Below are 72,089 nucleotides of genomic sequence, written 5' to 3' on the forward strand. Positions count from 1 at the left end.
CCCTTGTTGATGTGATTTCAGCACTACAGTTAAAGAAAATTAGGGGAAACTTTGAGTGTAAATATGGTACTGAAGACAAAGTCACTGGGCTCTTAGCAACAAGGGTAGCTGAACCCAGGAAATTCATCCTACATTTTATCTGCAGATCAACATAGAACAGCAGCCCTGATATATCTGTGAAAGGGTACACCTATGCAGAGGCAGGGTGCAAGTTCAGCAGGAAAAAAGGGTGACCCTGCAAAGGATGTCATTCAAAATTGCTTTGAAGTATATCCAGGAAGCTGCTAGTGTGTTGCTTCTCCTGGTATCAGGAGATGATTATTCACTTGACAGCAAATTCTGGGAACTGTTTAATATTCAGTAGGTCAAGATGTTTTGGGATCCTGCATTGATTATAATAATTATAATTCTGCTCACCTTTATGGAGGACTTACTCTGTGCCAGAACAGTCACAGAATCCAGGTACTATGCCATTAATCCTAAAACACTACCATGTCCTTTAACTGTTCCTTCCAATGCATATTAATCTAGCTGTATCAGTCCCTCTCCACTACAACCACCAGCCAGCATTGTTTTTCGCCTGAAGCATTTCTATAGCATCCAGGTGGCTCTCCCTGCTTCTATTCTTATACCACAATCAATTCTTTATATAGGAGAGAGATTGATATTTTCATATGGTCATAGATATATTATGTGTGATCTGTCCCCTGCCTACCCTAACAGCTTAATTTCATACCACTTTGCCCTTCAGTTTCTATATGCTAGTTACATTAGTCTTGTGTGTGTGTGTGTGTGTGTGTGTGTGTGTGTGTGTGTGTGTGTGGTTCCTTGAATAGGCCTTGCCTTTTCATGACTTATAGACACTTCCCTACAAGTAGGCATATTTTTCATACATTTTCTCTCCAATGCTATCTTGCATACTCCTGTTCTTCATTTCTCCCAATTTCATTCTTCCTGTTAGACACTTCCTCAACTTATATCTTTCATAACGTTTATTCTAATTAAATTTGGAGAATTTATTATACAATTATTTTGTTTCTATCTCTGATACACTAGAATGTAAGCTTCATAAAGGCAGGGACCACATTTTTGTTATTTTTTTAATATCCTTAGTAAGCAGCTATAGGACTTGAACATAATTAGCACTAAATATTAATTTCTGAAAGAATTAATGGACTTTTATGCCTATACTATTGGGGAAATTGACATTTTGAATGAGATGCAGTAATCTGACATAGAAGATATCATATATAAAAAAATGGAGAAAGGGGAATATCTGAGGGGCACTTCTCCATAATATTAGTGTCAATATTAAGTGATAATAATGCTCCAAAAAGAGGATGACCATGGGAAATGACAGCATATATCCCTAGGCACTTCTAAGCAGAGCTGAGAGTCATTCCACATATATACGCAGGTATTGTATTAATTAACTTTCAAGGGAGAAATATTTTTTTTCCTCTAACTCAAAAAATAATCAACATATGAGACATAGATTAATGATTGTCCACACTGACTCGACTTTTCTGAGGCATTTGCTCTGTCGCTTGCTCAGTTTTTCCTAATATGTTTTCCTTCTTAGCTGCATGTGCTACTCTCCTCTGCTGTTCTTGGTCACGCTTCCCTGACATTTCATTCTCAGTCTCCTCCTTAATGCATTAGGTTTTCCCAGTTCTGTCCTCAGTCTTCTTTCTTTTCTCATTTTCTATTCACCTTATCTGATCTTCTACATTGACTGGGCTTTAATCACTAAAAAGTTAGAGCTAAAAAATCAGAATTTCTTCCTTTGTTCAGATCAGCATCTCAGATCCAGTCTATCCTACTCAAAATATCTGTCAAATGCCCATTGTGAGCTAATGTGTTATCCATTGTGTTGGTAACCTGAAACAATACAAGGAAGATCTGTGGCTTCATTGAATTTATGGAAGAGCACAAGAGAAACTGTAAGCCAATAAATATGAATATGTCAATAAAATCAGATAAATTATGATTTTGAAGAAAAATGCATAAAACTTTATGAGAAAGGAAAACACAGGAGACGTAAATTTAATTGGTATCAAGGATGACCTTTCTTTATTTTTTTAAATGTTATCATTGTATTTATTTATTTATTTATTTTTTAAACATCTTTATTGGAGTATAATTGCTTTACAATATTGTGTTAGTTTCTGCTATATAACATAGTGAATCAGCTATACATATACATATATCTCCATATCCTTTCCCTCTTGCGTCTCCCTCCCACCCTCCCTATCCCACTTCTCTAGGTGGTCACAAAGCACCTAGCTGATCTCACTGTGCTATGCGGCTGCTTCCCACTAGCTATCTATTTTACATTTGGTAGTGTATATATGTCAATGCTACTCTCTCACTTCATCTCAGCATACCCTTCCCCCTCCCCGTGTCCTCAAGTTCTTTCTCTATGTCTTCGTCTTTATTCCTGTCCTGCCCCTAGGTTCATCAGAAACATTTTTTTTTCTTGGATTCCGTATATATGTGTTAGCATATTGTGTTTGTTTTTCTCTTTCTGACTTAACTTTACTCTGTATGACAGACTTTAGGTCCCTCCACCTCCCTACAAATAGCTCAATTTAGTTTCTTTTTATGGCTGAGTAATATTCCATTGTATATATGTGCCACATCTTCTTTCTCCATTCATCTGTCAATGGACACTTAGGTTGCTTCCATGTCCTGGCTATTGTAAATAGAGCTGCAATGAACATTGTGGTACATGTCTCTTTTTGAATTATGGTTTTCTCAGGGTATATGCACAGTAGTAGGATTGCTGGGTCATATGGTAATTCTATTTTTATCTTTTTAAGGAACCGTCATACTGTTTTCCATAGTGGCTGTATCAATTTACATTCCCACCAACAGTGCAAGAGGGTTCCCTTTTCTCCACACCCTCTCCAACATTTATTGTTTATAGATTTTTTGATGATGGCCATTCTGACCAGTGTGAGTTGATACCTCATTGTAGTTTAGATTTGCATTTCTCTAATGATTAGTGATATTGAGCAACGGATGATCTGTCTGATTAAGAAGATTCTCAGCTGATTCCTGAGGGCATGTATTTTTTTTTTTCTCATGGAAAGGCATTTTATTTTAAATATAGCAGTGTGTACATGTCAATCCCAAACTCCCAATCTATCCCTCACCTCCAACCTTCCCCCCAGGTAACCATAAGTTTGTTCTCTAAGTCTGTGAGTCTGTTTCTGTTTTGTAAATATGTTCATTTTTATCATTTTTTTTACGATTCAACATATAAGCGATATCATATGATATCTTGTCTTTTTCTGACTTAGTTCGCTTACTATGGTAATCTCCAGGTCCATACATGTTGCTGTAGATGGTATTATTTCATTCTTTTTAATAGCTGAGTAATATTCCATTGTATATATGCACCACATCTTCTTTATCCATTCATCTGTCGATGGACATTTAGGTTACTTCCATGTCTTGGCTATTGTAAACAGTGCTGCAATGTATATTAGGGTGCATGTATCCTTTTGAACCATGTTTTTCTCCAGATATAAGGGCAGGTAATTTTTAGCATGTCAAGAATATGAAGAAGAGAATTCTGGCCCAAGAACAAGAAAGGAGCTGTGTGTTTGAGCCTTGGAAGATTCGTTGAAGTTTCCTGTATGCACTTCAGCTTGATATGGAAGGATTGTGACTACCAAAAAAAAAAAAAGTTCAAATATTTCCTGGATTCACTAATGCAGAGATTAGCAAACTACAACCCATGAGCCATATCCAGCTCATGACCTCTTTTTTAACATATAGTCTTAGTGAACACAGCTACACTCCTTTGAATTATGATTGCTCTGCTCTAATCAAGACAATTCTGTATCTTCTGTCTAAATTATGTCATCTTTTTGACCTATAGAACCCCTAATCATCCTTTAAAACACAGCTCAACTGTCACCTTGACTTAGAAGGTTCTCAAAATCCTTCTTTACTCCTGTCTCACAGAGTTGATCACTCTTATCATTTCTAGCAATGCACTTATCACACAGTATTACAATTATTATATATCTGCCTCCTGAAATAGGCTCTGAGTATTCTGAGGCCAGATTCTGTGTCTCATTCACTTCTATATACCTCATTTATCTTATGGTGTATCAGATGCATAGCAGGGCACAATAAATATTTGACTGGGTAAGGGAAAGCATCAATATTAAATAAGAGCAGAGATTCTTCACTTGAAAGACATATTTCTTCTCCTTGGCTGTGTCAGAGTTTAATTGTAAGTTAACATTATCCTGCACTCACAGGTCTTTTGCAAAATGTTTTATAACACTTTGTTGCAGAGAGCATAGAAGTCAACTGACTCTATTAACACAAATGACCAAGGTGATTTTCAAAGGAAAGATTTGTTTTTGTTAGTCTTGTGAGCTGAATCATTTGGATATTTTTACATTTCCATAAATACTAATATATTCACTAATGTAATCCAGCAGTCCTCCTCTAGACATGCAATTAAAGTCCACTCCCATCTCAGCCACCATTTATCAGAAACTTACTGGCCCTGAAGGTCATCAGAATTTAGCTCCAACAGCATACAGAGAAAGCAGATGTCCCTTTGTAGAGAATTACCCAAATAAATTTTTTCTGAACAACAAATTAACAGAAAGCATTGTAATAACTCACAAATAATGCTCAGTTGGAAGGTGGTTTTCAAGATAACTATTAAGAAAAAGGGATTTCAACCATAAATGTTCATTAAATTTTCTATTGATTGGTATCCACCAATCAATGCGTGCCAACAACATCAGAATATACTTATTGCATTTCCATATTTGGCATAATTTTTATACTTAGCATCAATGAGACGCTAAGGGATTTCTCATAATAGCTGTAGAAAAGTAGTAAAAGAGATAGTCTCTATAGATTTTTTCAAAGAAAGGTTACATCTCCCTAGATGACAATAGAGATTCTAAACAGTGACCTTAAAGAGTTAGTCAAGAACCAACAAAATGATCAGAAGTTTCTCTGAGGTAGCAGAGTCTGAATAATGAATTCAGTCATCTGTTTTCCATGAAATGTTTCTTTACCATAAGTATTTGTGAAATATACAAGCAAAAACATAGGCAAAAGAGCTAAGAAGCAAAATAGCCTGGTGTGAATTATGTTTGAAACTTCATGTAGCATGCTTCTAATAATTCGCACACATCTTTAATCATGTATAATCTTGTGTATGTACCCATTTCTCCTCACTCAAGAGACAGGTGGCTGAAAGCAGAGTATTTGTCCCAGTGCTGGTTCTCTTCCTTGTCTTAATGTTTGTATTCACATCACTAGACTTCTCAGTTAGCTAGGGGGGGCTCTCTCACCATAATCTCTTCTCTCCCACTATAACTACTCTTCCTCTGTTTCTCCTGCCCTCTATGCCTCTAAACTAAGCTTCCTTAGTGTGCTGCTTGCAGGAACTCCTCTCAGAATAACAATTTTTCCTTTGAAACCAACCTTACAATGAAGTTTCGGTCAAGGACTCCACTCCTGGTGGGATAGTTTCAAAGAGTTTATTGTTTATATATCTCTGTAATATTGCTGATAACACTGACTGCCTTGTTTGCACCACCCAACTCTAACATTGCTGTGGTCTGTCTTCCCATCAACTATCTATCCTTTATGACTTTTAATATATGCTCTCATGTCATGATCATTCTATGAGGTAGAGATAATTAGCTCCATTTATCCAGTGCAGGAACTGAGGCTTAGAGAAGTTAAATGACATTTCCAAAGTCATCACCCAATAATTAGTTGCCAAAGTCAGTATCCAAATTCAGATATAATTTGAAAATATTAATGAGCTGAAACATTAGAAATTAACAGTTTTTGTGTGAAAGTCTGAGGTTTCAACTTCTTTTGAATTATCAGAAGTTGATGGTATATCATAAACTTGCAATAGCCAATTAACCAAACAGAGAGCACTTGGGGTATACTCCTCCCATGGCCAGGTTTATGCCAGGTGGTTTGAAGTTATAGAGGATTTCTATAAGATACTGTGTAGCAACTTCCTTGGGATTTTATTGAACATAATAAACAATGGTACAAACAACATTTTGAGAATCTTATAAGAGAGTTCAATCAAGTACTAAACTATTTGGAAGAAAAAAAATGAGTGACCTTCAACAACAAGAAATAGAAGAAGAAATGAATACTGTCCTGAATATCAATGCAAGTCACATGAATGGCGTCACTCAAGACAGGTGTATTAGTCTGGCTATTAGTGTGGGTTAGTCTGGTAGATTGGTCTGGGTTCCCTTGGAAGCTGAAGTGAAGACACTGAGACAAGGAGTTAACATCAAGGGGTTTATTTAAGACAAGATCCCAGAAAGTAATGATAGAGAAATGGGAAAATGAGACAGGAAAAGGAAAATAGGTAAAGTGAAAAAGTGGAAATCACATAATATGTGGCAAAATAACAAGCTACCACTGTGCACAACTGGGACTCAATCCCACTGGGTATTCTGGAAGACCATGTACAACATACCTCACAGTTACTCCAGGTGAAGGATGAGGAAGTTGAGATATTTATTCACAAATTCCCCATCTATTATTAGCTAAGGGCTGCTCCAAGAGGCATTAACTCTTCAGTACTTCTGGTTACCTGTATACACATGGAATTTTCTCCCTCAGCTAGAAAAAATTTTCTTGAGTAGAGAGTTCCAGATGTTAAAAATATCAGCTTCTAGTGTGTGAAGATGAATACTTTGAGGATGTGGGTGGGTCACTGACAGAGTCAGCAATAGGAGGGTCAAAAAACAAAGATTTGGGGGGAAAGGGAGAGGAAAAGAAAGGGATTTTCATGTGATAGAAATATAAGTATGCACATGAAGGTGAAGCTACTCAAAATAATCACTCCTCTTATATCATTTTATAATACATAAATCACTTTCACATAGGAAATGCCATTAAATAGAATATAGTTTATATGGGACTGTGAGAAGACCATGAGGGAGATAAATCTCAGGGAGCTTATTGAAAAGTAATGAGAATTGAAGGTGGGAAGGTCTGTGTTTTACATACCCTGAAAGGTAGAGAAAAGTGCTGTGATAAACATAGCATTTCAGAATGGTCTTCTGACAACCATATAACCATTCATTCATTTGCTGCAGAAATATTTATTGATCATCCTCTACATGCCAGATACTGAGGAAGGACAAAACTGAATATGGTGTAAGAGACGTGTATACAGACAGACAATAGCAAGACTATTGAGATAGGTTTAAAAAAAAAAGAGGCAATTATGACACAAATAAAGGGAGATTGATTGGTAGCAAAAGAAACTGGCATTCAGAAAGCAGATAGAGAGTACTTTTGCAATAACCCCGAGGTTAGTCCTGTGACTTTCTCAAGTAAGAAAATACCCCTATGAATGCAGAGAAAAGGATGGAAAATGTAGCAGTCATGCTAGTTGACTACTCAAGTAGGCTTGCTGGCAGAATCCTGGTTTGTTTGGGATGGTAGTGCTGGCTAGCCCCAAAGATTAAAGTATGATTCATTAAGTCAGTCAAAACAATTCCTTCCCTTTGCCTGATGTGTCCAGCCTCTCTTGAAGCTAGAGAAGGCTGTGTGAGCTAATTATGGCCAAAGAGATATTTAAACAAACATGATAGGGGAGAGTGTGGTTCTCTCTGATAAAAGTAAAGATCTTTTTCCCTTACCTTCTCATTCTTATATTGAAAATAGCTCAGGAACATAATCCTTAGAGCTACTATTTCAGCCAGGCATAGTGACTTGGATGAAGAAAAAGAAGAAAATAATCATAATAACTAAAAAAAATGGTGGGAAAAGACTGGAACCTTACTGACTTGACTGGGCTACTGAATGAGCCCTGCAGTCATACACCGCTGTTTTGCTGTGAGTTCATGATTACTTGGGTTATACCACACACTGTTAGTTAATATTGTTACATGCAGCTATAATCTTTCCTGTCACAATGAGTGAAACACTCACTGTTTGAAACACTCATAGAATGAAAATGCTATATAAAAGATCAAAAATGGAAGCAGGCATGGGCTTAGTTGAAGACACCTTTAATTTAAGATAAAGGATCTAAAAGTGAATATGATATAAGCAGTTGCAAAATAACATATGAATGACTTAATCTGTGTTGGTCTACAGAGATGGATTCATGTCTCATTTTCAACACAAAAGGAGATTTCTAAGAGACAAGATGCCCTTGACTTTCCTCTGGTCAACAATTTTTCCTAAGTTATTTGGGTAAAGGTGAATCAAATATTAGATAACTGATACCTTGAACAGACAACTGAGAACCTAAAAAGTCCTGGCTAGAAAAAGGAACCTAAAATTTGTCAGATAAAATTAAATGTGAGAAAAATATAAGCTCTTATATTTAGGCTCATTAAATAATCACTCAAATAATGCAGCTAGAAATTATGGTTCAATAGCAGATGATGTGAAAATGACATGTGTTATTTGGTTACTTAAAACTCAACACAATTGAAATGGATGATATTTATTCATTCATTCACTAATTTATTCATCTAGGCCTCACACTAGAAAAAGAGCACAGGCACGTAAAGAAAATGAGCCACTTAAAAGAGCTTAAAATTTGTTGAAGGAAGATCAAAAAGTAAATTACTGATAACATTATAGGTTGATAAATGTTTAATAATACTATAATTTAAAGATGTGTATGACACCTTTCCTTTAGTAGGTAAAACACATTCTGTCTGGCAAACTTACTAGCTACCAATAGCATAATAAAAGCTCCCAATTTATTAGAAGAGCAGTGGACTAGTATTAAATGTTCTTCATTCATTTATTCCCAAAGAATATTATTATACACCTACTATGTGCTAGGCATTGTCTTACTTGGGGCATTTCAATACATGGAGGTCAAGAATAAGAAAAGGCGTAGTCAATGAGTAAGGAGTGGGAGTTTCAAGATGGCGGAAGAGTAAGATGCAGAGATCACCTTCCTCCCCACAAATACATCAGAAACACATCTACATGTGGAAAAACTCCTACAGAACACCTACTGAACGCTGGCAGAAGACCTCAGACCTCCCCAAAGGCAAGAAACTCCCCATGTCCCTGGGTATGGCAAAAGGAAAAAGAAAAAACAGAGACAAAAGAACAGGGATGGGACCTGCACCAGCGGGAGGGAGCTGTGAAGGAGGAAAGCTTTCCACACAGTAGGAAGCCCCTTCGCGGGCGGACACTGCGGGTGGTGGACGGGGGGAGCTTCGGGGCCATGGAGGAGAGCGCAGCAACAGGGATGCGGAGGGCAAAGTGGAGAGATTCCCGCACAGAGGATTGGTGCTGACCAGCACTCACCAGCCCGAGAGGCTTGTCTGCTCACCCGCCGGGGCGGGTGGGGGCTGGGAGCTGAGGCTCGGGCTTCAGTCGGATCCCAGGGAGAGGACTAGGGTTGGCTGCATGAACACAGCCTGACGGGAGCTAGTGCACCACAGCTAGCCGGGAGGGAGTCCAGGAAAAGGTCTGAACCTGCCTAAGAGGCAAGAGACTTTTTCTTGCCTCTTTGTTTCCTGGTGAGTGAGGAGAGGGGATTAAGAGCTCCTCCTAAATGAGCTGCAGAGATGGGCGCGAGCCGCGGCTATCAGTGCAGATCCCAGAGAAGGGCATGGGATGCTAAGGCTGCTGCTGCAGTCACCAAGAAACCTGTGTGCAAGCACAGGTCACTATCCACACCTCCCTTCCGGGGAGGCTGTGCAGCCTGCCACTGCCAGGGTCCCGTGATCCAGGGACAACTTCCCGGGAGAACACATGGTGCGCCTCAAACTGGTGCAATGTCACGCCAGCCTCTGCCACCACAGGCTTGCCTCGAACTCCGTACCCCTCCTTCCCCCAGCCTGAGTGAGCCAGAGCCCCCGAAGCAGCTGCTTCTTTAACTCCATCCTGTCTGAGCGAAGAACAAATGCCCTCAGGTGACCTACATGCAGGGGCGAGTCCAAATCCAAAGCTGAACCCCAGGAGCTGTGCGAACAAAGAAGAGAAAGTGAAATCTCTCAGCAGCCTCAGGAGCAGCAGATTAAATCTCCACAATCAACTTGATGTACCCTACATCTGTAGAATACCTGAATAGACAATGAATCATTCCAAATTGAGTAGGTGGAATTTGGGAGCAACGATATATACTTTCTTTTCCCTTTTTCTCTTTTTTTTTTTTTTTTTTTTTTTTTTTTTGCGGTATGTGGGCCTCTCACTGTTGTGGCCTCTCCCGCTGTGGAGCACAGGCTCCGGACGCGCAGGCCCAGTGGCCATGGCTCACGGGCCCAGCCGCTCCGCGGCATGCGGGATCCTCCCAAACCGGGGCACGAAACCGTGTCCCCTGCATCGGCAGGCGGACTCTCAACCACTGCGCCACCAGGGAAGCCCCCTTTTTCTCTTTTCGAGAGTGTGTATGTGTATGCAAATGTGTGTGATTTGGTCTGTATAGCTTTGCTTTTACCATTTGTCCTAGGGTCCTGGCTGTTCATTTTTCTTTGTTTTTTTTTTTTTTTTTTTAAGTATAGTTTTTAGCACTTGTTATCATTGGTGGGTTTGTTTTTTGGTTTGGTTGCTCTCTTCTTTATTTCTTTCATTTTAATTTTTTTCATTCCTTTATTACATAAAAAAAGTTTTTTACTAATATTTTATTATTTAATAATTTTATTTTACTTTATTTTATTTTATTTTATCTTCCTCTTTCTTTCTTTCTTTTATTTCTCACTTTTATTCTGAGCCATGTGGATGACAGGCACTTGGTGCTCTAGCCAGGCATCAGGGCTGTGCCTCTGAGGTGGGAGAGCCAAGTTCAGCACACTGGCCCACAATAGGCCTCCCAGCTCCAAGGAATATCAAACAGCAAAAATCTCCCAGAGATCTCCATCTCAACTCCAAGACCCAGCTACATTTAATGACCAGAAAGCTACAGTGCTGGACACCCTATGCAAAACAACTAGCAAGACAGGAACACAACCCCACCCATTAGCAGAGAGGCTGCCTGAAATCATAATAAGGCCACAGAAACCCCAAAACACACCAACAGACATGGACCTGCCCAGAAGAAAGACAAGATGCAGCCTCATCCACCAGAACACAGGCACTAGTCCCATCCACCCAGAAGCCTACACAACCCACCGAACCAACATTAGCCACTAGGGACAGACACCAAAAGCAACGGGAACTACGAACCTGCAGCCTGTGAAAAGTAGACCCTAAACACAGTAAGTTAAGCAAAATGAGAAGATAGAGAAACACAAATCAGATGAAGGAGCAAGGCAAAACCCCACCAGACCTAACAAGTTAATAAGACATAGGCAGTTTACCTGAAAAAGGATTCAAATAATGATAGTAAAGATGATCCAAAATCTTGGAAATAGAATGGAGAAAATACAAGAAACGTTTAACAAAGACCTAGAAGAACTAAAGGGCAAACAAACAGTGATGAACAACACGATAAATGGCATTAAAAATTCTCTAGAAGGGATCAATAGCAGAATAACAGAAGCAGAAGAACGGATAAGTGACCTGGAAGATAAAATAGTGGAAATAACTACTGCAGAGAAGAATAAAGAAAGAAGAATGAAAAGAATTGAGGACAGTCTCAGAGAATTCTGGGACAACATTAAATGCACCAACTTTCGAATTATAGCAGTTCCAGAAGAAGAAGAGGAAAAGAAAAGGAATGAGAAAATATTTGAAAAGATTATAGTTGAAAACTTCCTTAATATTGGAAAGGAAATAGTTAATCAAGTCGCAGAAGCACAGAGAGTCCCATACAGGATAAATCCAAGGAAAAACATGCCAAGACACCTATTAATCAAACTATAAAAAATTAAATACGAAGAAAAAAAATCTTAAAAGCAGCAAGGGAAACACAACAAATAACAGAAAAGGGAATCCCCATGAGGTGAACAGCTGATCATTCAGCAGAAACCCTGCAAGCCAGAAGGCAGTGGCAGGACATATTTAAAGTGATGAAGGAGAAAAACCTACAACCAAGAGTACTCTATCCAGCAAGGATTTCATTCAGATTTCACAGAGAAATTAAAAGCTTTACAGACAAGCAAAAGCTAAGAGAATTCAGCACCAACAAACCAGCTTTACAACAAATGCTAAAAGAACTTCTCTAGTCAGGAAACAAGAGAAGGAAAACACCTACAAAAACAAACTGAAAAAACTTAAGAAAATGGTAAAAGGAACATATATATCAATAACTACTTTAAATGTAAATGGATTAATTACACCAACCAAAAGACATAGACTGGATGAATGGATACAAAAACAAAACCCGTATATATGCTATCTACAAGAGACCTACTTCAGACCTAGGGACACATACAGATTGAAAGTGAGGGGATGGAAAAAGATATATCATGCAAATGGATATCAAAAGAAAGCTGGAGTAGCAATTCTCATATCAGACAAAATAGACTTTAAAACAAAGACTATTACAACAGACAAGGAAGGACACTACATAATGATCAAGGGATCAATCCAAGAAGAAGATATAACAATTGTAAATATTTATGCACCCAACATAGGAGCACCTCAAAACATAAGGCAAATGCTAACAGCCATAAAAGGGAAAATTGACACTAACACAATCATAGTAGGGTACTTTAACACCCCACTTTCACCAATGGACATATCATCCAAAATGAAAATAAATAAGGAAACACAAGCTTTAAATGATGCATTAAAAAAGATGGACTTAATTGATATTTAAGGGACATTCCATCCAAAAACAACAAAATATACATTCTTCTCAAGTGCTCATGGAGCATTCTCCACGAATAGATCATATCTTGGTTCACAAAACAAGCCTTGGTAATTTTAAGAATATTGAAATCATATCAAGTATCCTTTCCAACCAAAATGTTATGAGACTAGATATCAATTAGAGGAAAAATATCTGTAAAAAATACAAACACATGGAGGCTAAACAATGCACTACTTAATAACCAAGAGATCAATGAAGAAATCAAAGAGGAAATCAAAAAATACCTACAAACAAATGACAATGAAAACACAACGACCCAAAACCTATGGGATGCAACAAAAGCAGTTCTAAGAAGGAAGTTTACAGCAATACAATCCTACCTTAAAAAACAAGAAACATGTCAAATAAATAACCTAACCTTACAAATAAAGCAATTAGAGAAAGAAGAACAAAAAAACCCCAAAGTTAGCAGAAGGAAAGAAATCATAAAGATTAGATCAGAAATAAATGAAAAAGAAATGAAGGAAATGATAGCAAAGATCAATAAAACTATAATCTGGTTCTTTGAGAAGTTAAACAAAATTGATAAACCATTAGCCAGACTCATCAAGAAAAAAAGGGAGAGGACTCAAATCAATAGAATTAGAAAGGAAAAAGGAGAAGTAACAACTGACACTGCAGAAATACAAAGGATCATGAGAGATTACTACAAGAAACCCTATGCCAATAAAATGGACAACCTGGAAGAAATGGAAAAAATTTTAGAAATGTACAACCTTCCAAGACTGAACAAGGAAGAAATAGAAAATATGAACAGACCAATCACAAGCACTGAAATTGAAACTGTGATTAAAAATTTTCTGGCAAACAAAAGCCCAGGACTAGAAGGCTTCACAGGCAAATTCTATCAGACATTTAGAGAACAGCTAACACTTATCCTTCTCAAACTCTTCTAAAATATAGCAGAGGGAGGAACACACCAAAACTCATTCTATGAGGCCACCATCACCGTGATGGCAAAACCCAAAAAAGATGTCACAAAAAAAGAAAACTACAGACCAATATCACTGATGAACAAACATGCATAAATCCTCAACAAAGTACTAACAAACAGAATCCAACAGCATGGTAAAAGTATCATACACCACGATCAAGTGGGGTTTATCCCAGGAATGCAAGGATTCTTCAATATATGCTAATCAATCAATGTGATACACCATATTAACAAACTGAAGGAGAAAAACCATATGATTATCTCAATAGATGCATAGAAAGCTTTTGAAAAAATTCAACACTCATTTATGATAAAAACCATCTAAAAATTAGGCATAGAGGGAAATTTCCTCAACAAAATAAAGGTCATAAATGACAAACCCACAGCCAACTTTGTCCTCGATAAAAAACTGAAGCCATTTCCACTAAGATCAGGAACAAGACAAGGTTGCCCACTCGCACCACTATTATTCAACTTAGTTTTGGAAGTTTTAAACACAGCAATCAGAGAAGTAAAAGAAATAAAAGGAATCCAACTTGGAAAAGAAGAAGTAAAGCTGTCACTGTCTGCAGATGACATGATACTATACATAGAGAATCCTAAAGATCCTACCAGAAAACTACTAGAGCTAATCAATGAATTTGGTAATGTAGCAGGATACAAAATTAATGCACAGAAATCTCTTGCATTCCTATACACTAATGATGAAAAATCTGAAAGTGAAATTAAGAAAACACTCCCATTTACCATTGTAGTAAAAAGAATAAAATATCTAGGAATAAATCTACCTAAGGAGATGAAAGACCTGTATGCAGAAAATTATAAGACACTAATGAAAGAAATTAAAGATGATACAAATAGATGGAGAAATATACCATGTTCTTGGATTGGAAGAACGAACATTGTGAAAATGACTCTACTACCCAAAGCAATCTACAGATTCAATGCAATCCATATCAAACTACCACTGATATTTTTCACAGAACTAGAACAAACAATTTCACAATTTGTATGGAAAAACAAAAGACCCTGAATAGCGAAAGCAGTCTTGAGGGAAAAAAACAGAGCTGGAGGAATCAGACTCCCTGACTTCAGACTATACTACAAAGCTGCAATAATCAAGACAGTACGGTAGTGGCACAAAAACAGAAACATACATCAATGGAACAAAATAGAAAGCCCAGAGATAAACCCATGTACCTATAGTCAACTAATCAGTGCAAAGGAGGCAAGGATATACAATGGAGAAAAGACATTTCTCTTCAATAAGTGGTGTTGGGAAAACTGGACAGCTACATGTAAAAGACTGAATGTTGAACACTCCCTAGCACCATACACAAAAATAAACTCAAAATGGAATAGAGACCTAAATGTAAGACCAGACACTATAAAACACTTAGAGGAAAACATAGGAAGAACACTCTTCGACATAAATCACTTCAAGATCTCTTTTGATCTGCCTCCCAGAGTAATGGCAATAAAAAGAAAAATAAACAAATGGGACCTAATGAAACTTAAAGCTTTAGCACAGCAAAGGAAACCATAAAATAGACGACTAAACAACCCTCTGAATGGGAGAAAATATTTGCAAATGAATCGATGGACAAAGGATTAATCTCCAACATATATAAACAGCTCATGCAGCCCAATATTAAAAAAACATACAACCCAGTCCAGAAATGGGCAGAAGACATAAATAGAAATTTCTAAAAAGAAGAAATACAGATGGCCAAGAAGTACGTGAAAAGCTGCTCAACATCACTAATTATTAGAGAAATGTAAATCAAAAGTACAATGAGGTTTCACCTCACACCAGTTAGAATGGGCATCATCAGAATATCTACAAGCAACAAATGCTGGAGAGTGTGTGGAGAAAGGGGAAACCTCTTTCACTGTTGGTGGGAATGTAAATTGATACAGCCACTATGGAAAACAGTATGGAGTTCCACAAAAATCTAAAAATAGAATTAACATATGATCCAGCAATGCCACGACTGGACATATACCTAGAGAAAACCATAATTCAAAAAGACACATGCACCCCAATGTTCATTGCAGCACTATTTACAATAGCCAGGTCATGGAAACAACCTAAATGCCCATTGACACATGACTGGATAAAGAAGAAATGGTACATATATACAATAAAATATTACTCAGCCATAAAAAGGAACGAAATTGGATCATTTGTTGAGACATGGATGGATCTAGAGACTGTCATAGAGAGTGAAGTAAGTCAGAAAGAGAAAAACAAATATCGTATATTAACGCAGGTATGTGGAATCTAGAAAAAAATGGTACAGATGAACTGGTTTGCAGGGCAAAAATTGAGACCCAAATGTAGAGAACAAAAGTATGGACACCAAGGGGGGAAAGTGGTGGTGGGGGGTGCGGGTGTTGGTGTGATGAATTGGGTGATTGGTATTGACATGTATACACTGATGTGTATAAAATTGATGATTAATAAGAACCTGCTATATAGAAAAATATATAAAATAAAGTTCAAAAATTAAAAAAATAATAATCAGAAAGAAATACACCAAAAAATAAAAAGAAAAAAAATCTTCTAAGAAACAAAAGGCCAGGACCAGATAACTTCACAGGCAAATTCTATCAAACATTTGTAGAAGAGCTTACACCTATCCTTCTCAAACTCTTACAAAATATAGCAGAGGGAGGAACACACCCAAACTCATTCTATGAGGCCACCATCACCCTGATATCAAAACCAGACAAAGATGTCACAAAGAAAGAAAACTACAGGCCAATATCACTGATGAACATAGGTGCAAAAATCCTCAACAAAATACTAGCAAACAGAATGCAACAGCACATTAAAAGGATCGTACACCATGATCAAGTGGAGTTTATCGCAGGAATGCAAGGATTCTTCAATATATGCAAATCAATCAGTGTGATACACCATACTAACAAATTGAAGGAGAAAAAACATATGATTATCTCAATAGAGGAAGAGAAAGCTTTGGACAAAATTCAGCATCCATTTATGATAAAAACCCTCCAGAAAGTAGGCATAGAGGGAACTTTCCTCAACATAATAAAGGCCATATATGACAAACCTACAGCCAACATTGTCCTCAACGGTGAGAAACTGAAACCATTTCCACTAAGATCAGGAACAAGGCCAGGTTGCCCACTCGCACCACTATTATTCAACGTATTTTTGGAAGTTTTAACCACAACAATCATAGAAGAAAAAGAAATAAAAGGAATCCAAATCAGAAAAGATGAAGTAAAGCTGTCACTGTCTGCAGATGACATGATATTACACATAGAGAATCCTAAAGATGTTTCCAGAGAACTACTAGAGCTAATCAATGAATTTGGTGAAGTAGCAGGATACAAAATTAATGCACAGAAATCTCTTGCATTCCTATACACTAATGATGAAAAATCTGAAAGTGAAATTAAGAAAACACTCCCATTTACCATTGTAGCAAAAAGAATAAAATATCTAGGAATAAACCTACCTAAAGAGAAAAAAGACCTGTATGCAGAAAATTATAAGACACTGATGAAAGGAATTAAAGATGATACAAATAGATGGAGAAATATACCATGTTCTTGGATTGGAAGAACGAACATTGTGAAAATGACTCTACTACCCAAAGCAATCTACAGATTCAATGCAATCCCTATCAAACCACTGGCATTTTTCACAGAACTAGAACAAACATTTTCACAATTTGTATGGAAACAAAAAAGACCCCAAAAAGCCAAAACAATCTTGAGAAAGAAAAACCAAGCTGGAGGAATCAGGCTCCCTGACTTCAGCCTATACTGCAAAGCTACAGTAATCAAGACAGCATGGTAGTGGCACAGAAACAGAAATACAGATCAATGGAACAGAATAGAAAGCCCAGAGGTAAACCAATGCACATATGGTCACCTTATCTTTGATATAGGAGGCAAGAATATACAATGGAGAAAAAACAGCCTCTTCAGTAAGTGGTTCTGGGAAAACTGGACAGCTTCATGTAAAAGAATGAAATTAGAAAACTCCCTAACACCATACACAAAAATAAACTCAGATTAAAGATCTAAATGTAAAACCAGACAATATCAAACTCTTAGAGGAAAACATATGCAGAACACTCTATGACATAAATCACAGCACGATCCTTTTTGACCCACCTCCTAGAGAAATGGGAATAAAAACAAAAATAAACAAATGAGACCTAATGAAACTTAAAGCCTTTTCCACAGCAAAGGAAACTGTAAACAAGACAACCCTCAGAATGGGAGAAAATATTTGCAAATGATACAACTGACAAAGGATTAATCTCCAAAATTTACAAGCAGCTCATGCAGCTCAATATCAAAAAAACAAACAACCCAATCCAAAAATGGGCAGAAGACCTAAACAGACATTTCTCCAGAGAAGATATACAGATTGCCAACAACACATGAAAGAGTGCTCAACATCATTAATCATTAGAGAAATGCAAATCAAACCTACAATGAGGTATCATCTCACACTGGTCAGAATGGCCATCATCAAAAAACTACAAACATTAAATGCTGGAGAGGGTGGTGCAGAGAAAAGGGAACTCTCTTGCACTGTTGGTGGGAATGTAATTTGATATAATCACTATGGAGAACAATGGAGGTTCCTTAAAAAACTAAAAATAAAACTACCATATGACCCAGCAATCCCACTACTGGGCATATACCCTGAGAAAACCATAATTTAAAAAGGGTCATGTACCAAAATGTTCATGGCCGATCTATTTACAATAGCCAGGACATGGAAGCAACCTAGGTGTCCATAAACAGTAGAATGGATAAAGAAGATGTGGCACATATATACAATGGAATATTACTCAGCCATAAAAAGAAACAAAATTGAGCTATTTGTAGTGAGGTGGATGGACCTAGAGTCTGTCATACGGAGTGAAGTAAGTCAGAAAGAGAAAAACAAATACCGTATGCTAACACATATATATGGAATCTAAAAAAAAAAAAATTGGTCATGAAGAACCTAGGGGCAAGACGGGAATAAAGAGACAGACCTACTAGAGAATGGACTTGAGGATATAAGGAGGGGGAAGGGTAAGCTGGGACAAAGTGAAAGAGTGGCATGGACATATATACACTACCAAACATAAAATAGATAGCTAGTGGGATGCATCTGCATAGCACAGGGCATTCAGCTCAGTGCTTTGTGGCCACCTAGAGTGGGGGGATAGGGATGGTGGGAGGGAGGGAGATGCAAGAGGGAAGAGATATGAGGACGTATGTATATGTATAACTGATTCACTTTGTTATAAAGCAGAAAAAAACACACCATTGTAAAGCAATTATACTACAATAAAGATATTTAAAAATATAATAAGTAAGGAGTGACATTATCTCAAAAGAGAAGTGTGTTTTAGATCTAATGAAAGAGCAATTTAAGATGGAAAATTTTATCAACAATGTCTTATGTTGGTTTGAGAGATTGATTTAAAAATGAAATGAGAGGGAATTCCCTGGCAGTCCAGTGGTTAGGACTCTGTGCTTTCACTGTGGAGGGCATGCATTTGGAGAACTAATACCCCGCATGCCACATGGTGTAGCCAAAAAAAAAAAAAAAAAAATAGGAAAGAAAAAAAAGAATGAGAATTGATCAGTGGATTTGGCAACATGGTAGCAATTGGAAACTTTGTTGATTCAGTAGACTAATGGGAATTAAGGGATAACAGAAGAGCACTGGAGGTAAGAAATTGAAGGAAGCCATCACAGGAAATGCTGTTTGAAATTTATCTATAAAATACATGGAGAGCTGAAGATATACCTGGAGAGGTAGCTGATCTTGGGAAGATTTAAAAATAGATGATATTATAGCTCATGTGGATACTGAGAGGAATAATCCAACAGAGAGGGTGAATTTGATGTTGAAAGAGGGAGAAGGGATTATTATGAGGATAACAAGACCTGGAATAAGTCAGAGGGCATGACATGATAGTTCTTCTTCACATGCACAGTGATAGCTCTCCATTTTAACAGAAAATAATACAGAATATGTGAGTACTTCTGAAAGTGGTCTTGTAGTATAGGTGGAAGGATAAAGATGTAATCTTCTAAGGACTATTTTCTTAGTAGAATGAGAACTAAGTCATCTCCTGTGCTGCAGAAGTAGAGTGGAAATGTTGAAAGTTTGAGGAGAAAGAAAATATTCAAAATAGCATTATATGAATCAGGATATACCATGTGCTACTGAAATAACACATAACCCTCAAGTTTCAGTGACTTAACACAAAATGTATTTTCACTCATGCTGAATGACCAGCATAGGTTAGCAGGGAGACCCTTCACATTGTAGTCACTCAAAGACCAAGATCAACAGAGAATCCATCTTGATTTTTTACTCCAATAACATTGACCCAGTAAGTGAATGTGTTCACTTGTGCACTAGCTTTAAAATCTTCTGCCTGTGCTAATTGTTATGTGCGTTACAAAATAAGTATAGTTATGTGATATAGTATGCGTATTTAGCTTGAACAAATTCAACTATGTGTTTTGGTTGAATGTTATTCAAGAGTGTTGATTGCATTGTATAGCCTTCATACAATAGATGCAATCAGTGCATTTTAGCACACCTATAACAAATTATTGTATGCCATTTCCTGATAATTAATAATGTTAATACTTTGTAGATAATATTGAGTATTTTTATTTGAAATTTTTCGTTGATTTTTCACTCTAAACATTGATTTTAGAATCTATTCCATAGGTAAAATACAATTGAACAATAAGACTCTCTACCTTGATCTAATAATTATCTAAATTACAATATTATTTGATCAAAATATTTAACTCAGAAAATCTTCAAAAGAACCTTAGTGACAAGTGGTTAATTTAAAAACTAGAGTTTGTCTTCATCAATAGACATTTTGTTCATTTCTACATCCAAATTTTTACCACTGGGCAAGCTGCTCACTAGGTTCCTCATAGATTTTGAATTCCATGAGAGTAGAAAAAAGGAAATTGTGTATCTACTGAAGGGTAAAATAAAATCTACATGGTTGGGGTTCCTTACTACGGCAAACCAAGACAGACTTAGGATTTATTGTCAGTAAGGAGTATTTCAATTAAAAGAAAGAGTAATTTCTTAGAGAAGTATGTTCTTAAATCAGAGAGAACTCAAACTCAAAGTAAATATCTTTAGGAATTGACTTCCAAGTCGATAAACATACATAGTTTCTCTGTAACTAAGTATACATAGTCAATGAGCCAATAAGGAAGAATGGGAAAACCATCTAAACCATATGAAGCATATGATATTATATAAATATCACAGAGAGAATAAAGTTAAAAAGGGTGATCTGTATATACAGAACATACACATACAGGATGAAAATATTTGTTGCCAGGTAAATCACAGTCACTCAGCACAGAAATTAGTCTCTCATGGGAACATTCGAAACTCACTTGCCTGAACAAATTAAAAGTGAATTGACCACAGTGACATTTTATATCAGCCAGCAAACAGAGCTCAGGTAGGAAGGAGTAGCCAATGGATAATTTCCCGACTCAGATGTCAATGCCTCTGTGAAATGCATCCACAGAGACATATTTGGTCCCAAATATTATCTATTTGTGTATTTCAAATAAAGGATTGTTTTCCTTACCTTCTCAGTGTGGGAAGACATTCTGTGAAAATAAACAGGAGAAGGGTTGTACCTACAGAAATAATAGCATTTGTAATCAAACAGAACATGAGAAAACCCTGTGTGTGAGCAGACTTTCAAGTAATTGGTAGGAGGAGAGCACAGTTGGGTTAGAGAAGTGGTGAAAAATAATACCGGGAAGGTAAGCAAAAATCCTTGAATTGAATTTACTCCAATTGCTAAATGAACCTTATATTATAAAGTCTAGGTCAAAACCAAACTGAAGAATTAAAATTTCCTGTTTAATTTCATCAATAAAAGCATCAAAGGTTGGCATAGCCATTGGGAAACTAGAGCCACTCAGATAGAATTCCTACATTGATCAGCTTAATCAAATGACGGCCTCACTTCCTCAGGCTTGTTTCACTGAGAGTAGAAAAATGCCCAAGGAAAATATCACAGCTCTTTAAACAACTCTCTAATGTAAAGAGTCACAAGTATTTATGATATTATCCTTCTTGATGCATATGTGTGATAAGCCACCCAGCCCCTGAACACTGATGAGTCCCATGTCACACATTTGTTATTTCACAGCCAGCCCTGCTCTTCATTCTGTTAGAAACCAGTTGCATCTTAATCTCCTTAAGAGAGAAATGATGTTAGAAGTTGAGAATAAAGTTTTAAATTCTAGAAACATGATATCTAATACTTTTAGATGCTTTATTTGGAGAGACTCTGGGCTCTGACTGTTTTCTTTGTTGCCACCACAGTACATTAGAAAAATACAAAAATATTTTAAAAAAAGAGAAAGAAAAAAAGCAGGTGAAACAGAGAGAGCAAATAAATTGAAATAATAAAAATTTGAAAAGTACAGTAGGGTGCTACTTAGTACAAGCTAATACCAGAAGGGGAAAGACATGGCCTTTACTACTTGGTATACAGGTTATTTATCTACATATTGAAGCCTACCATACATTAACTCTTGGTCTGTCTGGTATGCTATAACAAAACTACAAAAGACTGGCTGGCTTTAATATTTATTACTTACAGTTCTGGAGGCTGGCAAGTCCATGATCAAAGTGCTGACAAATTTGGTGTCTGGTGAGAGCCTGCTTCCTGGTTCGAAGACAACAATCTTTTCACTGTGTCCTCGTGTGAGACAAGGGGTGTGGGATCTCTTTTATAAGGGCACTAATCCCATTCATGAGAGGTCTACCCTCATGACCTAATCAACTCTCAAAGGCCCACCTCCTAACACCATCATGTTTGGGTTTAGGATCCCAACATATAAATTTAGGAAAGACAACAAACATTGTCTGTAGCACATTACAAAACACTACTCTGAGAAAAATTTTATTGAAAAAATTTGGATTTCAAGTATAGTGTTTTAAAGAAAACCTTAAATAGTATATAAAGCAGCTCTTGGGATGAAAAAGAAGACAAGTAGATGTTGTCTATGGGGTTAAGAGGTACAAAAAGTGTTTCTCCTGTTGTGGGTAAAAGAAAAGCTAAAAAAAAAAAAAAAAAAGAAGTCATTGACCATCAACTGAAATTTAAACCTGAAAGTTTGGAATTTCCAAAAATCTGATTTGCCATTTCCCAAAGGAATAAGAGGTTTGAAAATGATATGATTGTGCCTGGAGAGGAAATGGGTGTGGGTTTTGTGGCTTCCAGACAACGGAAGGGAAAATCATTGTCTCAGGGCAGGATCATGTTTTCTTAGGCTTGGGGATGTTGATAGTTCTTAGGCAAAGGCAGGAAGACAACCTGATTATCAACCTTTTATTTCTCCTCCTTCAGGACAATCCACAAGAAATTTGGTATGGAGAAAGACAGAAGGAAAAGTAAAGGTGATTTATCTCTTAACCTCTCAAAGCCTGATTCAAAATGTCATAAAAGCAGCTAAGAGAAATGAAGAGAAAGGAAGTCTATAAGAGTTTAAGAAAAGCAGAAGAGGAAGGAAGGCTTTGAAAAGCCACCATAACAATCAGTAATCCATTGGACATCTGGCAAGAAGATACATCTGTAGGGGGCAACTGAGATGAGTAATTGAATTTTGATTTCTACATATTCACTGACTGTGAATGTTTAGCACCTAAATTTTAAACACAGGAAGATTTTTGGAAATGCACTCTTCTCCAAGAATTTGTTTCATGGGATAAAGGAGACATCTGGAGTAAGATCAAGAGGGTTTAATGTCCGCCCAGACAACTGGTGGTTGTACTGTTTTGTTATGGACCTAAAATGGCTAGTTAAAATTCATTTGAGGGTTCCCCTAAATGTATGCGATGATGCCAGGTTTTCTCAGAATCTACCCTGAAACCAGACAAAAGATACCTCAAAACATATGTCAGACAAGGGAAGAGCATCCATCCTAAACTGAATACCTATAATGAAAGACTAATCTATTTAAAGTTAAAGATCACCTTCAACATATTAGAATTACTAAAAAGAAGTAATTTATTTCAACATATCCTGTAATATTATGAGAAATACCTCTGTTAATTAAACTTAGTCTTTTTCTTTATTCCCTAGTTTCAGATAATCTATAACAAATGAAGTCAGAAATCAAGATAATTTGTAAAATTCCCTTAAGATGGCCTTTAGAAGATCCATTTTTTTAACTTGTGTAGGAATAATTTGCTGGATTATAATTAGGCCCCAAATTTTGCATTCCAAAAATGCCAGAATATATATGCAAGGAGGAAACAGGGCAAAAAGAAGAACAAATATTTATTAAGTGCATATTTTAATAATTTTTATGCTATTATAGATTTAGAACCTTAAAATATTGCATATGCTTTGACAAGATGAGCCAAAAACAATCATATACAAAGTTATCCATTACATTATTAAAAACAAAGAAAAACTGTGATCAACTTAAGTTAATTTCCAAATAGAAATTCATCAAATGATGCTGAGATTCATGTGGTGGGACATTATATACCTAATTAAAATGTTATCTTCAAAAATAAAGTGCGATATACAAAAATAAAATAAAGTGAGAATATTCACTATATAATATGAAAAGTATTTTTCCTTCATAAGGTTATAAAACTATGTGTGGCATGAATACAATATTTTGTGCGTGTATAGATAGATAGATAGATAGGGATGGGGTGTTTACAAAAGCAGTAACAGTTCCTGTTATACAATGTTACCAGTACGGAGTCTGTTTAATATGGCCTAGAGGGTGTTCTAATAATTGGAGGGACTTATGACAGAGAAATGAAACCTTCATGGATAGATGAAGGAAAAATACAACTTTCAGGGGACTTTAGCTCAGGAATAAAGAGTGAGTATATGCAAGGTGAAATTTGCAAAGACCTACAGATGAGAAAAGAATTGGGTGTTTTATGGCAAGGAATTCCAGCTAGAGATGTAGAGCCACATTATCTACGAGGTTATTTGAGTAAAAAGGGATTCATTAAGCAAAGAACTATAAGGTTTACATTAATTAGGAACCATAATTCATCATTTGGTTTATTGTAAGTAGTAGTAAAAATAACGGTGACAAATAATAATTGCTAAACTTTATTCAGTGCAGGCAGGCAATGGTGTGAGCATTTTCCATGAATTAATTTACTGAAGCTTAAAGAAACCAAATGGTTGTATAGAGGAAGAAATTGATACACAGAGTTTAAAATGCATAGTTGATGACAGATGGGTAGATAGAAAATAATCTCTAGGTAGACTAACAGGTGTGTGTGTGTGTATGTGTGTGTGTGTGTGTGTGTACACGCAGCCCCAGGATTGCACACTCAGCAAGCAAGGAAGAGAACTCAGATCTAGGCAGTCTGACTTGACTCCAGCACTTTTATGTTTACCATTATACTATGCTAAAACCTCTTAGCTGAAAGCATATTTTCTTTCTTTTTTTTTATTTGTGTGCACATTAATCTTTTTATTTTATTTTATTTTACTTTAACATCTTTATTGGAATATAATTGCTTTAAAATGTTGTGTTAGTTTCTGGTGTATAAAAAAGTGAATCAGCTATACGTATACATATATCCCCATATCCCTTCCCTCTAGTGTCTCCCTCCCACTCTCCCTATCCCACCCCTCTAGGTGGTCACAAAGCACCTAGCTGATCTCCCTGTGCTATGCGGCTGCTTCCCACTAGCTATTTTACATTTGGTAGTGTATATATGTCAATGCCACTCTCTCACTTCGTCCCAGCTTACACATCCCCCGCCCCATGTCCTCACATCCATTCTCTATATCTGCGTCTTTATTCCTGTCCTGCCCCTAGATTCTTCAGAACCGTTTTTTTTTTTTTTTTTTTTTTTTAGATTCCATATATATGTGTTAGCATACGGGTATTTGTTTTTCTCTTTCTGACTTACTTCACTCTGTATGACAGACTCTAGGTCCATCCACCTCACTACAAATAATTCAATTTCATTTCTTTTTATGGCTGCGTAATATTCCATTGTATATATGTGCCACATATTCTTTATCCATTCATCTGTCGATGGACACTTAGGTTGCATCCATGTCCTGGCTATTGTAAATAGAGCTGCAATGAACATAGTAGTACATGTCTCTTTTTGAATTATGGTTTTCTCAGGGTATATGCCCAGCAGTGGGATTCCTGGGTCACATGGTAATTCTATTTTTACCCTTTTAAGGAACCTCCATATTGTTCTCCATAGTGGTTGTATCAATTTACATTCCCACCAACAGTGCAAGAGTGTTCCCTTTTCTCCACACCCTTTCCAGCATTTATTGTTTGTAGATTTTTGATGATGGCCATTCTGACCTGTGTGAGGTGATGCCTCATTGTAGTTTTGATTTGCATTTCTCTAATGATTAGTGATGTTGAGCATCCTTTCATGTGTTTGTTGGCAATCTGTATATCTTCCCTGGAGAAATGTCTATTTAGGTCTTCTGCCCATTTTTGGATTGGATTGTTTGTTTTTTGTTATTGAGCTGCATGAGCTGCTTGTAAATTTTGGAGATTAATCCTTTGTTAGTTGCATCATTTGCAGATATTTTCTCCCATTCTGAGGGATGTCTTTTGGTCTTGTTTATGGTTTCCTCTGCTGTGCAAAAGCTTTTAAGTTTCATTAGGTCCCATTTGTTTATTTTTGTTTTACTTTCCATTTCTCTGGGAGGTGGGTCAAAGTTATCTTGCTGGGATTTATGTCAGTGTTCTGCCTATGTTTTCCTCAAAGAGTTTTATAGTGTCTGCCCTTACATTTAGGTCTTTAATCCATTCTGAGTTTATTTTTGTGTATGGTGTTAGGGAGTTTTCTAATTTTGTTCTTTTACATGTAGCTGTCCAGTTTTCCCAATGCCACTTATTGAAGAAGCTGTCTTTCTCCATTGTATATTCTGGCACCCTTTACCAAAGATAAGGTGACTATATGTGCGTGGGTTTACCTCTGGGCTTTCTATCCTGTTCCATTGATCTATATTTCTGTTTTAGTGTCGGTACCATACTGTCTTGATTACTGTAACTTTGTACTATACTCTGATTACTTTGTACTATACTCTGATTCCTCCAGCTCCATTTATCTTTCTCAAGATTGCTTTGGCTATTCAGGGACTTTTGTGTTTCCAAACAAATTGTGAAAGTTTTGTTCTAGTTCTATGAAAAATGCCAGTGATAGTTTGATAGGGGTAGCAATAAATCTGTAGATTGATTTGGGTAGTATTGTCATTTTCACAATGTTGATTCCTCCAATCCCAAGAACATGGTATATCTCCCCATCTGTTTGTATCATCTTTAATTTTTTTCATCAGTGTCTTATAGTTTTCTGCATACAGGTCATTTGTCTCCTTAGTTAGGTTTATTCCTAGATATTTTATTCTTTTTGTTGCAATGGTAAATGGGAGTGTTTCCTTAATTTCTCTTTCAAATTTTTCATCGTTGGTGTATAGGAATGAAAGAGATTTCTGTGCATTAAATTTGTATCCTGCTACATTACCAAATTCATTGATTAGCTCTAGTAGTTTTCTGGTAGCATCTTTAGGATTCTCTATGTATAGTATCATGTCATCTGCAATCAGTGACAGTTTTTTTCTTCTTTTCTGATTTGGATTCCTTTTATGTCTTTTTCTTCTCTGATTTCTGTGGCTAAAACTTCCAAAGCAATGTTGAATAATAGTGGTGAGAATGGGCAACCTTGTCTTGTTCCTGATCTTAGTAGGAATGGTTTCAATTTTTCACCACTGAGAATGATGTTGGCTGTGGGTTTGTCATATATGGCTTTTATTATATTGAGGTAAGTTCCCTCAACATAATAAAAGTATTCCTACTTTCTAGAGGGATTTTATCATAAATGGGTGTTGAATTTTGTTGAAAGCTTTTTCTGCATCTATTGAGAATACCATATGTTTTTTCTCCTTCAGTTTGTTAATATGGTGTATCACGTTGATTGATTTGTATATATTGAAGAACCCTGGCATTCCTGGGATAAACCCACTTGATCATGGTGTATGATCATTTTAACGTGCTGTTGGATTCTGTTTGTTAGTATTTTATTGAGGATTTTTGCATCTATGTTCAACAGTGATATTGGCCTGTAGTTTTCTTTATTTGTGACATCTTTTTCGGGTTTTGGTATCAGGGTGATTGTGGCCTCATAGAATGAGTTTGGGTGTGTTCTTCCCTCTGCTATATTTGGAAGAGTTTGAGAACGATGGGTGTTAGCTGTTCTGTAAATGTGTGATAGAATTTGCCTATGAAGCCATCTGGCCCTGGGCTTTTGTTTGTTGGAATATTTTTAATCACAGTTTCAATTTCAGTGCTTGTGATTGGTCTGTTTATATTCTCTATTTCTCCCTGGTAGAGCCTTGGAAGGTTGTGCCTTTCTAAGAATTTGTCCATTTCTTCCAGGTTGTCCATTTTATTGGCATAGAGTTGCTTGTAGTAATCTCTCATGATCGTTTGTATTGCTGCAGTGTCAGTTGTTACTTGTTTTTCATTTCTAATTCTGTTGATTTGAGTCTTCTCCCTTTTTTTCTTGATGAGTCTGGCTAATGGTTTATCAATTTTGTTTATCTTCTCAAAGAACCTGCTTTTAGTTTCACTGATTTTTGCTATTGCATCCTTCATTTCTTTTTCATTTATTTCTGATCTGATTTTTTATGATTCCTTTCCTTCTGCTAACTTTGGGGTTTTTTTGTTTTTCTTTCTCTAATTGCTTTAGGTGTAAAGTTAGGTTGTTTATTTGACATTTTTCTTGTTTCCCGAGGTAGAAATTTATTGCTATAAACTTCCCACTTAGAACTGCTTTTGTTACATCCCTTAAGTTTTGGGTCATTTTGTTTTCAGTGTCATTTTTTTCTAGGTATTTTTTTATTTCCTCTTTGATTTCTTCAGGGATCTCTTTGTTTTTTAGTAGTGTATTGTTTAGGTTCCATATGTTTGTATTTTTTACAGTTTTTTTTTCCTGTAATTGATATCTAGTCTCATAGTATTGTGGTCAGAAAAGATACTTGATACACTTTCAATTTTCTTAAATTTACCAAGGCTTGATTTGTGATCCCTGATATGATCTATCCTGGAGAATGTTCCATGAGCACTTGAGAAGAAAGTGTATTCTGCTTTTTTTGGATGGAATGCCCTATAAATATTAAGTCCATCTTGTTTTATGTGTCATTTAAAGCTTGTGTTTCCTTACTTATTTTCATTTTGGATGATCTGTCATTGGTTAAAGTGGGGTGTTAAAGTCCCCTACTACTATTGTGCTACTATCAATTTCCCCTTTTATGGCAGTTAGCATTTGCCACATGTATTGAGGTGCTCCAATGTTGGGTGCATAAATATTTACAATTGTTACATCTTCTTCTTGGATCGCTCCCTTGATCATTATGTAGTGTCCTTCTTTGTCTCTTCTAATAGTCTTTATTTTAAAGTCTATTTTGTCTGATATGAGAATTGCTACTCCAGTTTTCCTCTGATTTCCTTTGGCATGGAATAACTTTTTCCATCCCCTCACTTTCAGTCTGTATATGTCCCTAGGTCTGAAGTGGGTCTCCTGTAGACAGCATATGTATAGGTCTTATTTTTGTACCCATTCAACCAGTCTATGTCTTTTGGCTGGAGCATTTAATCCATTTACATTTAAGGTAATTATCAATATGTATGTTCCTACTACCATTTTCTTAATGGTTTTTGGTTTGTTATTGTAGATCCTTTTCTTCTCATGTGTTTCTGCCTAGAGAAGTTCCTTTAGCATTTTTTGCAAAGCTGGTTTGGTGGTGCTGAATTCTCTTAGCTTTTGCTTGTCTGTAAAGGTTTTAATTTCTCCATCAAATCTGAATGAGATCCTTGCTGGGTAGAGTAATCTTTGTTATAGGTTTTTTCCCTTCATCACTTTAAATATGTCCTGTCACTCCCTTCTGGCTTTTAGAGTTTCTGCTGAAGGATCAGCTGTTAACCTTATGGGGATTCCCTTGTATGTTATTTGCTGCTTTTCCCTTGCTGCTTTTAATATTTTTTCTTTGTATTTAATTTTTGATAGTTTGATTAATGTGTCTTGGCATGTTTTTCCTTGGATTTATCCTGTATGGGACTCTCTGTGCTCCCTGGACTTGATTGACTATTTCCTTTCCCATATTTGGGAAGTTTTCATCCATAATCTCTTCAACTATTTTCTCAATCCCTTTCTTTTTCTCTTCTTCTTCTGGGACCCCTATAATTCAAATGTTGGTGCATTTAATGTTGTCCCAGAGGTCTCTGAGACTGTCTTCAATTCTTTTCATTTTTTTTTCTTTATTCTGTTCTGCGGTAGTTATTTCTACTATTTTACCTCCCAGGTCACTTATCTGTTCTTCTGACTCAGTTATTCTGCTATTGATTCCTTCTAAAGTATTTTTAATTTCATTTATTGTGTTGTTCATTATTTTTTGTTTTCTCTTTAGGTCATCTACGTCCTTGTTAAATGTTTGTTTTATTTTCTCCATTCTGTTTCCAAGATTTTGGATCACCTTTACTATCATTACTCTGAATTCTTTTTCAGGTAGACTGCCTATTTCTTCCTCATTTGTTTGGTCTGGTGGGTTTTTACATTGCTCCTTCATCTGCTGTGTACTTCTCTGTCTACTCATTTTGCTTAACTTACTGTGTTTGGGGTGTCCTTTTCACAGGCTGCAAGTTCCTAGTTCCCATTGTTTTTGGTGTCTGCCCGCAGTTGGTAAGGTTGTTTCAGTGGGTTTTGTAGGCTTCCTGGTGGAGGGGACTGGTGCCTGTATTCTGGTGGATGAGGCTGGATCTTGTATTTCTGGTGGGCAGGACCACATCTGATGGTGTGTTTTGGGGTGTCTGTGAACTTATGATTTTAGGCAACCTCTCTGCTAATGGTTGGCATTGTTTTCTTGTCTTGCTACTTGTTTGGCATAGGGTGTGCAGCACTGTAGCTTGCTGGTCATTGAGTGGAGCTGGGTCTTAGCATTGAGGCAGAGATCTCTGGGAGAACTCTCGCTGACTGATATTACGTGGTGCCAGTATGTCTCTGGTGGTCCAATGTCCTGAACTTGGCTCTCCCACCTCAGAATCTCAGGCCTGACACCCGGCTGGACCACCAAGACCCTGTCATCCACATGGCTTAGAAGAGAAAGGAGAAAAAAATAGAAAGAAAAAAAAATAGTTATTAAAATAAAAAGAATTTTTTTAATAAAAATTTTTTTAAGTAATAAAAAAAACAAAGAAGAGAGCAACCAAACCAATAAACAAATCCACCAATGATAACAAGTGCTAAATATTATACTAAGGTAAACATAAAAATCTGTAACTAGTCTGTCGCATACAGCAAACCCCAAGTCTACAGTTGCTCCCAAAGTCCACCGCCTCAATTTTGGGATGATTCGTTGTCTGTTCAGGTATTCCACAGAGGCAGGGTACATCGAGTTGATTTTGGGGATTTAATCTGCTTCTCCTGAGGCTGCACGGAGAAATTTCCCTTTCTCTTCTTGTTCGCACAGCTCTCAGGTTTCAGCTTTGGCTTTGGCCTCATCTCTGCATGTAGGTCGCCCTCTGGCATCTGTTCTTCGCTCAGACTGGACAGGGTTAAAGGAGCAGCTGATTAGGGGGCTCTGGCTCACTCAGGCCGGTGGGGGAGAGAGGGGTACATAATGCCGGGCAAGCCTGAAGCAGCAGAGGCCGGCATGACATTGCAACAGCCTGAGGCACCCCGTGTGTTCTCCCAGGGAAGGTGTCCCTGGATCACAGGACCCTGGCAGTGGCGGGCTGCACAGGCTTCCGGGAGGGGAGGTGTGGACAGTGACCTGTGCTTGCACACGGGCTTCTTGGTGGCTGCAGCAAAAGCCTTAGCATTTCATGTCCATCTCTGGTGTCCGTGCTGGTAGCTGTGACGCACGCCTGTCTCTGGAACTCATTTAGGTGGTGCTCTGAATCCCCTTTCCTCGCACACCCCAAAACAATGTTCTCTTGACTCTTCCAGACATTTTCCCAGACTCCCTTCCAGTTAGCTGTGACGCACTAGCCTGCTTCAATCTGTGTTCATGCAGCTAACTCCTCTTCCTGGGATCTGACCTCCGAAGCCCGAGCGTCAGCTCCCTGCCCCCACCCATCCCGGCAGGTGAGCAGACAAGCCTCTCGGGCTGGTGAGTGCTGGTCGGCACCAATCCTCTGTGCGGGAATCTCTCCACTTTGCCCTCTTCACCCCTGTTGCTGCACTCTCCTCCATGGCTCCGAAGCTTCCCCCACTGCCCACCCCTCGTTTCCGCCACCACTGAAGGGGCTTCCTAGTGTGTGAAAACCTTTCCTCCTTCACAGCTCCCTCCCACTGGTGCAGGTCCCATCCCTATTCTTTTGTCTCTCTTTTTTCTTTTGCCCTACCCAGGTATGTGGGGAGTTTCTTGCCTTTTGGGAAGTCTGAGGTCTTCCGCCAGCATTCAATAGGTGTTCTGTAGGAGTTTTTCCACATGTAGATGTATTTCTGATATATTTGTGGGGAGGAAGGTGATCTCCATGTCTTATTCCTCAGCCATCTTGAAGGTCTCCACTGAAAGCATATTTTCTAATCAGAGATATAAATAGCATTTTCCGATCTGTGTAAATAACATGAAATATGCTCAGACCTCCTAAATGAAGGAGGTTTCTCATTGAAGGAAATGGCAGAAAAGGATTTGAAAATAATAACAAAGAGAGGAGAAAAGGGACCTGCCTTTGACTTTGGTATCTAGCTTCGTATAATTCACAGATTCCCAAAGCTCTGATCCTGATTGGGGTGAGTTACCCATCAGGGCTGGAGAAGCAATAGGAGGGGGTCATATCATATAGAAGGGAGCTCAGAACTCTGCACAATCTTTTAAATACCTAACTTTACCTTTTTTGCATGCTATAAATAACAGTTCCTGACAAACCTATATTTACCCCACCCTCGTTGCTAAGTTGGTTTGTGAGACTTTGATAGCTGCATAGTTTAACGCTTCTGTTATTCCTATTACCCAATCACAAAGAGTATGACGCAGTTGATCATGCTGTGGTTTGAAAGCTTAGATCAGAGTATGCAGTTGTGTTCTGCTCTTATTCCTATTTGGGAGATAAATAAGTCAAGGTCAATAAAGGACTGTCAATGGGAGACTCTATTCTTTATTCCACAAATTTCTCAGGATTAAACCATTATGAATATGAGTGTCAAGCACAGGGATAACAGGTCCGTAAAATTTCAACAGATTCAAGATTTTATTCTTCTCCCTGACCTTCACCAGATCCATTTCAAAGCTTATCCAATTATTCCCCTCAAGTCTGCATATGGACTACTTAATCTGATAAAGTAATTCAAAGGCAATGATGTTTGGTTTGCTCATTCATTCAGTAAACATTCACAGGGCACCTATTATGTACCAGGCACTATGAAAAGCATTGAGTATAAGGTAGTGAAGCAGGAAGACTTATTCTTATTCTCATCAGATGGTAACTCAATTCTTTGGGAGTGAGAAAAGAGCAGGAAATGGAGTGGTTAAGAGCTGAAGCTGCAAAGAGACTGCTTAGTCCAAATCTAATCTCTACCTCTTACCAGCAGTCAACTTTAGGTCATCTACCCAGCCTTCTATGAATCTACTCTATGAAATGGGACTTGTGATATCAGCTAATTCATAGGGCTGTTTAAAGTTAAAGTTAGTTAGCCCATGGAAAGTATGTAGAGTAGTACCCTGGTACTCAGTACATAGTAAATGCTCCAAAAATGGTGGTATTGTAACTTATTCCAGGGAACATTTTAATGGAGTCCTTCATCTGGGCTTAGTTATGAGATGAGATAATTTGGATTATGGAGGACCCTTTTCTAATCATCTAGAAACCTGGCTTCCTCATAAGAAGATGGATCCTGTTCTTGAAGGCGAGAAGAAACCATGATGTGTGGATTAAATTAAAACTGTAGAGATTTCAGAAGATTTCATTATCTTGTGGTTCCTAGTAGTAACACTAGTCTAGATGTTGTAGAATTATGGAAAGAAATAGAAATGACAGATGACAGAAAACGATTTTAGCCAAGGCACTAAATAACAACTTGCAATTATAGACTGCTTAGTTTGGAGCAGTTACTCTTAAAAACATTTTATGGGATTTAAATTGTTTAATGCTCACAGTATGGCTCTACTAGTGGGTTTTAAATATTTCATCAACTAGAAAATGGAGGAATGGAGAAGTAAAATGACTTACTTAAGTTTACACAGAGGCAGAGCCAGATTTCTAATCAAGACAGACTGAACCAGAGCTTTTTCACCCCTGCACTCTGCAGCTTCTTCTAGCTTGCCAATGCAAATAAAATCAGTGAAAATATCCAGAAAAATTAATATGCAATCATGCTGTAGTAGGGATATTAGCTCACAAAATATATGAGTCATCTTCTTCATGTAGAATATATAAAACTGATATTCTCAGAAGAAAGCTAAGACGTTATAGTACATACAGCAAGATACCAAAGTCAATCGCAGGTCCCTTTTCTCTTCTCTTCGTATCAGTGGATTCCATACCCTTGGATTCAGACAACTTCAGATCAAAAATATTCAAAAAATTTTCCAGAAATTTCCAAAAAGCAAAACTTAAATTTGCAGTGAGCTGGCAACTATTTACATAGCATTTACATTGTATTAGGTATTATAATTAATCTAGAGATAATTCAAAGTATATGGGAGGATGTGTGTAGATTATATGCAAATACTATATCATTTTATATATGGACTTGGTCATCTGCGGATTTTGGTATCTGCAGGGTGTCCTGGAATCAATCCCCTGAAGATACCAAGGGATGACTATATATGTAATATCCAGAAGAAAAACTTGAGGACAAGAGAAAGATATTTCCTACTCTAAATAAGTAAACTCTGAATTATTAATAGATAAGAAGAAATCACTAATTTTAAAAAATGAGAATAAATGCACACCAAAGGAAATACTGAGTCTATACATCATGGATCATTTTGGTTGTTTCACTGACAAAGAACTGATTTTTGTAGCTGACTTAAATTGTTAAGCTAAAAATTTATCAAAAGTACAGGCATAAAGTACAAATCAATAGTTGTAAACAGCAGGGGTTTGAACTTTAATATAAGCAAGAACTTTATAACAACCAGACGTATCCAAATCCTGGTTGTATCTGGAGAGTTAGTTAATGAACCAAAGCTCTTGAGGGCATGCAAGCTAGACTAGATGACCCTTTGATAGGAATATTACAGATCCAGAATTGGGTAGGCTATTTAGCTATCTGATATGTAAATGGCCTTTAAACTAGAGTCTGGGAAATCATTAATTCCTTCACTCAACAAATCTTTCTTCAGAATCTATATATTCCTTTGTGTACTAAGTACTAGGAAAATAAAATGTGGCCCTTTTTAGACAATCACCCTACCATATCGGTAAATATAGTATCTGGTGACACTAAGATTTTTCTCCCTGATTTGTGCATACTGTTATAAGTCACATATCAAACACCTATTTTAAAAAATTATTTCATATTTTTACATTTTTAGCAGAGTTGGGAGGGAGGGGAAAGTTTCAGAGAAAGTAAGTGTGTCTAGTTCAAAATAGGAAGAGAACTAAGAATCCTTAAAGAAATGGAGACTATGAGCTTCCCTGGTGGTGCAGTCGTTGAGAGTCCGCCTGCCGATGCAGGGGACACGGGTTCGTGCCCCGGTCCGGGAAGATCTCACATGCCGCGGAGTGGCTAGGCCAGTGAGCCATGGCCGCTGAGCCTGCGCGTCCGGAGCCTGTGCTCCGCAACAGGAGAGGCCCACGTACCGCAAAAAAAAAAAAAAAAAAAAAAAGTAAATGGAGAAAAGTACCCTTATTAAGACAATGGCATCCATATCCACATTTCTGCTGACAAACAGATGTGTGCACATGCAGAAGGGCATAAAACACTCTAACCTGGGCCACATACACTGTGATCTAATACAGAGGCCCATCTGCTCGTGAACAATGTGGTCACCCTGCTGTGTTTTTCTGACACTTTATTGACTGCGTAATGGCATTTGATATTGCTAAGACATGGCTGTTCTAGAAGCAGTAGTGCATTACAACAGAGAGGTGCATTTTGTATGATGAGTCATACTCAACAAATTTGTGGCCAGTCTCTACACTGTAAGGAAAAAAAAGAACAAGATTGAATAATGGAGACCTGGGGAATGAAAAAATTCTCATCGCAGGTACTAGGGTACCTCCACTTTTTGTAAGATGGAGAAATCTTAAGCACACTCAGTTTTCCACAGAGTTCCAGTAATCTTCAATAGTTCAAGTCCTCGATCAAATGTTAGTCTAATAATACTTCCACTGGAGAAAAGGCACTTTTATCTGTGAGTCATTTTGCAGAAGGGGTAATGTCTAAACATTGTAGCCTCTTCTTGGTTACCGTGAGGTTTGGATGCCTGCCAAAAAGGAAGTTCAAGAAATAACATGACCCAGGCAGAGTTTGATGAGAAACCTTCAGAATTTTTGGAAGGAGGAGAGGAAAAACAATCTGAAACTTGAGTAGATCCAGAAAATTAGTTCATTTATATAACCCCTGGTGATTGGCAGGAATTTGCTTGCTTTCATGAGCCAATCCTCAAATCAGAAAAAGACACATCTCAAGAGAAATAAATCCTTAGAAGGAAAAGTATGTGCCCTTCCTTACCACTCCATGATTTTTAAAGAGAAAAATCATAGCCTGCTACCATAGTCGTGGTTTGACAAAGCAAATCTGCTCAACGCTCCCTCAAACTCCCTTCTTTCTGTAGGGTGAGATGCAAACATCTTTCTACCACACCTGTGAAACCTCTACAACCTGGCTTAAGCTCATTTCCTATATTTCTTTCCTGCCATCATTGCTTTCGGCATCCCCACACCCCAGCCCCACTCCACTCCACACAGAATCTCAAAGAGCCTTTGTCACACTTCAGCCTTTGGTACATGTTTTTCTCAAACAAGAATCTCCATCTTCACCTGCTCAGCAAAATTCCACTCCTCTCTCAAAATCCAGCTCAAATGTTCTCTTTTGTGGAACGACATCCATGGGCAGCCCCCAGTCCACCCCACTTTATCACTAACTCTCCCATTTGTCACCATTTATTAAAAACAAACCCTCTTTGCACTTACTTTGTACCAGGCACAATTCTAAGACAGGTTTTTATAAATTAACTCAGTGAATCCTCACAATAACCATTTTGAGTAGCTACTAACATTATCTCCATTTCACAGGTGAGGTAAGTAAAGCACAGGGAGAATACATGATCTGCCCAAGATCATACCATCTGTGCACAACAGAACTGGAATTTGAACTCAGAAAACATGCCCTTACCAACCAGCTATGCTGCCTCTTTAGTTGGTTCATACCCCAGTGTTATCACGTATCCCACTTTATTTCAAATATTTGTTGGCTGACCTGTGTCTGCAGTTAGGTGTCAGTACCTTGAGGACAGGGTCTGAGCTATATCTATTTGTATTTTGAGTGCTTGTTGCAGGAACTGCAGGTAGCAGGTGCTTCGGTAATAACTCACTGGTGAGCAAGCAAAGAAAACACGAGAACAGGAAAAGAAGGATGGATTAAACAGGTTTTGAGGAAGAGAATAAAGTATGAAAGATCACCCTGGGAAAACGATTTTATTCTGATTGGAGGACAGTTTTGGTTTTGCATTTGTATTTGTTTGTGTTTTTCCAAGTAAAACAGAGGCCATGGTGAATGACGTGGCAGAGAATTAAAGAATGAGTGAAGGGAAATGAAAAAATTCTGATTCCATAAGGAGTGAGAAAGGACTTGGGGCTCAAAGAAAAGGGCACACAGTACCTGGTGAAGGGGGGAAGGCAGACAGCACCCCAGGGCTGACCTCCATGTGAACTCTACCTGATGCTGGGCTGTGGTGAGGACAGGTCTCAAGGAAGGAAAAGTTCTGGGAGGACTTCATTTGCATGATCTGATTTGTAGGATGACACATGGTGGGGACAACAGGGGGCCAGGGCTGTGGTTTGGAAGGAAGGAGGAGAATAAAGAGGCTCTTACCTTGGGAGAGGTAGGAAACCTTGCAGACAGGGTCCATTCTCTGCTCAGCCATAAGGACTATGTGAAGCTGTATGAATGGAGCATTCTCCAGCAGTCCCTTCATAAATGACACTGTTCAAGGCAAGGAAGTGCTGCTGCAGGACACAGGTGACAAAGGGTCACACAGAACTAGGAAAAGTATTCTCCCTACTCAGTTGAAGATGAGAGTTTGACAGCTGCCCAGTGAGACCTGCAGGAAATGAGATGGTGTGGGCATGGGAAGCGTTGGAAATGCCCTCGGGTTTTCCCTGAAGAAGGAAATTGTATCCTCTCCAGGATGGGCTATTTAAAGATCATCTCTTTTCTCTCTCCATCTCTGCCTCTCCATCACCACACCTTCCACTGCCTTCCTTGTTAGGAGTGAGTTATCTGATGGAAGGAAATGGAGAGAGGCTGAGGTTACTTGGTTTTGTGTATACGACTATGTGCAGTTTCTGAGAGGCAGCTGGGCCAATCCTTCTCCTGTATCCTTTTTTGTTTTTGTTTTTATTTTGACTTGAACTGTCTATGCTCAGGGAGGGATGAGGTCACCTTAAACTCATTCTCCAGGGGATAAGCAGACTGAGCACAGCTGGCTGCCAGGCTCCGTACTCTCTGCTCAGACTGCTTCATCTAAAGTTGGATGGGTAATGAAGGCAGCCCTTCATTGGACTCCTGGTATTTTCAACACAGGACTGATAGCTTAGGTCACTTCTTAAAGTCGTGGGTAAAAACTGGAGGCTTCAGTCAAAATGTTATCAATTTTATAATTTAATTCCTACATGGTCCCTTGTGTGTGTTCTCTCTATAGAGTAGAACTTGGAGGAGAGGAGGGTAGTTCCCTGGCACATGGAGCCCTCCCACAGGGAACCACAGGCATGAAGGATTATACGTAAAGGTGATGCTGAGGAATAGCTTGGAGACTGCAGCTGATACTGAGCAATGGCAGAGACGTGAGTCTAGCTGAGAGACACATCCATCAACTCATAAACTGGACTTCCAAACATAAGTAAGAAGACTTTGTGGGAACTATGAGAGCAAGCAGGGACAAAAGTCAATGAAATGTGGGTTATTTTAGTACGATTAGTATCCCACAAACAACCAATGACTGACCAGGCCCTGGAAAATACAGATTATATTACATCAAAAGAGATTTGGGAGCAGAGTTCATGGCACATATTCTGTGTTGGCCTTTTCTTCCAAAATGAGTAAGTTGTTAAGTGAAAAGGGAAGGCTTATGTAAAAAGTGACCTTGAGTTCTCTCAGCAAGTGAGTGAAGTTTGGAGACAGAAAGGTCTGAGTTCAAATATCAAGTCCCCCATTAATAGCTCTGTGATTAGATGCAAATCCCAAAACCTCTCTGAGCCTCACTTTCCTAGAGAAAATCCGAGCTCCTTAATCATGCTCAGTCTTCTCTGATCATGCTGGTAAACATGATAAAGGTAAATACCTTGACATCTCATTCTGCAGGAAATTAGAATAAATGAGAAAATGTACAAGAATTTTCATTTTGATTCTGTTAGAAATGTTTTAATGTCACATAAATATTACTGGTTGATAGACTTCAGAAAAATCCTGAGTGAAGAAAAGCTGATTTGCCTTTGAAGCTCCACTGGGCTGCTTTTAAGTTATAAAGTAAGGTTAAGTTATATAAACTCTCTGAAACTCAGTTAGCTCATCTGTAACATGGGACAAGTAAACACCCAGATTAAAATCCTGAATGCTTGATCTGGCCTCATCTGAGCAACTAATTAGCAATGACTTTGTATAGCTCAAGCCTTAGTTTTCTGCTTCTAAACAAAGGAGCTAGAAATATCCAAAGGCACTGTCTAGTTATAATGTTTGGTAGAACCAAGAATAAAGATTTTTATTTTCTGCAGTGATTTAATCTGTTTTACCCAGTGGGAAAGCACTAAAGTCTATCATTTTGTTTTCCTTAGTTGAAGCTATTAATGGTAATTTCTTTCGTTGATAATACTTTACTTATTATAATAATCAAAGCTCAACTTTTGTATTTAAACCCTGGGGCCAGTTTGCAGAGGCACAATTTATAAATGGATGAAAAACAATTAATAACAACTAGAAAAACCATTAATGATCTTATCAAAAAAGTGCTATGTAATTTCCGATTGCAAAATCACACATGACACAAAAAAAATCAGTTGGCTTCAGCTAGTGCTGTGGGATAACCTAATATTGACCAAATACAGAGCATTTCAATAGCAGAAAAATAAGGCCTCTGAGGACATTCTCCTCCTGGGCTTAATAGGGGATGTTTCTACTAAGCTACTAATGGTCAGATACAGCCTATTATACTTCCTGTGGTATGTGAGCTTTCCAAGAGGGGAACCACAACAATTTAAAGAGAAAAATATTCCATCATCTCCCAACACCAGTGGTCCCTCCCTGTGACCAGGAAAGTAGGATGTGATAAGGCCACTCCTACCCTTTGGCCACCTCCTTGCCTTTTAAACACCCCCTTAACTCCAGACCCCACTTCTGCTACTGAAACATGTCTTAATGTTTTCTGCCTGGAGGCTTTTACTTCCTCTCCCCTTTACCTGGAACAACCTTTTCAGGAATGTCTTCTTGTATTCAATTCTCAGCTCTGATATACTTTCCATTGACCCCTTTCTAATGCTTCTCTCAGAAAGCCCTGTCAATCATTATTGAATGATTCATCCAGTGTCTTGTTTACTACTGTATCCCCAACACCTTGATCGGGGCCAGAATCATAGCAAGTGGCTCCATAAATATTTGTTGAACCAACGGGCGAGATAAATTAATGAATTCTCACTAGCTTTTGAGACAAAGCAAATCATTACTTTCTCATGTCACTTCTGTCTGGAGAACAGCAGCTACTAACAGTTCTTTTCTCCCCTCCTACTGAAACTGTGTAACTCTGATTGGGTCTTGAACCCATGCACCGGGACTTGAACCCAGCCAAAACCCAGATTGGGACTCGAATCCATGGTCTTTTAAGTGAGATCACACATCTAGTCTCAGAACTTAATGAAGCTCAGGTTCTTGATGTCTCAACGTAAAAAGAATTCAGTGAGAGATAAAGTGATGGGAAAGAAGTGGATTTATTTAGAGAGAAAACCACTCCACAGACAGAGTGTGGGCCATCTCAGAAGGTGAGAGCAGCACCAGGGTATGGAGTTATCAGTTTTTAGAAGAGTGAATAATTTCATAGGCTAATGAGTGGGAGGAGCATTCCAGGTATTTTGGGGAAGAGGTGGGGATTTCCAGGAATTGGGCCACCACCCACATTTTGACCTTTTTGTTCAGCCTTGGAACTGTCATGGCACTTCTGTTAGGTGTGTCATTTAGCTTGCTGATGTGTTACAATGAGCATATACTGAGGCTCAAGGTCTAGTGGAAGTCCAACATCTTGGGCTTATTTGCTTCTAATCAGTTTATGTTGTGTCCTCGGGCTAAGTCATTCTTTTAAAGGTTGTGCCCTGCCCCTTCCCCTCCAGTTTCACCATCTCATCCATAGTTTGTTAGAAGCATAGGCTCAGGTGCTCAGCAGTCTGTGTTTGGGCTTGGAACGCATTTAGTTATAGGTCCATGAGGGCAAGTATTTGTCATTTTTGTTCACAGTAGATTTCTAGGGTTAGCAGAGAGCTAGCAGATGTTCAATGTTTATTTGTTACCAAATGAGAAAAAAAGTTTTGAATAAATAAATGTTTTCTACTTTTCTACTTTCTAGTCGAGTGATGTCAGATAAGTTACTTAACCGCTCTAACTTCATTTTCTTCATAAGAAACAATTTAAAAATACTTTTTGCCACATGAGGTTATTGCGAGGGTCAAATGAGGCCACATAAGCCCAGAGACAGTAAGCTTTCAATAAATGATTGTGGAGTTATTACTAAAATATCCTCCATTCATAATTAAAATATAATTAGCTTTGGTCCAGTCATTCTGTGTGGATATTTTCATCCATGCATCAATGTATGTTCTGTCTTCCAAGGGACCAGGCCACCACCATGAAACATCTGCCTCCCCCAGTTTTGAAGGTGTATAAACCTCCTCCCACCTATGGTTCCAATTTCAAGACCAATTGTAACCTGGAGCTGAAACTCAAGGCCACCTCAGAACATGGATTTGCAATTTGGAATGTCTCTCTCTGTATCCTAAGACCCAGGACTTACCCAACACAGCAGGGCCACCTTTATAGATATTCTTACTTCGAATTCCTCAATTTGCATCCTTATCACATAAGATTTCTTCTTTGATGCCACTTCTGAGTGAGTTTCATCAGATATCTGGTTGGGGAAAATGTCTTTTGTTTATCTACTTGCTGTTGCAATAAATCCAGATGAGGAACAAGCATCCAGAAATAAAACCCTGGGTGAAAAATAACTCCACCTTCACAACAGCAACATGAATAATTGGTAGTGAGGTGCTTTTGTGTGCACATCATCCTGTCACAGGCCTCATTGATTATTTTAGAACATCACTTCCCTTTCTGTACAGTGCTAACCCTTAAATAAGTTACAAGCTTCAGTTTAGGTATTATTCCCTTTGTGGGAACTTCAAGTTCTCAAATAAGGCAAGCATGACCCTCTTCTACATACCCTGAACTTCTTATGAATTTGTTCATTTGACATTTTGTATTCAGAACCTACATGTGCTGAGTATAAACAAACAAAGCAGGTAAAAATTCCTGTCTTCATAAACCTTACATTATGATAGGGGAGAAAGACAATAAGCAAAAGAAGTAAAACAAAAAATATATTACATAGTTTCTGATTAGAAAGGCAAAGCAGGTAGGGAAATAGGAGATGTTCAGAGGAGAAGTAATTTTACATAAAGTCTCCAGGAAAGCCTCACTGATTAAAATGGCATTTCAGTAATGACCACAAGGAAGTGAAGGGTGAGCCCTGCATATCCCCATCTTGTCACCAACTACATTTTAATAATGTAATCTACTCACATTCCTTTCACTATAGCTGCCATCACAATGTAAGTTCCCTGAAGGGAGGTGTCATTCTACTCATAATCCTATCCCCAGAGGTTAGCTCAGGGCAGAGAATATGCTATGTGTTCAGTACATATTTGTGGATGCCATTGCTGATCTTTTGATCATAGCCATATTACTCTCCAAGGACCAGGCCCTGTTTCACTTTGAAGTACTTTCTAGGTATAACCACCACCAGCTTCTCCTGTCTTTTCTATACATGAGTCTGGATTCCTCATCACTGGGTTCACTCATCTCCTTTAGATAACCATCCAGAAGAGGATTAAGGGTTTGAGCAGCCAGGTTGCCAATCTATAATAGGGTATGAAATATTACTGGAAATGTTAACTCAATGGAGAAAATGTATCTCCAATGCATCTTTTTGTGGTTGGAGAAATCAATTTGAAGAGCTGTAAAGAAGTGGGGGTTATATCCTCAAGGATCATGATTCTTAACACTTGATCATAAATGAACTATATGTTAGTCAACTGGGGCTGCTACAACAAAATACCATAGACTGGGTGGCTTAAACAACAGACATTTATTTCTCACAGTTCAAGAAGCTGGGCAGTCCAAAATCAAGGTGCCAGCAGATTCAGTTCCTTATGACAAACTTCTTCCCAGTTTGCCGACAGCCAAGTTTTTGTTCTCACATGGCAGAGAGAGAGGGACCTCTGGTCTCTTTTCTTCTTTTACAAGGACACTAATTCCATCATGGGGGCTCCAAATTCATGACCTCATCTAAACCTAATTACCTCCCAAAGGTCCCCACTTCCAAATATCATCACATTGGGGATTAGGACTTCAACATATATGATCCTGGGAGGACAGAGTCAGTCCATAACAAACCATCTTGTGAATAGAACTGCAAATTAGAATGACTAAAAAATGCATCACTGTTAATCTTTCAGGGCTGTAAATCAACAAGAAAAAAATGAATATATGAATCCCTTAGCATTACTCGGTTGAGCAATATTTACTACCTAACTCTGGGTCTTTGAACTCAAGACTTCATCTATTATCTGCCTTAGGAAATAGAGTGTCACATAAGTGGATTCACACTGAAAATAGTGTGCATCAGCCACTATTATCATAATAATGCCATTTAGCCAACTACTACAAAATCTCAGATATTCGCAATAAGCTATGACTTTTCACTCACATATCTGTGGTCATCTGGGTTTCAACTGATGTAGGTTGGCCTTGGCTGCACTTGACTCTTATTGTGGGTTAGACCATTGGGTACTCTAGGTATGTTCTCATAGGGAAAGGCAGGAACACATGAGGGCAAGCCCAATTATACAAGTACACTTCAAGCCTCTGTCACCACATCTGCTAACATCTAAACTTTTGGACAACCCAAGGCATCAAGTCCAAAGTCAAGGTGCAAAAAAGAATACTCCACCAACCGCAAGTCTATGGCAGGGGTGTGGATGTGTAATAATACTCTATGGGAGTGAAGAATTGGGACCACTAATTCAAACTACCACATAAGTAATTTCATTTCAAGGGGTCATTCAATAATTCCAATGCTTGGGTTCAAGTCTGATGATTAAGAACTTTTGAAGACTAAACAAATAATAACATAGTGAATGCTGTAAATCCCAGGTGCTTGTAATTTGCTTATATATAACCCAAGTCTAGTTTATTTTTTAGCATGGCTAATATTTCTTGGACTTCTCTTTTTTTTAAACTTTTCATCTTTTTATTATGGAGGCAATATGGTGTTGTGGAAAAAATATTAGTAGGAAGTCAAACACTCAGGATCCAGTCCTGTATCTGCCACTAATTAACTCTGAGACCATCAGCAAATTATCTCAAATTCTTTTCGGTACGCGGGTGTCTCATTGTTGTGGCCTCTCCCGCTGCGGAGCACAGGCTCCAGACACGCAGGCTCAGTGGCCATGGCTCACGGGCCTAGCAGCTCCGCAGCATGTGGGATCCTCCCGGACCAGGACACGAACCCATGTCCCCTGCATTGGCAGGTGGACTCTCAACCACTGTGGGAAGTGGGAAGCCCCTCAAATTCTTTTGGCCATGTTCTCCTCTTCTGTAAAATGAAGGTTGGACTGGATAGTTACATTTCCTTCTATCACTACACTTGCATAAGTGTATGTTTACATGGATATGGGCCAATGGGCCTTGTCTCATCTTTCTTTTTTTTAAATTTTATTGTTGCATCACATTAAGAGTTCCCTGCACTAAAAATCCGTGTGTAAACCAAAGTGGGAGTCTTGTCTAAAGTCATGAAGAGCATTTAAACATTCCTTGGATGGACCCAGAGTAAAACCAGCCCCACATTTCCTGGCCATGTGCTGTCCAAAGTGGAGGATCCCTAACCAGGAGATCAAGTTTACCCATGACCCCAAATTGTATCCAGAATGGAGAGAATTTTCAGAGCTGGAATGCATACACGAAACATGTTTATTTATGTCTCCTAGGTTTGCATGGAAATCCAGCTACATTTTGCCTATGTGATGGTATTTGTCTTTTTGAAATGAGCACAAATTGCATGTTTGGGTAGTTAATAATATCACATATGCTTCTGACAGTGACATATCAGCAAATTGTTTTTCTAAACCATTCCATGTGCTTCCACCACACTGTAGCTGAGGTCTGATTCAAGTCGAAGCCCCAAGTGACTATAAACCAAACAATTATTTTTTTAGTCCTAATGTGTTTGCTTCCTAATGACCCACAGCCTTAAACTCACACTGGGCAGGAGGGCAAAAACTTTCTTTTTTTATGCTCCAGGCCTCAATAGGGCAAGGCACATTCTGGAAGACTAGTTGTGGGTGACCAGAATGCAATTCAAAACATCAGCAGCCTTTGATCAGGGCAGCTTGCTTACTTTTAATTGTTTCCAGAGAGCTTGTTTGAAAATTTGTTAGATTACACATCACAGGCAATGAGAATTGATCGCTGAATTTACTGCCTTAATTCTTTGCTTTAAAAGGAGTTATGCTTATTTCAGTTACACTTAGGAAGCTGAGCTTTTGGCCAAACAACATAAAGGTGAATTCAGGTGCTGTCTCTTTTCACCCATCCCCAAAATAACAAGAAATTAACTGAGAGATCTTTTAAGAAAGTGTGAGGTAATTTGTTGCTGGCTGTTTTTCTCCAGCTGCACAAACTTTAATCAAAGTTTTTTTTTCTTCCTTCTTTATGAACATCAGTGGATATGAGTACTATAAAGCTGTGCCTTAACAAAGTTGAGTAGTCAGAGCACAGTTGGCATAAAGAAAATTTCTTTAAAACCAGATAAGTCAAAATCCTTATGGATGCAAAATGGTCTCTCCTGGCTCTAAGTAAATGAAAAGCAACAAAAAATGAGAGAAGCTTTCCCTTGCAGGCCAATGCTTGGCGTCCTTTCCTCGTCTAACCCTTACGATCTCTTTGGGTGACCTCACACCAATCCCACATATTCATCATTGACTTTTGTGCAGATGACATTTAAAATGTCACCTCCAGGCTCAAACTCAGCTCTTCAACCTACACTTCTGATTACCAACCAGACATTGTTGACCAAAGGAAGATCACACATGCACCCCAAGTTCAATGCAGCTAATGATAAGCTGATTGTCTTTACCCATCTCATACTCTCATCCCCAATCCCATTTCTTTCTATACTTTTAATTTTGTGGATGCCTCCACAATTGTAATTTTCTAACCATTGCCAAGAACTTAAATATTATCTTCAACTTCTTCCTGCGTGTCACTAATCCCTATTTATTCCGCCTCCATGATTTTTCTAAATTCATCATACTTTTCTGATCACAGTGCCCTAGAAACAGATTTCTAACAGGACCCTAAGACTTCTGACTTGTCTGGTGCCAATTCATGCAATATTTTGTCAAAATGATTTCCATTAAACCCATTTGATGATGTTACTTCCAGATTAAAATTAGTTAATACTATCTATAGATAAAAGGCTAAATGCCTAGACTCCTAAGCATGACTCAAAAGACCTTCATTGGCCAGACCTATGCTATCTTGAACCTTGCTTTCTGCCAACTCTGTTATTAACACCCTGGGTACAAGTGATAAATAATTTGCACATTATTTGATATGCCCTCTAATCCTTGGTGCTTAGCACCTGCTTCTTCCTTTGCCAGGAATTCTGCCTTCAAATCCTTACTTCATCTTCAAAAACTCAGTTTAAATGTGACATCTTTTCTGAATACTTAAAACCGCACTTACAATGTCAAAAAGTTCCCCTTCTGTCTCTCACAGGATCTAGTGAAAGCACATTTCATTAGGGTTGCCAACAGTTCCCGATCAAACATGACTTTCTCTGTTTCAGCACAGAAAGACCCACACCCAAGAAATCTCTCAGACCTAGGCAAGTTAGGATAGTTGCTCATCCAGACACAGTGAGTGGTTATTGTTTGCATGCATGTCTTACCCATCAGACTGTGAGCTGAGTCAATGAAAAGGTCTAATTCATCTTTGCAGCCCTAAAATTTAGTACTATATCTGCAAAACAGTAGATTTAATAGGAGATTTAATATTGTACTAATGTTTTGCTTTTTTTTCTGTTTAACCCTCAAAATCTTTGAAGGATGTCAATATTAACTCCAATTTTTTTATACATGAAAAGAATACATTCAAGAGAAATTCAGTGATCTGCCCAAAGTTACACAGACAGACTATACACAGATTTTTTTCTGACTACTAAACTATGCTTATTCCACCATGAAAACTCAGTAAATCATGGACTAGGATGTTCTGTGATGTATTAGATTGAGTATTTTTCTACATCCAAACTGATTTGGGGAGGAAAATGATTAAAATCAGATAAGCAGTTAATTACCAGCCCTTCCACTCAATTAAATTTTGAAATAGTTATTTGTTTGAATTAGACATCTTCAAACAAGATTGACTATCTAGATATAACTAGCACAACCAAAATAACAGAAAATGAAAATAAATGTTATTTTCACAAGAGCTGTATGAGATAATTTAGAAAATGAGACCACTGAGATTTTCCAGTTAGCATGTTTTATAAGTCTCAGTCACACACCTATTGTTTAATACAGTGGTTCTCAACTGGGAGAAATTTTGGTAACGAAACAATTGGTAATGTCTGGAGACATTTTTAGTTTTCACAACTGGGGGTGAGATAGTGGCCAGAGATGTTATTAAATATCCTGCAATGCACAGAACAGGTCCCCACAACTAAGACTTGTCCAGCCAAAATGCCAATAGTGTTAATGGTGAAAAATCCTAATTTAAACTGCAAAATAGGTAAAGCAAAGATTATCACATACATATTTTAATGAACTCTTTAACTTAATAAGTGAAATGTTAACAGAAGATTCCACAAATATATTGAAAATGTCTCTTGTTTATACATGCTGATAATAAGTGTTTGCTTGAAAGATGCACTGAAGTAATGTAATCATTCCAGGAATAGGTCTTAGGAAAGTTTTACTGTGACAAATGATTGTACCACTGCATGGAAAATCCTATTATTTCTTTCCTCTCAATCCATGGAGATCTATCTCATCGACTTGGCAAAAATTGACAGTAAATTTAAAATGATGCAGATAATTCAGGTAATTCATACTGGTAAACCAGGATAGATAGATAGATAGATAGATAGAGTTATAGATAAACCTTTAAATGATGAAAATGGAAGTAGCACTTATATTCAGTTCTCTAACATCATTAGACAAAACTTCATTTCTTCAAAAAATTATGTGTAGTTTTTCTTGTTCTAATAATGAAATAATTTAAGCTTACAGCAGATACTTTACTCAAATAGGAAACATTGTTTAAAAAATTCTGTAATCCAAGCATTGAAAAGGAATGAAAGCACTTGAGTATATTTGCTTTAGTTGGTAATTGGCAAAATTTTTAAAATTTTTTATTATACTTACAAAAGCAGTTTTAAATCATGCCTTCTTTACTCAATGTTGTATCATGAAATACTCTTCTAAAAGTGTCATTTTACTATTGAACAAATTCCATCATATGAATAGACCATAATTTATTTAATAAATCTCCCAAAGCTGGATATTTGGGATTTTCCCTCTATGTTTTGTTATTATAAATAACACCATGATCAACATTCTTGTACATAAATCTTTAGCCGTTTCTCTGATTATTTACTTGGGATAGATTCCATGAACTAAAATGTTGGGGTCAAAATGAAGCCATTTAAGGTTTAGGGTTTCAGTGATATAATCCATAAAACAGAAATAATAAACTATGGCCTCTCCCTAGTCCATAGTTATAAAAGGGTCATGGAACAGCGATTTATTAACATAAACTGCAGACTAGGCATCCAACTGTGAAGTTATCTCTACATGTGCAAATATAGGTGGGGGGCAGAGAATACACAAAGGCCCTGTTACAGAAATAGACCTGTTCATGTTTATTTTTGCTCTGGTTCAAAAGCTATGAGTCATATAAGACCCTCTTTTCAGGTAGAATGTGGCAGGCAGAATGTCCTGAAAAGAGCAGTATGTGTGATGCCCAGTCCCCCAAGGGTACAGCAAAAAGGAAAATGCATTTCCAGATTGTACTTACTGTGACAGGCATAATATATACCAGTCAGTACTCATTTAATGAAAATTTAGTGAAATTGTCCCAGACATTGTGCTACCTCTACTTTTTTTGTTGTACATTTTAGTTCTGACCCTTATAACATTTCTGAAGTAGATATTATCTCCATTTCACAGATAAGAACCTTGAGGATTTGAAAGCATTAAGTAAACTGGCCATATAAACAGATTAGTAAGTGGAAAATCTAGTATCTAAACTCTCATCTTTATGACCCTTAAACAATTGTTCTCAAATCCAACATTGCCCTTCATGTTTATAATATTCATAGGTCCACATATGAGTCTACTAAAAGTAATTATACAGGTAAATAGAATTAATACCTTCTTTCCCTCTATTTCATATGCTTCTAAGCCTAAATTTCCATCCATCACGGTAACCCATCAAGCTACACTAGGCCTTCTCCATGGGCTTGACAGTGCACTTGTCACCCAATCTTGTTTTCAGTAAAGTCAAAGACTCAAGGAAATACACCAGAATTCCCTCTTTGAAGACTTCACTGCTAGAGAGGGATGTAAAGAACGGTATTCCTTTTAGGTTACAGCCTTGGAAACATGGCACTGCCCTTCATTTTTCTGTAGGATTCCTTATGTTTAAGGAAACCATTCTCAATAACCTGGGGTCTGCTGTCCTGAAAATAAGGAACCACCATTCTGTGAAAGTACGATCAAGTGCAGATTGTGTACAGGCTGCCAAATGTGAAGAAACTATGTAGGTTCTGAGCTACTGGATTGTTTGTTTGTTTGTTTAATTTGGTTGCACTCAAGAATTTCCTTTCTTCTGACTTTTTTCCTTCAAAGTTTTTCTCTTGGTCAAATATACAAAAAGTATGCTTTCTTTTCTTCATTTCTTCCTTATTTCTCTTTTCAATCCAGGATAGAGCTATATTTCCCAGCTCTCTTCCTCTGACCTACCAATCTTCCCCCAAGTTCTTTGAGCATCTTTATAATCATTACCTTGAACTCTTTATCAGGTAATTTGCTTAGTGCCACTTCACTTCATTCTTCTTCTGGGGTTTTATCTTATTTCTTCATTTGGAATATATTCCTGTATCGCCTCATTCTGCCAAATTTTCTATTTTATTTCTATGTATTTGGTACTTTGGTTTTGTTTCCTGACCTTGGACTATTGGCCTTTCGTAGGAGAAGTCTTATGCATCCCAGCAGCCCACTCTCCTCTGGTCACGAGAGATGTGTGCTGCAGAGATGCCCTCTATTTGGACTGCGTGGGTCCTTCTATTGTGGCAGGCTGACTGCTCTGGGCAATCTGGTGGGCATGGGTGGCTCCCAATGCCATTGATTGCCAGGCTGTGCTTTGTACAGAGGCTGCCTGCCACCACTGGGTGGAGCCGGATCAGGAGGCTGCTGGCTACTGGGCTCCAGAGTGTCCAGAGGCTTGTGCTGGCCCACTGGGCGGCAAAGCTGTGTCCAAGGTCTCTGGCTGCAGGGCCCTGGGGATCCTGGGGTTTGTGTTTCAGCCCACTGGTGGGTGGAGCTGGATCCCGGGTCTCTGGCTGGTCCTGAGGTTATTGTTGGCATACTTGTATGTAGGGTCTGATCCTGTACCCTCTGGTGGACAGGAGAAGTCCCAGGGCAGCAGTGGGCACAGAGTGTCTTAAAGCAGATGGCCTCCTGGTGGGTGGGGCCTTTGTCTCTTCCTGGATTGTTGCTTGACCTGAGTTGTCCCAGTACTGGTACCAACAGGCTGGGGGGGGGCAGGGCCAAGTCCCAGACCTAATAAACTAGAGAGAGGATTCCAAAGTGGCACGTGCCAGCACCTACCAGTGTCCACGAGGTAGAACAACCTCCCAATAATGGCTGCCACCCGAGTCTATGTCCCCAGGTTGAACCCCAACTGCTTTCTGACTCTCTGGGAGGTTCTCCAATCAAAAGGTGGGTTTGACCGAGTCTCTTTTCAAGTTAGTGCTTCTGCCCCGGGTCCTGGAACATGTGTGATTTTTGTTTGCGCCCTTTAGGAGTGGAGTCTCTATTTCCCCCATCCCTCTGGGTCTCCTGAAAGTAAGCCCTACTGCCCTTCAAAGTCAAACATTCCTGGTGCAGGACCCCCATGGGCTCAGACTCCTCACTCCTTGTGGATAATCTCTGCAATTTTAATTATCCTCCTGTTTGTGGGTCACCCACCCAGGGGTATCCGTCTTGACTATACCAAGTCTCCACCCCTCCTACCTGTTTCATTTTTGTTCCTTCTTTCTATCTTTAATTATAGTAGATCTTTTCTCCTGGTCTTCCAGTTTTGTTCATCAACAGTTTTTCTGTAAATAGTTGTAATCTGTGTGGGCCCGTGGGAGGAGGTGAGCTCAGGGTCTTCCTACTCCACCATCTTCTGTAAGCTCTCCTTAACCCTTAAACAAGATATTCAGATTTTAATTGTTCAATTCAACTTAACATTCTTTAGTGCATTCCACATATGGCAGGAAATGTGCTAATTATAAGCAATGCAAACATCCACAGACTAGGAATCAGATCCAGTGAAGTGAAGTGACTTGCCCACCATCACTGAAAGCTAGGACTCTGTAGATATTGCTTCACCTCTTACCCAGGCTTTTAGAAATATCCACTACAATCACTTTAATGCTTATACTACATTCACTCTTTCTGTGTCTTCAACCCATTCATAGTGAAATCCTTGAAAACAGTTCAAACATTGTTTCTCTTTGAAGCCCTCCTCTACTATTATCCCTTGAATATCAGGAAGAACTCTCCACATTTTGCTCTAATAGCATATCACTCTAGCAGAGCACTCATAGCATTATATGAAACAGCATCTACTCTCAATCTCAGTCTTCTCCATTGGGCTGTGTCTTACTCTTGTTGTACCTCCTTTGTATGGCAGAGTAATATCTAATAGGCATTTGTCTGGGTGAATTACCTGTTATATGGTGCTCTGAATTTCAAAGCTATTTAAGAAAGAAATTACAGTTACAGTCTCTGCCTTTTGTATTTAACACAGGTCTCTATCTTATTCTATGCGAGCTGCTTTAAGAAAAATATCATAGACGGGGTGGCTTAAACAATGAACATTTGTTTCTCACAGTTCCAGAGACTGAAAACTTCAAGGTCAAGTCACCAACAGATTCAGTGTCTGGTGAGAGCCCACTTCTTCATTCAGAGTCAGCCATCCTGTGAAAGCCCACATCTTCATTCAGAGTCAGCCATGCTGTGTCCTCACATGACAGATGGAATGAGGGAGCTGTCTGGGGATGCTTTTGTAAGGTACTGATCCCATTCATGAGGGCTCTACTATCATGACATAATCACCTCCCAAAGGCTTATCTCCTAATAGCATCATATTGGGGGTTAGGATTTTGACATATGAATTTTGGAATGACAGAAACACTTAGTTCACAGCATTCTGACAAAAACACTCATACTCCAGGTACTAGGAGTTCACTATTTGAGATTATATACTTGACCTGTCTATTCAGTAAAATGTGTTAAGTAGACTGTGCTTGTTGCAACTTTCTTCTGATGCCATGCCCCATGAATGATGTTTGAAAGCCTTCTTCCTTTGCCTTCTAGCTTAGCAAGCTGATGACTTTGATTAATAAGGCCACGAAATCATACATCCTAAGGTAGTAACTGATAGCTAGTTTAAATGGCCTGATTCAGTTCCTTCATCTATAAAACAGGACTAATATCCCCACACAGGTTTTTTGAGTGTTTTATACATAACAATAAAATTTAAAAGCAGTTGACACCTTAGTTGTGGAAGGCAGAATAATGGTCCCTCAAAGATAGTCACACCCTAACTTCTAGAATCTGTGAATATGTTGCCCTCACAAAAGAGACTTTGTGGATGTGATTAAGATTAAGAACTTTGAGATAGGAAGATTATCCTGATTATATGTGTGGGCCCAATCTAGTTACAGGAGTTCTCAAAAGGGAAGAACCTTTCCATCTGTGGTCAGAGAAAGAGGTGGCAACAAAAGATTGGCCAGAGAAATATCACCTTGCTGGATTTGAAGATGGAGGAAAGGTGACCTCTTTGAGCTAGAAAAGGCAAGGAAACTGATTCTTCCTTAAGTCTGAAAAAGGAACACACTTTTGCTGATATCTTGATTTTAATGTGATGAGACCACTGTCGAACTTATGACTAAAGATAATATATCTGTTCTGTTTTAAGCCACTAATTATGGTAATTAAATGTTTATCCTGGCTTTATTTAAGTGCTCCTGTATCATATGGACTTATAATAATAGCAAGAAGGGCAGACACTTGAATTTTATAAGAAGTTAATGAACTATACTTTTATCTAGGCTGACTATTCAAGTGAACAATTGCTTGAGTTAATTGAGTGAAGTGTTGCTCAATGACCATTTCAAGCTGTTTCTATCATGGTTTGCATTAGGGATTGGTTGCAAAAATTAGTAGATTCCAAAGAGCTTAATATTAGGCAATAGATTAAGTGATGAATATTAAACTCCAATTGTTTCCATTATTCATTCATTTACCATTCTACAAATACCTGTTGAGAATTTACCCAAGGAAAAAAGCATTAAAAATTGAAAAATGCACTTAATAAACCACTTCCATCATAATGGAATATCCAGACCAGTGAAACACAGATAACCAAAATGCAATACCCTAAATGTCTTGATGTCAAAGCTCTCCCTTACTCTTCATTGCAACTCCAGGTCTCAACATAGTCCCTGACACATAGCAGGTGCACGCAAATTAATTGGGGACTTCCATTGAAATGACTGCCGTATACCACAAAATAATAAATTGACAACTTACAAAAGGGATGTTCAGGAAAAGCTTTATAGAAGAGGTACAGTTTTAAGATGTCTTGAAAGATGAGTTGTATCTGAGAAAGAAAAGGTGAAGAACTTGGCCAAGATCAAAGACCAGGGAGAAGTGAGAATGCTTAAGAATTGCAGATAATTGAATTTGAAAATCTGGATTATGTATGAAAACACAATAATGAAAAAATAGGTCTAAAGAGTAAGTTACAGACAGATCATAAAAATCTGGGTTTCCAAAGAGAGTTCCAGCGCTAGAAATCTGAACAAAGTTTTTAAGTAGCAACAACAAATGCTCCTTTAGTTAAATAAATTTGACTGGATTAAGCAAAGTTAAGCAGGTTCTTTCAGTGCAGTATTTTTTTAGGCCTCAGAAGACTAATATGCCTTAGACTTTTCAAGTAAAAGAAAATACGTCTGGGGAATTCCCTGGCGGTCCAGTGGTTAGGACTGTGCTTTCACTGCTGAGGGCCAGAGTTCTATCCCTGGTTGGGGAACTAAGATCCCACAAGCAGCACCATGTGACCAAAATTAAAAATAAAAATAAATAAAAAGTGACTTCTCATTTTTAAAAAAAGAAAATATGTCTCTAGTCATTACCTATTGTTCCATAAGCAACTACCCCAAAACAGTGGCTTTAAATCACACTTTATTTTTTCTCATGACTTTGTGGGTTGGCTGAGCAGTTCTGTGCTCACTCACCCATCTGCACTGAGCTGGTGAATGGTCAGGGGGCTGGAGCCCCCTGCCTGGCTGGGTTTCTCTCCCCAAGTAGATTTTTTAGTTGTTGTATTTTCTGTTTGTTTGATTTTTTTTTTTTTTTAATATCAGGCTCCTTCAGACAAAGGCGGAAGTGTTCCAAAAAGGTAAGAGTTGAAAGGTTTCTTGAGATACAGGTTTTGATAATCACCCCACATCATTCTGTCACACTATCATGGTCTAAATAAGTCACAAGACCAGCCCCATTAAAGGGGATGGAGAAACTGACTACACCTCTTTAACAGAGAAGTGGTTTATTAGTCAGGGTTCTCCAGAAAAACAGAACTAATAGGAGATATAGATAGAGCTGACCCTTAAACAATGTGGGTTTGAACTTCACAGTTCCACACCATGCATAGTTGGTTAAATCCAAGGATGCAGAACTGTGGATACAGAGGACCCGTGTATATGGAGTAACCACATATATAGGAAGGGTCCACTTTAAATAATACTTGGATTTTTCAACTGCACAGAAGGTAGGACCCCTAACCCCCATAAGCTTTTCAAGCTTTATATATATAATATAAATATAAGAGATTTATAATAAGGAACTGACTCATGAAAGTATGGAAGCTATGTCCACAACCTGTTGTCTATGAGCTGGAGACCCAGTGGTATAATTCAGTCTGAACCTGAAGGCCTGAGAATCAGGGGAGCTGACACTGTAAATCTCAATCTGAGGGCAGGAGAAGATGAGTTGAGATGTCCAAGCTCAAACAGTGAGGCAGAAAAAAAAGGGAGAGGGATTATACCTCCTTCCTTTGTCTTTTATTCTATTCAGGCCTTCAATAAATTGGATGATGACCAACCACTTTGTGGTGGGTAATCTTCTTTACTGAGTCCACTGATTCAAATATTAATATGGTCTGGAAACACCCTCACAGACACATCCAGAACTTATATTTAATCTGGGCATCCTGTAAACAGTCAAGGTGGCACATAAATTAACCATCACAGGTGGCAAAGCCAATTGTAAAGGGGTCTGCATACAGGATGGGATGGGTCTTGCAGCCACAATTTACCATCTAACACAGTTAGTTAGGTTAGATTAGTTAGTTCCCAAACTAATGTAATCATGGAACTTTTTATTTTACCTTCTATAGTACCAAACTATAATTTACAGTTTACTAATGCCTAAATAACACTTTGAATTATACAATCAGAAGTTTTATAATCGAGGACTACTGGAGTTTTTAATTAAACATCTAATTTGAAAGGAGATGTAATTTATAACATGTAGCCTTCTATCTTGGAAATGATCCATGGAGGGGTTAATGGAAAGAAAAGAAAAGTTTGCCCCATGGATTCAGGCTCTTTGGAAATTAGAAAAATGGTGAACACATGAACAATAATAAGGTATCTAAGAAAATAAATGTCAGATAGTTGTAAATATATATGTACATTTTAGGTTTGGAGTGCTAGTAAAGCTACCATGTGGAGACATTTAGTGGTGTTTTCTAGTTGCAGGACTGAGCTATGGGAAACACATCAGTTGTGGCAAATTATATATAACAGATTAATTCATTATTGATCCAACAAATGTCTCTACAAATATTCATTGACATGATATAATGCAAAATATGACAAATATAGACTCTGACATCTCAGAGCTTATAAATAAGTAAATAGACAATTAAAATGCAGTGTCATGAGCATTAAGACAAAGGAAGTAAAAATTGTTATGGGTAGAAACACCCTCCAAGCTCTGTATGGTGTGGGGTAGCTATGAGTTGCAAGGCAGCTTGTATGGTTTTGAGGAACCAAAACACAAAGAGCAAATGAATGGAAAAGAATAAGTATCCCCCAAAATAAAGAATGTAGCGGGCTTCCCTGGTGGCGCAGTGGTTGAGAGTCCACCTGCCAATGCAGGGGACGCGGGTTCGTGTCCCGGTCTGGGAGGATCCCACATGCCGCGGAGCGGCTGGGCCCATGAGGCATGGCTGCTGAGCCTGCACATCCGGAGCCTGTGCTCCACAATGGGAGAGGCCACAACAGTGTGAGGCCCGCGTACCGCTAAAAAAAAAAAAGAAAAAAAAAAGAAAAAGAATGTAGCAATTCAAAATATGAGGAGAATGGGAGACAACCTGTATCTACATCAAAAGTTGCTGAATTTGAGGAGGATCAACACTGAGAAAAGGCCATAACTGGACATTAGCAAGTAGTTTCTGGATGGTAGTAGAGATGATGACTCAGTGGAGGACAACACATGAAAATTTAGTAGTGAAATATGAACATAAATAATGTAGTTCCTGATCTTAGACCAAAAGCTTTCAGGTTTTCACTATTGCATATGATGCTAGTTGTGGGCTTATCATTTATGGACTTTATTATGTTGAGATGTGTTTCCTCTATGCCCACTTTGTTGAGACTTTTTAATCATGAATGGATGTTGAATTTTATCAAATGCATTTTTTGCATCTTTTGAGATGTTCATATGAGTTTTATCCTTAATTTATTTAATGGGGCATATCACATTAATTTGCAGATGTTGAACTACGTCTGTACCCATGGAATAAATGCCCCATGGTCATGGTTTATGATCCATTTAATGTATCTTTGAATTTAGTGTCCTACTATTTTGTTGAGGATTATTGGATCTATGTTCATTAGGTATATTGGCCTGTAATTTTCTGTTCTTATAGTATTCTTGTCTGGTTTTTGAATCAAGATAATTTTGGCCTCATACAATGAGTTTGGAAGTGTCCCCTCCTCTTCAATTTTTAGGAAAGGTTTGAGAAGAATTGGTGTTCATTCTTCTTTAAGTGTTTGGTAGAATATACTAGTGAAGCCACGTTGGTCCTGGACTTTTCTTTTTTGGGTTGCAAGATCAGAAACAAGTAGAAGATGCTCATTCTTGCCACTTTTATTTAACATAGAACTGGAAGTCCTAGCCAGAGTAATTTAAACAAGAAAAAAAATAAATAAATAAAAAGCATCCAAATCAGAAAGGAAGAAGTAAAACTGTCTTTATTTGCAGAAGACATGATATTATATATAGAAAACCCTATAGATTTCACAAAAAAACCTGTTAAATCTAATAAACAAATTCAGTAAATTTGCAGTATACAAAATCAATATACAGAAATCAGTTGTGTTACTATATGCTAAATGCAAACTATCTGAAAGAGATATTAAGAAAACAATCTTACTTACAATTTCACCAAAAAGCATAAAATACTTAGGAATGAATTTAACCAAGGAGGTGAAAGATCTGTACACTGAAAATTATTAGACATTAATGGAAGAAAATGAAGAAGACACAATAAATGGAGATGTATTCTTTGCTTATGGATTGGAAGAATTAATACTGTTAAAATGTCCATGCTACCCAAAGCAATCTACAGATTCAGTGTAATCCTTACCAAAATTCCAAAAGCAATTTTCAGAGAAATAGAAAAAAAAGGTATACTAAAATTTGATGGAAGCACACAAGACCCTAAATAGCCAACGCAACCTTAAGAAAGAACAAAACTGAAAGCATCACACTTACTGATTTCAAATTATACTACAAAGCTATAGTAAGCAAAACAATATGGTATAGGGATGAAAACAGACACATAGATTAATGGGACAGAATAGAAAGTCCAGAAATAAACCCATGTATATATGGTCAATTAATTTGTGACAAAGAAGCCTAGACTATACAATGGGGAAAAGAGTCTCTTCAATAAATTATGCTGAGAAAACTGGACAGCCACATGCAAAAGAATGAAATTGGACCACTATCTAATACCATACACAAAAATCAGCTCAAAATGGATAAAAGACAGGAATGTAAGACCTAAAACCATAAAACTCCTAGAAGAAAACATAGGGAGTTAGCACTTTGACGTTAGCCTTAGCAATAATTTTTTGGGGGTTTGACACCAAAAATAAAGGCAACAGAAACAAAACCAAAAAAATTAAAAACTGGGACTACATCACACTGAAAACTTCTGCATAGCAAAGGAAACCATTAATGAAATTAAAAGACAACCTACAGAATAGGTGATAATATTTGCAAATAATATATCTGACAAGATATTCATATCCAAAATTTATAAGGAGCTCATACAACTTAATAGCAAAAGAACACACATAATACAATTAAAAAATGGTCAAAGGAACTGAACAGACATTTTTTTAAAAGATATACAGAGGACCAAGAGGTACATGAAAAGATGCTCAACATCATTAATCATCAGGGAAATGCAAATTAAAATCACAATGAGATATCACCTTATACCTGTTAGAGTGGTTTTATCAAAAAGACAAGTGATATCAAGTGTTGGTGAGAATGTCCAGAAAAGGGAACCCTTGTGCACTGTTGGTAGGAATGTAAATTGGTGCAGCTACTATAGTAAACAACATGCAGTTTCTTCAAAAAATTCAAAACAGAACTACCATATGATTCAGCAATCCCACTTCTGGGTATCTATCCAAAGGAAATAAAAACAGGATTAGAAGAAATATCTGCACTCCAGATATTTCTTGAGGCATTATTTACATTAGCTAAGGTATGGAAACAACTGAACAGATTAAAGGACAAAGAAGATGTGGCACATACATTTAATAGGATATTTTTCAGCCATTATAAGGAAGAAAATCCTGCCATTTATGACAACATGGATGGATCTTGAGGGCTTATCCTAAATAAAATAAGCTAGACAGAGAAAGACAAGGTAAGTTTTATTATTTTCATTGTATTATTACTATTTGTTATTATAATCTTAGGTTTCACTACATTTCCTCATGTAGATTATCTACCCCTCTTAAACCAGAGTAACTGCTTCTTTCTCAAAATAGACTATATTTTCTCACCTCCAGGCTTCACTCATCCAGTTCTTGTATCAAACGCTCTCCTTTTCTCATCTATTTGTGTACAAAGTCTCTCCATAACTTAAGTTTTAGCTCAAATGTCAATGCCTCTGTGATATATTCACTGAATACCCACTCACCCCTAAATCCTAAAGTGACTTCTGCTTCCTGTGTTCCCACTTGCACTGCCTATACCCTGGCTTGCTGAGGTATTTGGCTTTTCTCCCTTAGAAGACATAAAACTCCTGAGGCTAGAATCCAGTCACTTCAACTCGGCATGCCCATGTATGGTTGGTGAATATGTACCTTTATCCACCTAATTATGCAAAAACTGACTCTAGTCCAAGGAATAGTTAACATAAAGGTCACTTTTCAAATCAAAAGGTCTATTCAAATCACAAATCCAATAAGAAAAATGTAATAACTTCAGAAAGTATATAAAATGATACATTATTAGTTTAATGGAATTAAGAATGGAAAAAAAAAGGTTGAGGCTAAAGGCACCAAAGCCTTGATGCTATAAGGAGAGAGGATATTATTATTAGATAATTCAGGTTTTTATAATATAGGAGGAAGCCTAAAGATTCGCATATGTTTAGCTTAAATACCACTTACATGCCTTAACAAATACGCTGTTTTTATCAAAACACCTCACTTCATAAGCAATTTACTTAATATGATGTGCATAATTTTTCAAAATATGCAAAATGAATTTAATATCCATTATTCATGATCATCTCAAAAAGAACTTTTGCCAATATGCTACTCTGATATCCTTTCTCATTTGTAATCCATATCTGGAAAAAAATTAACATTCAGAAGCTATAAAATACTAAGACTTGGTGATAGCAAATTCTCAGAGAATTGGGTTTTAGAGTCATCAAATATTTTCCTAAAGGAGATGCACATAATACACTTTATCCTTTAAATCCATCAGGTTAATTAAAATAAAATCATTGAGATGACTTTGATAGAAATAAAACAGGCTCAGGAAAGGGGGAAAACAATGAAGATACTGAGAACTGGGGCAACTTTAAATAAAGAGAATAAAGGCTGAAAGCCAGTGGCCTGCGTACCACTTCTGTCTATATGCCCACTGAGTGAGCTTGCTCAAGTCATGATTCATAACTCTTGCCTCAATTGCCCCACTAGAAACTTCACTGGGGTTCCTTCCATGTATAAACTACAGAATATTCCCAGATATGTGTGCATATGTGTAAATAAATATATACCCTCATTCATATATATATTTACAAATATATATTTATATATGATATATATAAATACATATATAAATGTTTCTATATCTATAAACACGTATTTATTTACATCTATTTATTGACACGTATTAATTTACAAATAGATGCAAATGTACTACATTTACATCTATTTGTAAATTATATATATTTTATTTACATATATATTTACACATACATGGTAAAGACATTGGTAGTACCTTAAATGAATTAGCTGTGACTGGGTAATAATTTTTCATCTGATTTCTGGCTCTTTCTTATTAAAAAAACTTTGAGGAAACACACGAGTTTTATAAATTATATTTCTGCTTAAGTGACTTGTAAGTAAAATTCAAAGGCAGATTGGCATGGGTGAAAGTACATAAATGACCTCAATTTAAATATTGGATTGACCAAAAAGTTCATTCAGATTTTCTGTAAGATGTTATGGAAAAACCCGAACGAACTTTTTGGCCAACCCAAAACTGCTCAGCTATTTCTAGAAGCTTAGCTTGAGTTATTTACCTATTTCTCATCATGTACTTCCTTATTAAAATAGAGCTCAGCAGAGGCAGGTTAACTGTAATGTTCATGAAGCTTAAGTCTTGAGGCATTTCTTGTGTGGATCTCTAGTGAATTGAATGGTGCCCATCATCCCCTCCTCACTAAAATATGTCCACATCTTAATCCCTGGAACATGTGAATGTGAACTTATTTAGAATAAGGATCTTTGTAGATGTAATTAAGGATCTTAAGATGATATCATCCTGGATTACATGGGTGGACCCCCAATCCAATGATATGTGTCCTTATAAGACTTACACAAATGAGAGACACACAGATAAAGAGGAGAAGGCCATGTGAAGAAGCAGGCATTGGTTGGAGTTGTAGAGCCACAAATCAAGAAATACTCAGACCTATCAGAAGCTTGAAGAGGCAAGGAAGCATACTACCCTAGAGCTTTCAGAGGGAGCATGGCCTTGCCAACACTTCGAGTTTGTACTTCTGGCTTTAAGAGCTGTGAAAGGATAAACGTCTGTGGTTTTAAGTCACCAAATTTGTGTTAATTTGTTATCGTAGCCCTGGGAAACTCATACACTTTCTTCTATGCAACACAGTGAACACTATATGCAAATGGAGTGACAAGTAATCATGGACATTTGTATTCATATATATCTTCTGCTCATGCATGTACTACATTAGCACCTACATTAAGACTTCACCTATAAGACACATTTTCAGAGATAACATTATTAAGAACTTCAAGATGGTAGCAGCAGAACATTCACTGAACCAAGCATGGAGCCATTCTGAGTTCTGGGCTTTGAGTGATGGCACTGGTGGAATGGCCATGAATCCAGCTTTTTGGATAGTGGCGAAATAAGAGATAAGAACAACTTATTCAAGTATGGTTTTTACTCAATCTCTCATTCAATGAATAGTTACTAAACACCTACAACGTGCTAAGCATTGTTTTAGGTGCTTGGGATACATCAGTGGACAAGAAAAGAGAAGAAATTTCTGCCTTAGTGGAATTTACATTCTTCTTTTCTTTGAGGAATTGAGTAGATATATAAAATTTGAACCATCTGTTCTTGCTGGAGGAATATTAATGACTAGAATGCAACTAAAAAGAACCAGGCTCTTTAAAAATTAATCTCATTATACAATTGGATTTTCCAAAGCTGATTGTTCATGTTGGGATCCACTATGTGATATGAGGATAAATAATTTTTTGTTCCTTTGGCTTTTTTCCTGGCTTGAATGCTGAAAGTGTTCAATGATTTTTACCCATTTCTTTCCTTTACTCCTTTCTTGGCAATCTGTATAAGCAAAAGCTCTAATCAGATTTGTCTTAAATTTTCTGCATGTTTTGGTTAAAAAAACAATGTAATGCAACCCCTCACCAGTTTCTTATAAAAATTAGCAACTGAGAAGTCTCTATTCTCTAATTACTAAATCACTGATTGTGGTCACTGTTTTGGCAAATCCATTTTTTTGCAAGATGAACCATTAAGCAATGATCCGTCTTAGCACTCCTAAGAAAGGGCATAAGAAAAATGGGGAGTCTTCTAGCCCAGAAGTTCTCAAACTTTATCATGCTCAGAGTCACCTGGATAACACAGATTTCTGGGCCCACCTGCAGTTTTTGATTCAGTAGAAGAGGGATGGTGCTCGAGATTATGCCTTTCTAAATTTCCAGGTGATGCTGCTACTCCTGTTCCAGTAAGTAGACCATCCTAATTGATGGAAATTAGAAGACAGAGGGTCTAAATTTCCTTTATCACTTGAAGCTTGTACAGACTTCTTTATGCACAATGTCATGGGCTTGAGACCTGAACATTCTTTCTATTAGCCAAGGAACAGATTAAGACTAAGAAGACTAAGTTGAAACTATCATTTCTATCCTTGTATTTCTATTCACCAAATGTGAGTGTGATTGTGTGAGTGTGACTATGTTGTGTGAAGAAAGAGGAAAGCAGAGAATATGGTGAGATAAAATATGTTTGAGGTAAAGAGAGTAGGCAAGGCTAAAATTGAGTGTGTGTGTTTGTATAAGGAGATGAAAGTAGAGGATGGGGAAAGACAGAGACAAACAAACAAAAGGCAGGCACGTAAAAGTATAGGAAGGAAAGAAGTTCCAAAAGAACAACTCCATAATCCTAAGCAGTTCCAACTCTGGAAATGAAAGAATGCAGTAAACTTAACAAAAATATTGTGGTTAGCTCTTCATTATCTTGTACGATCTAGTAAAATATATATATATATAATTTATCACTAAGTTATTACATCAAGCACTTTGACTACTTTATCTTATTTGGACTGCATCATGATCCTTTGTGGAACATCTTTCTTAGCTACTTTTAGAGGTGAGAAAACTTAATTTAAAAGAGGTTGAATTACCCATCTTGGGTCACACAGTCAGTTAACAATTCAACCAGTATGTATTTTAAATCAGGGTATAGTAAGTCCCCTATATGAACCTTCAAGTTGCAAATTTTCAAAGATGTGAACAAGCCCCTGTATGCCAACAGTTGTACTGTACTACTGTACTTTTCAAGGTACTGTACTGTAAGGTTAAAATGTTTTCTTTATTTTTTGTGTGTTCATTTTTTATGTATTGTTTGTGTGAAAAGTATTATAAACCTATTAAGTACAGTACTATATAGCTGATTGTGTTAGTTGGGTACCTAGGCTACCTTTGTTGGACTTACGAACAAATTGGACTTACGAATGTGCTCTCGGAATGGAACTTGTTCATGTGTTGGGGACTTATTGTACCTTGGGATTTAACTAAGGTTTCACATGGGAGAGTTTTAAATAATTTAAAACAAAACAAAAAGGTAAAGTTGTGAGTTGAAGAAATTATTGGCTATGAATGAAATTATGTTGTTATTACCGTTGTCCATTCTTATATTTCTAAGCAACAACTAAGTAATGTTTTAATGACAAGATCTGATAGAGTGAAAACTAATACAGCTGGAAGAGCTTTCCAGAGGTTCAGAAGTGGGGATATTCAGATTGATGTGAGGCCATAGGAAAGTATCAAGCACCTAAAGAGGCTCCTGGTTTGCTGGAAAGTCTCTTAGCATGTTTGAATTTTTTCCATGAGCTTCTAGAAATTATGACACTTCATCACAGTTTATTTCATTCCAAAGTCAGATGACATGTCAGTCTAGAAAAAAAAATCTGAATAATATGAATTTATATATTAAAGTAAGCTAAAATTTAATTTTTCTTTTGAGAATTTCAAGATACTGCTGGTAATAAACTAAGCTTTATTTATAGATTATTTTCCTGTGATCACTCAAAATGTTCACTGTAAAAAATTTCCACTGAGAGTGTAATACATCCTTATTTTAGGAAAAAAAAGAAAACAAATAAAAGAAAAGGAGAAAACATCAATAGTGCTTATTATTATGTTTTTGTTATTTTCTCTCACTCTGCTTATAAATGATTATAAGATAGCTCAGATCACACCAAATAGACCTGTTCTGTGTCCTATGTTTTTATCTAAAACTTTCCAGAATTAAAAAAAAATCGGACTTCCCTGGTGGCGAAGTGGTTGGGAGTCCACCTGCCGATGCAGGGGACACGGGTTTGTGCCCCGGTCTGGGAAGATCCCACATGCCGCGGAGCGGCTGGGCCCATGAGCCATGGCCGCTGAGCCTGCACGTCCAGAGCCTGAGCTCCGCAATGGGAGAGGCCACAACAGTGAGAGGCCCGCGTACCAAAACAAAACAAAACTTTTTAAGCTTCATTTTCAAAGTTTGTGAGTTCTTCTGTGAAGTAGATATGCATTAAAAAGATACTCAACTGATTTTGTAGAAATGATTCTACATTTTACTGATATGTGTCATTGAAAATGAAACATTTTTAGGCATAAAAATGTTTTCACCGTGTTGGTTTATTTAATTGAGATTAATTTCCAGAAGTACACCGGAAATGTATGAAAATGCCAAATTCATTGCAGGCTTCTCAGCCCTGTCTTGTGACCAGAGGTGGATTTACTCTGTAGCTCATGGAACTTAAAATCCAGCTAAAACAAAATTGACATGAAGAGAACTTTAGTTGGCAATTTGTGGCCATCCACCTTCTGAGCTCCTGCAGCACTGGATTCATTCTTTTATTATCTCATATTTATTGGAGTCAGATTTCTTGAGTCTGAATTTTGGCTCTACTATGTATTACCATGTAACATTGAACAACTCTTTGGACTTCAATTCCTTTATTTATAAAAGGGAGAAAATAGTAATAATAATAATAATAATACCTTCTTTCTGAGGTTGTTTAGAGATAATATAAAATACACAAAACACTTGGAATAGATCCTTCGTACACAGAATTCAGTAAATATTTCTTTTTTCATTGTCATTACCAGCATTAACCTTATGGACGTCATCCTTTCATGTCTATCTTTCCCATCATTCTAGGAGTCCCTCCTGGGTAGTGAGGGTATCTGGCTCATCTTGTCCCCAGCATCTGCACAGAAGAAGTGCTTCATAAGTATACAACGAATCAATGAGTGGGTGAGTCAGAACCTCACCACCTATTCACATTTTGTAGTTACTTGAGAGTGACTAATGGGGACTTAGTTGTACTGACCTTCACAAGCGCTGAGGAAATATTTTTCTTCCTTTTTACTGAAGCAGTCAAGTTTAACCTTCACTTGTTAGGCTCTCTGCCAAGAAGAAGGCATAAAAGAGTACTTCATCCAATTTATGAAGCCATAGGAAAAGTAAAGGCCCCACAGAGCTCCCGAGGGCACAAGGCGACTGCAGCTGTGGTGGTGAACAACCTGGTTGGGTGCTCCACACTCCTACTCAAGGCATCCCATCAAAGCCCAAGCACCAACTCAGAGGAAAAACTAGAGTGTGTGTGGATCTTACTCTAATCCATTCTGGAGAACAGAAGGCTTTATCTTCCAGAGACAAGCTATGCCTCATGCAACGCCATTTGGAAAACACAGCAAATCTAAGTTAGGTTAGGAGTGTGATGGGAAGTGAAGTAGCAGTAGGTGATAGGTACCCAGTAGGGGAGTAATTTAGGGGAAGATTGCTTCATTTCTCGTAGTCATCTCCAAAGGATGTTCAGGATTGCAGTATCATTTTGCTTAGATATGTGTGCCTCTCAAATATTAATTTCTTTGGTGACTTTATATTTTTTGTGATTTTAAAAGCAATATATGCCTATTGTAAAACATGCAGAAATATATAGTTGGAGATAAAAAGAACTCTCCATTCAAAAATAGTCATTGCTGAATTGTGGTGAATATTCCTAAAGTTTTCTGTAAATTTATAATTTATGTAACAAAGCAGAAATTAACCAGGGAATTCCCACACTTCACATTTTCTTTGGGTGTTAAAGAGAATCCTGTCTAGGTCCATCCATTTCTCCTTCCACTCTATTTGTTCAGCCCTCCATGGAGTGTCTTCCTATTTCGAGACCAGCCCTTTGGACATTAGATGTCCCAAATCAGGACAAGTGAGAGAGTTAGAAGAAGAAGCTATGGCTTGGAGTAGGGAAAATGTCTGAGAGGAAATTTGGGAAGATGGAGGCAAGGGAAAGCTGGGGTGTGTGCAGGACAAGAAAGTGAGAATTTAAAATGCATATTTAGGTGATATGACTTACCTTTATGGTGTTTGAGGAAAACATGGAAAATATTTGAGTCATTGAAAAATCTTTGTTTTGGTTTCTTAATAATCAGGGTCTATAATCCTTGTTGAGGCACAGCTGAAACTCAGAGGTACAACCCCTTAATGATATAAAAGTAGATATCAATGTGAAATAAGCACAAGTGCAGGCATAGGCATGGACATAAGTGGTGTGGGTGTAGATATATATTCACCTAAGCATCAATATCAATACCGGAAAAGTTTGGATAAAGATAGAGGTAATGAAAGGGAGAGGTTTGAAACCAAATCATTATTATTTTAAAGGAGCTTTTCTCAGCAAACATAAAATGAACATGGGTCCATATCAATAAATCCTTTAGCTAAGCTCTTTTTTTTTTTCATTAAAGGATCAGACATCCCCACAAACCAGTTCAATTGAACAGGATTGTATTAAAATACATGGAGAAATAAGGGAGTAGAAACACAACTATCTTTTTCTTAGAGTAGGTCTGTACCTCATGGGGATTGGAGATGAAGAATTGTTTGGATTCCCAGGAGCTCTGGGATGTTAGTACTTGGAGTTTTGTGAAATGGCACCAGAGTGCCAAGGTCTGAGTTAGCTATAAACCAGTGGTCTTTTCTTGCTTGCTTTCTTCCAATCAACTATAAAATTTACCCATATTTCTAGTTTAATTTTTTAAGAGAGAGAGAGAGAGAGAGAGAGAGGTGAGCTGAATGATGTTTGAATCTGATTGGACAAGATATCAACTATCACCTCAATGTGAGAGCAGAATTTGTCACACAAAATCAGGACATTGATAGCAAACCAGCATAACAATAAGTCACTGCCCTGGGCTGAGGGGATAAGATTACAAGATATGTGTGTCATTCAGGAACCCTTATTGCAACTGAAATTAGAAAACGGGAAAAGGGTTAATTAGCTTCACATAACTTATGGGTTCATGGGTAGTTGAAGTACAGATATGGCTGAATATTGTGGTCAAATTATACCATCAAGAATTTGCTGGTCCTCATTTTCCAATTCTGCTTTTACCTGCCTTGCCATCATTCTCTCAGGCTTCTCCCACGTGGTGACAAAAATGGCCACCTGAAGTACTGGCTTTCAGTTTATCAGGGCACAGATCAATACAATGGAAAGAGATTGCTTCTTTTCCTTTAACTTCAGCAGAATTCCTATGCTTGCCTCTGACCTGGTTTGATAAGTTATATGATCACCACAAAGTCGATCAGTGAGGCTTGAGAAACAAAGTTATCATATTGGCCAAACTGGGGTTCCAGGCTCACCTAAGCCAGGTGGGTTCCAAGTCAGGGAATTACAGTTAATGAATATTGGACAGAGATAATCACCAGGAGGGAAACAGAGGCACACTCAAACTGGGTAAAGAAGATATGACCATGGACTATTGACAAAGGTGCAGGCAGTACTTAGGAAATGTGAAAAACAGTGGTGGAGTGTCTCAGAGGTAGTCACAGACAGCCGTTATTATTTTAGGCCCAAAGAGGTAAAAAAAGAAGCAGTTCCTGAACCCAGAGAGAGAAATGTATGAGACAGACTGCCTGCCTAACGCAGTGGCCTTTAATAGAGGGACACAGCCAGTTCATGATGACCTGACAGGATAGGAAATGTTGGAACAAATATATTCAACTCAGACTTTCTGTATATATATATATATATATATATACAGAAATATATATATATATATATTCTGTATCTATATCTATATATATATATCCACCCCCAGGTGCCTTGGATGCCTCTGCAAGTCAGAGGACAAGGATGCTGATTGTTAGTTACTTTTATTTATTTTGTGTATAAAGTAAAACAAGGCAAATAGCCCAGAGATAAATATCCCTAAGAGTTTTCTGCACAGACTTTCAAACCTCTCTGTTTCTACAAGGTACACACCTAAAAACACACACTCGTGTACATACCCCATATATATATATATATATATGTGTGTGTGTGTGTGTGTCTGTATAAATAAACACATGCACACATAGTACAAATGCAAAATCATATGAACACATATGTGTATGTCTTACAAAATGAGGTCATTTCATATATATTGCTCTCTAGCTTGTTATTAACATAATAAATTACGGTTATATTTTCCAGCCCATATATTTATGTTTCTGTAATTTTAAAATTATATATAATGCATTTTATTATAATTATATGTAAAAACTTTATAACCCCATCATAATTTATTAAGCCATTTTCTTATTGAGAGATTTTTAGTTTCTTTCTGAGTTTCTCTCTGTTCTATATATTGCTACAATATATTCCCACAAGCACATCTTTGTGAACTCACGGGCCAATAGAGTCATGGTTATACAGATTTTTATGGCACAATCCTTCCTAACTATCTGCTAATATTCAATTTTGTACATTTAAACATGAAAGATAGTGCACTCCCTACTTCTTTGCAAAATCTAAATGTTATCCATCTGTTTTAGTTTCCTAGGGCTGCTGTAACAAATTACCACAAACTTCACGGCTTAAACAAGTTTTTCACAATTCTGATGGCCAGAAGTCTGAGATGAAAATGTTAGCTGGGTCGGTTCCTTCCAGAGGTTCTGGAGAAGAATCTGTTCCATGGTTCTCTCCCAAATCCTGGTGGCTGTGGGTGATCCTTGGCATTTCTTGGCTTTACCTTCATCACTCCAATCTTTGCTTCTACTTTCACCTGACTTTTCCCTCTACAACTCTGTCTTCTCTTCCTCTAATTTGTAAGAATACCTGTCATTGGATTTAGTGCAGGCTTTAAATCCAGGATGATCTCATCTCAAGATCTTCAACTTAATTATACCTGCAAAGACCCTATTTCCAAATAAGGTCATATTCACACATGACTGGGGTTAAAATTTGGGCATATCTTGTCGGCAACACAATTCAACTTACTACACAGTTTTTCATGTATTCTTTGGCTACTACATGACAAAAGAGTACTTTTATTATTGCTGTTGTGAGTTTATTTTGCCTTTCCTTCATAATTATTGTGTTAGCTCCTTTTTGTGTTTTTTATACATTTATGTTATTCTTATATTAAATGCTTAGGTGTCTTTATGTTTATTTTTGTTTTATTGTGGCAAGAATACTTAAAATGAGTTCTACTCTCTTAAAATTTTAACTGTACAATACTAACATATTGTTGCAGGTACAATGTTGTACAGCAATTCTCTAGAGTTTACTCATCTTGCTTAACTGAAACTTTATGCCCATTAATTAATAACGCCTCATTTCTGCCTCTCCCCAGCCCCTGGCAACTACCATTCCACTCTTTGATTCATTCACTCTTTGATACATCATATAAGTGAAATTATGCAGTATTTGACTTTCTGCGATTGGCTTATTTCACTCTTTCTTTAAAAAGTATTATTCCTTGTTATTATTAATTAGTAGGGGGGTTAAAATATGTTGTAGACAAGAACTATGTTTTAAAATGCATTCAAAACATTTTCTATCATTTATACCTTTTTTAACTTATATTGTCTTCTGCCATAAAAAATTTTATTTTTTGAATAGTCAAATCTGTCAATGATTTTCTTTGTAAATTTTGGAGTTTACATCATGCTTTAAAATTCTCAGGCTTATAAAAATACTCCCCTGGAGCTCATGTTAATTTTTGTTTAGCCTTTAAATTAAACCTTGAGAACATGAATTCATTTGGAATTTATTTTTTGTGTATGTTGTGTGGAAAAGAGCTGTCACTTTTTCCGGTGTGAACTGCATTTTGTACCAAAATTATTTATTGAATATCCTGCTATTTTCTCACTCTTTTGAAACATATTTATTTCACAAAATTCCCATTACACACTGCTTTGTTTCTGGATTATTGAATTTGGGTTCCTAAGATTTATTTATCTATCCTGTGTACACTCATTCTCCATAGTATATTATAAATTCTAAGAGCACAAGTATACCTTCATTAGTCATATTTTTCAATATTTTCTTGGCTTCTCTCTTTAAATTTTTTATTGAAGTATAGTTGAAATCGACACTGTTGTGATAGTTTCTAATGTACAGCAAAGTGATTCAACTATATATATATTATTTTTCAGATTATTTTCCATTATAGATTATTACAAGATATTGAATATAGTTCCCTGTGCTATACAGTAGGACCTTATTGTTTATCCATTTCATATAAAGTATTGTGTATCTGTTAATTCCAAGCTCCTAACTTATCCTTCCTGCCCTTTCTCCTTTGGTAACCATAAGTTTGTTTTCTATGTCTGTGAGTCTACTTCTGTTTTGTAAATAAGTTCATTTGTATAATTTTTTATAGATTCCACATATAAATGATATCATATGATATTTGTCTTTTTCTGTCTGACATATTTCATTTAGTATGATAATCTCTAGGTCCATCCATGTTGCTGCAAATGGCATTATTTCATTCTTTTTTATGGCTGAGTAATATTCCATTGTATATAAATACCATTTATTTTATTTTATTTTTTTATTGAAGTATAGTTGATTTACAGTGTTTTGGTAGTTTCTGGTATACAGCAAAGTGATTCAGATTCAGCTGGTCCAAGGTGTGCTGCAGGTTTTAAAGTGAACTTTAATCAGAGTGCCGTTTTTTGGTTGTTATTCAAATCATTTCAATTATTGTAATGCACAATTTTTAATATGCAAATAAAAAGTTTTAAAACTTGAAAAAAAATATTATCTTTTAGATTCTTCTTGGCCTCTCTCTTACATGTACTCTTCCAGTTGACATTTTGAATTTCTTGCAAAAACATCAAAAGATGGAATTCTGATTTAAATTGAATTAAATGTATATACTCTTTGAGATGGGAAGACATCATCCTATCCCAGAGGATAACTCTTTAATTATTAAAAACTTGTTTTATTTTAGTAATGTTTTATAGATTTCCTAATATTGAGTCTTATGTAGATTTATATTAAATGTGTATCTATATATTTTAAAATATTAGCTTAGATTTTTGTTTGTTTTGTATTTTCTCTTTTGGATTTGGTTTGTTTTCCCAATATATGTTTAGATTTGTCATTGTAAGTATAAACAAAATAACTTGAATTTGACTAATTTCTTTTCTTTATTTTTTTTATTAGTT

Source organism: Globicephala melas, chromosome 5 (assembly GCF_963455315.2).
Source record: "Globicephala melas chromosome 5, mGloMel1.2, whole genome shotgun sequence".
NCBI classification, from domain to species: domain Eukaryota; kingdom Metazoa; phylum Chordata; class Mammalia; order Artiodactyla; family Delphinidae; genus Globicephala; species Globicephala melas.